Source organism: Mustela nigripes, chromosome 15 (genome assembly GCF_022355385.1).
Source record: "Mustela nigripes isolate SB6536 chromosome 15, MUSNIG.SB6536, whole genome shotgun sequence".
NCBI lineage: Eukaryota > Metazoa > Chordata > Mammalia > Carnivora > Mustelidae > Mustela > Mustela nigripes.
In genome coordinates this window covers 43,391,604-43,463,692 of record NC_081571.1, presented here as the reverse complement: position 1 = coordinate 43,463,692, position 72,089 = coordinate 43,391,604, and positions in this window count along the sequence as shown.

Genomic DNA, 72,089 nt, shown 5'->3' with positions numbered 1-72,089 from the left:
ACCCGAAGACAGCCACTGAACCAATGAAGCATCCCTTTTTTATTTTATTTATTTAATTATAATTATAATTTTATTTATTTATTTATTCATTTATTTATTTTTAGAAAAATAATTTTTAAAAAGATGCCTATTTGTGGGGCACCTGAGCGGCTCAGTCAGTTAAGCATCAGACTCTTGATTTCAGCTCAGGTTGAGCCCTAGATTGGACTCTGTGCTCAGTGGGCAGTCTCCTGAAGGTTCTCTCTCCCTCTGCTTCTGCCCTTCCCCCTACACACTCTAGCTCTGTCTCAAATAAGTGAATAAATGAACTCTTAAACAAGGAAAGATGCCTATTATTTAAAAAAATATGACCCTATAACATCGCTTTCAGGGATTTACATTCATAATTCTCTTACCTATAGTTCAATCAGTCTTCTGAGAAAATGCGTCATATATATAAATTCAGATACTCCTTGTAAGGCTACCTAATTTTTATTATCCTACACAACTATCTTGACAGAAACATGAAAGAAGAAATGGCTGTGACTTCCAAAATCAATGAGCCATTAGAAGTGGAGGTAACAGCCTAAATATGATGGCAGTTTAGGAATGATGACAGAAATGAAGAAGTGCGCCCTGTGGATAGGGCTATTGCCATCTTTCAGAAATGACCACAACTTCAGTGTACTAGTAGGAGTAATGGTTTTTAAACATATAATGTACCATTATATTTTCTGTAAATTATCTTTGAATCTTCATAGAAATTGTATTGATTTTTTTTCAAAAGAATCTAAAGGTAATAAACTGAATAAGAAAAAAGAAACAAAGCATCCCACTTTTCCCTGGCATTATCTCACCCCTGATCAGTTCAGAAGCAACTGAAAGTTTCAATAGGGAAAAAATAAAATAAAATTACCTGAGGTTATGAGTTATTAGCACCAGTTAGAGAAAGTTCTATTGTTAAATTCTAATCTATAAGCATTCTAATAACATCTAATTACATAGAGAAGCTGAAAGCATGATGACAATAATTATAGCAGAAAGCACAATATTGATATGCTCAGAACAGTGAAATAAGAACTGGAACTGGAAAAACCACTTTCCCATTTTTATTAAATCACTTACCTTAAGGTGTATTGAGTAAAAAGTGGGACAGTTCATCATGGTAAACAAGCAAACCAGGATCTATGAAGTAATTAACTAATGCAGAAAAGATAGTAGTTCCAAATCCAGGTTGTTGTTGAATGGCCTATACCACTACCAATTATAATTCACTTAAATAAGGGCACCTGGGGGGCTTATTCGTTGGACATCTGCCTTCAGCTCTGTTGTAGTTCCATGGTACTAGGATTGAATTCTGCCTCTGACTCCCTGCTCAGTGGGGAGCCTGCTTCTCCCTCTCCCACTCCCCCTGCTTGTGTTCCTTCTCTCACTGTCTCTTTCTGTCAAATAAATAAATAAAATCTTTAAAAAATAATAAAAATAATTATTATAATTATAGGACATATAAACGGCCTATATTAAACAAAGAACAAAATCTTTTTTGTTCTATAATTAAAGACATGTAAATATTTAAAAAATAATTATTTCACACCGTTATTACAAGGATTAAATGCAATAACTCATTTAAGTCTACAGATAAATGTCTTACACATAATACATAATAAATATTGGCTATTATATATATTATAGTGTTTCTTATTATTGGAGTTTCTCTTGTGGTTTTTTTTTGTTGTTGTTATCATTTGAACTTATTGCCCCAAAAGGTTTACAATGCAATAGCAGAGTGTAAAAAGTACATACATTCATTTAGTAGGAGTTTAATGGCAATAAAAGAAAATGACAAAATGCAACTTCCTTTCTCTCTTCTTTGTTAGATCATTGGTTTTATGGTTTTATTTGACCTGTTCTCCAGTTATTCAGTCTCAGGAAAAGAGGTGGCCTGATGTCTTTTTAAAGCCAATCCTATCACCTATGTTTACAATTCTAGCCTCCTTTTTTTTTTTTTTTTAGATTATATTCCACTAATAGTCTCAATTCTTCCCTGAATATTCAATTCCTCCCTATTCATCCCTTGCTAATGTCAACTTTGGATAAAACTGTAGCTATATAATATTTAGGAAAAGGAATAGGAAGATATTTTCCTTTTAGTTAGATAATTTAATTTGTTTATGAAAACCCTACTTTAAGAGAGAAACAGACATATACAAGGAGGAAATCTGAGGAAAAATAATTGTTGTTGAATCTGTTTAAATAAAGTTATAAAGATTTAACCACAATGACAGGTATGTGCCAGGTACAATTCCAGACACAAATGACAGAGAGACATAGAAGACAGAAGAGCCTGTTGGATGAAGTTTAAATTTTAGTGGGGAATAATTAAAATGAAACAGGCAAGCAAATAAATACATTTAATTGAAATAGTGACCAATATTTAGAAGAGCACAGAATAACACAATATTTGGAAATGATATAAGGTGGTTAGAGAGTCAAGTCAGAAAATGAATCCCTACAAGTTAAAGAACAAAATGGAATTTTTAATTACATTACAAATTACATTTGTGGCATTGGGAAAAAAAACCTGATATCAGGTATTTGAAAGGAATGGGACAGTTATTTTGTGTTCCCCTAGTTTTTTTTTTTTTCTTTTTATTCTAGAATAATGATCACATAAAAAATAAGTAACTTGGAGAGGATTATGACTTAAATTGTTTCAGAAGAAACATTGGAGTCACATGTAAAGTGAAGAGGGAAAATATGAAGTAGATTTTGTTTCAGTATAATGTTCTTCCTTGTAACAGTAGATGCTCCAGCAAAAAATAGCTTCCTCAAAGGACAGTGCCATCTCCCTAGCATTTTAAATTACTGAGTGCTTGCTATGAAATAATAATTAGAAACATTTTGTGTGATTTATATCTTTCGGTAGGTGCTGCAGCTTTGCTCAGTTTATAAAAAAATTTGTCTTCAGAAAGTGAAAGTTCGCAGACAGCTAGCAAGATAAAGAACCAGGATGAAACCACCTTTTTCTGAAGCTAATGCCCATGGCTTCACTCCCTACTCCTTATAGATTTATTAGAATAGATGAACACTGGCAAGGGATGTTGTAAAGTCAGTTCAAGCACTGGACAAGTTGTTGGCCTGAAGTTCTGAAAGTGGGGGAGATAACACAATGTAGAAAATAAAATAAACAGCAAAACAACAACTATGAACACAATACAGCACTAGGGTTTTCAAAACTGTTTTGAACTGAATTTTAAAAACAATATTTTTAATTTACAGTTTACTGTTTGACCTTAACAAAGTTACATTAACTTTCTTCTATGTCTTTTCATCTAAAGTCAATAGTTAAAACATTCTTTGTATATATTACACAAAATGAGATAACCTTTGATAAATTACTCAGAGCAATATATATCATTCAAGGAAATTAAATACTTTTTTTATTTGTTTCACTCATCTACTCATTTATTTGGCAAATATTTATTATATGTCTACTATGTACCAGGCTTAGTTCTTCATTCTGAGGAAAAAATAATGATGAAAGGTATGATCCCTGTTCTCTGGCAAGGTTAGGGAGTCAGGGAATACTTAAAACTATTTTCAGTACTATCATTTGCGAACCTCTTTCCCTACAAAACATATTCAGATCTGTAGATAGATATATACATGCAATACTACGTTTACATTTCAATCATGAAGAAAAATAACATAAAACATCCAGCAGAATAACATGTTTATTTAAAAAGTAACAGGAATAAATCTGGAATTAAAATTCTCAAGATGGCAGAGGCTTAAAAGGAAAAAAAAAAAGTAATTTCTATAAATTTCCAAAAATTTGGAACTGGTTTGAGCTGATGGTTAGAACTGAGGGTTAGTATTGGGTGGAGTGAACATAGTAGGTCTGTTCCTTGCTCAACAGCCTACTGCGGCAGGCCCTTATTTCTGCACACCATTTTCGTGTGTGGAAGAGTGTGCAACCAGTGTTGTGGAGGACCAGGGAGTGGCCATACTGGACCCAATGCCGCTCTCCCTGATTGTTGTTCAACCATAGGAGGGCAGGCCAAAGGGAACCCTGACTGGTGCCTGGGCTTGCATCTGGACCTTGTGCCACAGCCTGCTGGTAGGCTGATTGGGTTGGCTGGACTCTCTCAGCAGGGAGTGGTCTGCAGACCTCACACGGACAGGCTGCAGTGTGGACACCCTGAGCTACAGCTGGGCTCGTAGGGTCCGAGTCAACTGTGCCGTGTTTTGGAATGGGTGAATTCATGTGCATATAAAATTACAGAGAAGAAGTTAGCTGGGACATATAGACATATTTCCCCATGAAAAGCAGAAAAAGAGGCAAGACCATGACTCTTTGAAGAGGTCCAAGAAATTAGCTGCCTTGGTTCCTAAAACAAGTTCTTGTTTCTGTTCTGGTCCATGAGTCTTAGATGTACTTTCTGCTTGGATGTTGTAATATAATCCTACATATTTATAAGCAGCTGGCCAATCGAGTGTACTCAGAGGAAATAGGAACCCTTTGTGAATAAATAAACCCCTTCTGTTACTAACCCTAGAGAACTGCTACACATGCATGAAAAAACAGCTCTAACACTTAGAGTTGTTTTGGTGAATAATTCTGTATTGCCTTGAGGTGATTCTACCTCTAAAAACTAAATTTTCTATGACATTACTTTGTATTTTTGGTCATATTTTCCAAACAATCATCCAATATTAGATTTTTAGTGTAAGCAAATAACGAGATAGAAACTTTAGAATTTTATATTGAGAATAATCAGTTTACACAGATGTTTCTTACTGTATTATGAAAATTATTTTTATATATTATATAATATATATTTCTTTTGTATATGTATATGATTACACAAATTGATTACAGAATACTAAGAGTAATATAGCAAAAAATAATTTATTTGAAAATATCCTGCAGAAATGCACAAAAGTAAAATTGAGTTTAATTGTAGGGCACTTAGCTGGTGCTGCAGAGAATTTCCAAGTAGGGGGGAAAATCCTCATACATTTGGTGATGGAAGTGTCAGACATGAAATATTTTATGTGAAAGTAAAGAGGACACAGTGGAAGTTACCACAACCAGCTGAAGAGCCAGACAAAGAAATACACAGGGCAAGATCTGGGAAGGCCCTGAGTCCAGGAGCTTCTGTGTCTCTGGAGTCAGGGCACATCACCTCTCTAATATGAATCTTTTTATCCACCTGGAAGCTCTCGGAGCCCCATACTACTGGGATTTTTATGGATGCTTCCTCCCAGTAGGCATGACCAACTATTAACTTCATTTCCAGTCCCTTTCCCTTTTGCTAGAGAATTTGGGTGGGAGGAGCCTAAAATTCCAAGCTCCTCATCGTGGCTTGGTCTTTCTAGCAAACAGCCTCCATCCAGAAGCCCACCAAGGGCTGGCTCATTAGAATAAAAGATGCTCTTAGTGCTCTTCTCAATTAGCAAATTACATGAGTTTTAGGAGCTCTGTGCCAGGAGACAGAGACCAATGTACATACTTTTATCATCTCGCTGCAAGGAACTGAAGTTGCTTACAAACTGAAATAATTACTGGAGTGGGATTGCTAGAGCAATTAAGTTGTAAGGAGAGGGATCATGGTTAGAGAAATGTGTGGTTGCAATAAATATTCTGGAAGAGTTGCAGTTGTTAATGATTACAAGAGCTAGACTATGACTAAGAGAAATGGGGGTAAAAAAAAGTCAAAGAAGGTAAAATTTGACCTCTGGTTAGAATAGAAATTTGAAGAAACTTTCACTCCCAGCCAGGAACTAAAACACAATAAGCTACAAAGTGATAGTTTAAAAAAAAATCAGATAGCTAAAGACACAAAGATACATAAATGAACTTAACTTCAAAGTAGGATGTGGCCCTTATAGGAGAAAAGGGACCAAGAGCTGTTCTTATTCTCTGGAGAGATGGTGGTCAATTAAGAAATCTGACAGAAATGGGACTAAGAAGACATCAACTGTTAACTAAATATATTTTTACCAGCCATGTGTGGGCTTGTGTAACAGATGAGAATGCCAAGGAGGCCCAGTCACAGTGTAAGTCAGCATTTTTCCATCAATTCACTCCTAAGACTTCACTGAGTGCATGGGGCATTATACCAAAGGCTGGAATTTTAGAGGTATATCAAAATGTAATTTTAGTTAAATGAAAAGTAAAACATAAGGAAAGTTGTGTAGTCTGTGATTATATTTTTAGAGATTAGTTTTATTTTTTTAAGATTTTATTTATTTATTTGCCAGACAGTGATCACAAGCAGACAGAGAGGCAGACAGAAAGCCAGGCAGAGAGAGAGGAGGAAGCAGGCTCCCTGCCAGGCAGAGAGCCCAATGTGGGGCTTGATCCCAGGACCCCGGGACCATGACCCGAGCTGAAGGCAGAGGCTTTAACCCACTGAGCCGCCCAGGCGCCCCAGAGCTTAGTTTTTAAAAACCTTCATGTACAGCATGAAAGAAAAAAAATCAAAACTCTATACTGGGTTATTAACATGGGCGTAAGAACATGTATAATGGGATATAAGATGCAAGAACTGGGAGTCTTAAATAAATATACACAAACATCATATCATTCTCTATCTTTAATCTATCTGAATCATACTCCTAATTATTCCATGCAAAGTATGGAAATATGTACATGTGTATAAATACATATACAAAGTATCTTGTTCTACTCCAGTAACAATCGTCTCCACACTATTATTGTAATCTGCTAAGACTCAAGATCTTTGTGTCTACTATTTTCTCAACCTGAACTTTTTTTATTCCCTGATGACCACATGATTTTCTCCTACTTATTATGCCTTCCTGACACCTTCTCTATCCCCTGTTCTTTATTTTTATAGTATTTATCACCATGTTAAGTACCTATGTGTAAGTAGTATACATGCTTATTATTAGTCTTTTCATCATGGAATGTGGCTCCATAGGAACAAGCATTTTTATCTAATTGGTTTACCACTGTTGCCTCAGAACCTGTCACAATGTATAGCATAACTGAGCATGGTATTTTGAACATAGCATGCTCAAAAGTAGTGTTAAACAAAAGAATGACCTTACCTACTAGACTTTACAATTTGAACCACTTTTTTAAAGGTTGATTGAGATTAAATTTCCATATCATAAAATTCACCCTTTCTGATCAAATTTGTGAATTTTTGATAAACATATGCAGTTATGTAACCAACACCACAATCAAGACATAGAACAATTCCTTCCTGCCAATTTTCAGTGAATTCCCTCTTCTCATCCCCAGTTATAAGCAAGCATTAATTTGTTTTGTTCTTATCATTGTCTTTTCCAGAATATCATATAAATAAAATAACTCAGCACAATGTTCCTGACATCAATTCATGTCATTGCATTATTTGAAATACCATACCATATTTCACTATAATTAGTTTATCCATTAACTTGCTAAAAGACATTCATTTCAAATTTGGGCGATTATGAATAAAACTGCTATCCACATTCACTTGCAGGTTTTTATATCAGCATATGCTTTCAGTTAGTTCAGATAATACATAAAAGTAGAATGACCATATCATATGTATATGCATAACTATATTAGAAACTTCAACTTTAGAAAGCGATTGTTCCATCTTAAACTACTCTCAGCAAAGCATGAAAATTATAGTTACTCCACAATTTCATACTCATTTGGTACTGTCCTTTTATTATGCTACTCATTCCAGTTGTTTTTCAATGATGTATCAATGTGGTTTTATTTGCATTTCTCTAATGACTAGTATTAAGCATTTTACTATGTGTTTGCCCTCATACATCCTCATTTGTTTAAAATTTTGTCTGTTTTTTTAATGTTTGTTTTCTTATTGTTGAATTATGAGATTTCTTTTTACTTTCTACATAGCATTCCCTTGCAAATTATTTATTTGCTTTGAAAAATATTTTTGTCTATAATGTAAAATTTTTATTTTCTTTCAGAAAGCTGAATTTTTAAGTTCGGGTGATGTCCAACTTATCATTTTATTTATTTTGTATTTAAATTTTTCTGTAAGCCATTCTAAAAAAATTATCCTCAACTTGATAAAAGATAGCCATAAAAATAGTACAGTGAATATCGTATTTTATGGTAAAACACACAACTCCTCTTTCCTAAAATTGTAAATAAGACAATGGCATCCACTCTCACCTTTTCCACTCAATATCAATGATGTGTTGTGTCAAACAAGACCTAATTACATTGGGAGGTATATAGTATTCATGAGTTGGAAAACTCATTATTGGCAAAGTCCTGATTCTTCCCCAATTAATCTTAACTAAACTATCAGAAGAAATGCTTGTAGAAATCTACAAGTTAATCTAAAATGTAAGGGAAAATATAAAGGACCTAGAATCACCAAAGCAATTCTGAAAAAGAAAAATAAAGTTGATGTCTTATGTTGTCTGATTTTAAAATGTACTTTACAACTATAATTACTAAGACAGTGTGGTAATGATGAAAGGACAGTCACAGAGATCAAGTAAACAACCAAGAGAACCTAAAAATAGGCCTACCTACACCTTGTTAATTGATTTTGTACGAAAGTACAAAGGCAATTTGCTGGAGAAAAGGACACTTGATTCAATAATTGAACATACATATGGAAAAAAATAAACTTAACCTATGCCTTACAATGTATATAATATACACAATCTAAATTAATCATAGATCTAAATGTAATATATAAAATATAGCAGTTTTTTGAGAAAACATAAGAGAATAGCTTCCTGACCTTGTAATGGAATGCCTCTTAATTCCTAAAGTTATTTTAAATCAAGACAGAGCCCTCAGTGACACTTTGTTTCTTTTCTTATTACTGGGAGGAAGCTTTTGTCCTCTGTCCACCCTGACTTTGTAACTAAGACTTCAGAGCACAGGACTTCCATTTAATAAAAAGATTAACCAGGGATTACATATGAGTTGCACTTTAAGTATATGGAAGCACAATTAAATATACTTAAAATTATAAATAACCCTTCAGTCATCCATATAAAGTATACTATCAAACATATTGTCTCACAGTAAGTTCATGACAGTTTATTTCTTCATGTAGGAACAGATGCTTCTCAGTTGATATTTGCTTTGGAGGCTTACTGTAAGAAGGAATCTACTGCAATATTTAAATTTTTATTTTGTTTCTTCAAACTTATTTTTTTTCTTTCCTTTCTACCAGACAAGAGTAATTGAATTTGCATATGTTAATTTCACAAATATTGTTACCCCACCAGTTTGTGTTGCATTCCACTTACTTACAGTCAATGTGTTCTTTTTTTAGTATATATAAATTTTTTATAAACATATAATGTATTATTAGCCCCAGGGGCAGTCAATGTGTTCTTAATCTTCTTGGAATAGGACACCAATTGCTGGATTCAAATGCATTGTTTATCTTGTGTGACTGTATGCTACTACCCTTCAAATGCAAACCTTTCAAAGTATTTGTAGAGATATAAGCTTGCAATGTATCCTGTGCATGTGGAAGGGGAGAAATATGAGTTCTGAATAACTTTGGGAATTTACAAATCACATCAACTTATTAAAGGTTCTATGAAGTTCTCCATTAAGAAGCAGAAAATTTTGTATAGTTCACTCTTTCAAAACTTATTTGGGGGCACCGGGGTGGCTCAGGCATTAAATGCCTGCCTTTGGCTCAGGTCATGATCCCAGTGTCCTGCGATCAATCCCCACATCAGGATCCTGCTCTGTGGGAAGCCTACTCTCCCTCTCCCACTACCCCTGCTTGTGTCCCTGCTTTCACTGTCTCTGTCAAATAAATAAATGAAATCTTTAAAAAAATAAAAACAAACAAAAGAAAACAAAAAACTTGTTTGACTTTTGAAATATAGTGTATGGCTAAAAAACTTGTACTGCTTGATTTCAGGTTTCAGTGAAAAGTTACAGTAATCAAAATGGTATAGAATTAACATGAAAGTAATAATGTAGGTCAATTAAAACAAATAGAGTCTAGAAATAGAAATACACCTATCGCAATTAATTTTTACCAATATGCCAAGGAAAGTTAGTGGAGAAAGAACAGTGTTTTTAAAAAATAATGCTGTATGGAACTTAAAAATAATTCTCAACCCTTACCTCACACTATGTCCAAAAATTAACTTGATGTAGATAAAAATGGGATAATTTAAAACATAAAATATTGGGGCGCCTGGGTGGCTCAGTGGGTTAAAGTCTCTGCCTTCGGCTCAGGTCATGATCCCAGGGTCCTGGGATGGAGCCCCACATCGGGCTCTCTGCTCAGCAGGGAGCCTGCTTCCCTTCCTCGCCTGCCTCTCTTCCTACTTGTGATCTCTGTCTGTCAAATAAATAAATACAATCTTAAGATAGATAGATAGATAGATAGATAGATAAAATATTAGAATAACAGAAACAGAGAAGTGATTGGTCAGGACTGAAGGTAGACCTACAGCAAAGAGTCACAAGGGAACTTTCTGAGGGGAAGGAAATGTTGACTATGTTGATTACAGTGATGGTTTCATTAAAGAGATGATATTAAGATTTATTCAACTATTATATTTGTGTATATGAGTGTATGCATACATAATCAATAAAGTCTTTTTAAAATGAAATAAAATGTATTTGGCACTTCTTTCCACCTAATATCTAGTAGCATCTGGAGAAAAACATAGTAAACTATACATAGAAAAAAACAAAACAGACAAAATGATATTTTTATGCTCTTTATGCAATCAAAAGTAAGGTTTTACACCTAATTATCCAATTTATATATTGACTGTCAGGTGAAGAGTAATTCCTAACATCTTCTTCTACATGCTTTTCCCACATTCCAACTCACACACTTAAATATCTATATGGGATTTCATACATCGGATATCTTGATATAGCTTATTTCCTCAATCTCTCCATAACTTCCCTATATGAATAAGAAATCTAGAGAGGCATTTAATTTGTCAAACCAACTCATATTACCATTAAATATTATAAATCAAATCCTTATACAATATATACACCTACATTTAACTTATCCAGTTGATTGGTCTAAGAAAAATTCTTTGGGGAAATCCACAGTAAAATGCTAAAGTCCTGCCTGGTTCTCAGGTACAGCTCCCTGTCAGCACAACTTTGACCTAACAGCTTAGTGAGATCTCACCAGAGTCAAACCACACTCCTGTTCAGCTTTTCAATCATGCCCTCACTAACCCTGGCCAATATGACCCAATTTCTTCTTTACAGCATTATAGAATTTTGAGCCATGATTTTTCCACTTCAACTAGTATTGAGTCTCAGATAAAGTTTTCAAGGGATCACCACAAACAATTTTATTTAGCTTATGAAGGTTCAAGAGTCATGAGGTGATTTCTCACTCTACTGAATCTGTTCTTAGCCAGCCTTAAAGCGTTAGCCATAAAACAGAGTAGAATTTCCTTGTTAAAAATTATTTTTCTTACTAAATTTCAAAAAAAAGGAAAGAAAGAAAGAAAGAAAAACCTAAAACTGAAGTCATGCTTGTAAGTTGGAGAGATTGTTTATAAGAAAGGATTTTATTATTTTCTGCACTTGCAGGCCATAGCTGTCTATCATGAAGTCCAATAGTACATTTCTATTAGTAGCATAATATCTAAGTCACACAAAGTAACTTTAAAAATAATTTGTAACACATTCTGTTAAAAGAAATAGCGTAAAGAATATTTGCTATGTTTCCATGGAAACTAATGCACTTACACAAAAATGCCATGCCCATTATTTCTCAATAAAATGTCTCTGATTTATATTAGATTGTCTCAACATTAAAGGATGCTGGGGAATTTTAAAACTCAGAAAATGTCTCAAAATTAGAATTAAAACAAAAAAGAGGCTATTATGAATTTTTTAAATCAGGCAGGGATTATGCATACTCCCTCCTCATTCAACATGATGTCTCATCTTTAATTAAACAATTCTGGTTAAAATCTGGTATAAGCTTATGAATACATTTATTTAAACTGTATATGATAAAACACATACTTTATAGAAATTAGATTATTTGGGTCACTATAAAATGGTCATTAGAAAGAAGATTATACCTTTTAAAAAGTAAAATTCATATATTCTTGAAATAAAATTTTGAAGTTAAAGTTAATCACTCATATAAGACATGTGAATAAATTCGGCATGCTGAGCTCTTTATTATTCTTAAAGCTCAACACTAAGCTGAGTGATGTTTTCTGGCTGACTAAATAGACTATTTGCTGTATGATTTTCAAAGTAAATTTACAGGCTTAGATAACCTTTATTGAACCTCAGCAACAAAGTCTCTTCCCACAAAGTCTGAGTTAATCTAATTGAATCTCTGAAATTCCCATAGAAACAGAGAGGCATATTTTGAATGAATAAAATAAATATTTTATTTACTTAATTAGTTTTTTAACTTTCAGATGTAGTCTGTTTTAATTAATATTCATTTCATAGTTTGATAATCAGTATGAGAACTCAATCATGAGGAAAAATGCCACCAGAAAAGCTCCTGAAGTACTTCTCTCTCTTTCCTCTTCATATTATTTTTAATTCATTTCATTTTATTTTAATTCCATAACAATTAACATACAATGTTATATGAATTTCAGATATACAATACAGAGATTCTCTTTCATGTTAAAGTTGCAAATATAATATAATGTAATCAATCTAGGGAAAACACAGACTTCCAGATTTTTTTCAGATATTTTTAAATATATTCTACAAAGGATCACATACTATATAAAAACTCAGAGAAGAAAAAATTACTACATGTTGTCCTGTTTCAAAAATAAGCGTGGGCAGGGACGCCTTGATGGCTCAGTCATATAAGCTTCCTATTCTTGATTTTGGCTCAAGTTGTTATCTCAGGGTTATAAAATGGAGCCTGAGAGTCCTGTGGCAGGCTCCACGCTCAGTGGGGAGTCTACTAGGGGTTCTCTCTCTCTACCCCCCTCTTCCTCACACCCTCCCACCTCCTCTCTCAAATAAATAAATATTTTAAAAAAATTAAAAACAAGAGGGATATATTTTCTGGACCAACTGATTATTGTGAAGTCTGAATTTCACAATTTGAAAACAGTGAAATCTGAATTTCACAATTTAAAAACATGAAGTACTTATAGATAAATAAAGAAATGAATTTTACCTTTAAAATATTTAAATAAGGAACTTGTTAGTATATTTTCCATAGGACCCTAAGCTGTAATTTGAGTGCAACTTGTGTATTACTGAATAGGAAAATGTATGCATAGTATCCAGGCTTCAAATTTCTATGTTTTTTAGACTGATTGAAAACCTGATAACTAAGGGAAACAAAATATTCAAACTGTATTCATTAGTATTTCCACGAAGTCTGTCGTCAACTATATATTCACTTAACTCAGTTCAAAATTACATGGCCAAAACTCTTCACTTTTTGAAGTACAAATTCTACAATAAAGGTGGCATAGAAGAACATAATATATGTAGTAATTGTGCATTTGTAAAATTTTGCTTAAAATCACTTTTATTAATAGAAAAATATAAATATCTATGATTATATACATGTACACTCACTCTAGAATAAATGGAGTTTTTTGTTTTGTTTTGTTTTTTGGTTTTTGGTTTTTTTGTCCTCATCTCCTACTAAATGCATCTAGCACTATTTATAATTGGGAACCACTTATAATGCAACTAATATAAGAGTTTCAGAGCATGTAGAAGGTAGAATAAAATTTGATAATCCTTGCCTTATGAAATTTGAAGATTTATTTTCAAATAATCCATTTGTGGCTAAATCAGAATATCAGCTTCTTTATCCTCCCCTTCCTCTACCTCACTATGGAATTGTACTTAAGTGAAAGAGTGGCAACTTGGATAGGGCAAACAGTAGCAGAAAGATTAAAAAGCCAAGAGGAGGAAAAAAGCCAAACGAGAACATATTTTCAGACAGACCACAATGGCCAGGTCAAGGTATAAAAAAGGTGAGAATTAGATGGAAGAACTGCCCCAGAAGGGCAAATTAAAATCACTATTTCTACTGGTTGAGCCTATAGAATAAACTACCTAGAAAAATCATTCCTTTTTTTTTTTTTTTTTTAAGATTTTATTTATTACACAGAGAGAAAGATCACAAGCAGGCAGAGAGGCAGGCAGAGAGAGAGAGAGAGGAAAGCAGGCTCCCTGCCAAGCAGAGAGCCAGATGCGGGGCTCAATCCCAGGACCCCGAGAGCATGACCCAAGCCAAAGGCAGAGGCTTTAACCCACTGAGCCACCCAGGCGCCCTGAAATAAATCATTCTTAATATACCAATTATGTTAGGATTCTATTTGTATAGTGAGACACTGTTCACTCCAACCACTGATTACTGTTGACTACATTTACCTGCTTTACCAGCTAACAAAAGAGAGTACAGAAATAAACTATGTAAAGTCTTCTCCTCAATTCCTAGGGAACTGATGTTAAGTTTTTCATCTTCTACCAAAAATGTGTTAAAGGTAAACATATTAGTTGTAAAATAAAGAAAATAACATGGTGGGGCACCTGGGTGGCTCAGTGGGTTAAACCTCTGCCTTTGGCTCAAGTCATGATCCCAGGGTCCTGGGATCAAGCCCTGCTCAGCAGGGAGCCTGCTTCCCCCTCTTTCTCTGCCTGTCTCTCTGCCTGCTTTTGATCTCTCTCTCTTTCTCTCTCTCTGTGTCAAATAAATAAAATCTTAAAAAAAAAAAGAAAGAAAGAAAATAATATGGTAAAATAGTGAAACATCTAAATAGTAAAATACAAATACCAATAGCTTTTTATTTAATATAAATGAGATAAAAATGTGTTTATCCCCCACTAAAAAAATAACTAACAGAGCCATCAATAACTATTCCCAAGTTCCAAAACAATGATTACATGTTGGACTGTTCTAGCTCACTAAACTTATTTTAAGTAAGAAATTGTGAATTGAAGCTTTTTTTTTTTTTTTTTTGGTATGGTTTCCTTTGGACTTCCACAAATTATTTGTACAGCAACCAAAGTACAACTTAGACTGAATGTTTAAGAAAGAATAATCTAAAGTATGCATTAAAGTTTTAAAACAGAAATATTTCAGTTATAGTATAAAGACACACAACAAATTAGAAGGGTTATTAGGAAGAAAGTAGCAGGAAAATTGCTGTTTTCCACATACTCCTTAGTAACAGATTCTTGCTTTTCAGCTAAGCATATTGCTGGCCACCCTAAAGACCACATTCCCCACTCCCTTTGCAGCTCAGAGTATCCTTCTGACCAAGTTCTGGATAATGAAATATACCAGGAAATTTATTAGGAAGATGACTTTGTTAAAAGGTGTTAATTTTCCTTTTTTTATTCTCCTTTATTTTTTCCTCTTAAAATAAAGAAGTCATGTATGAAATTCTGGCTGCCATCTTATACATTAGAGGAACTTCAGATCTGATCCCAGTGCTATGGAGCAAGTTAAAAAAACAAAAAACAAGTGGTTCAGTGGGTTGAGACTCTGCTTTCAGCTCAGGTCATGGTCCCGGGGTCCTGGGATTAGGCCCCGCATTGGGCTCTCTGCTCGGTGGGGAGCCTGCTCTCCCCTCTCTCTGCCTACTGCTCTGACTGCTTGTGATTTCTCTGTCAAATAAATTAAAAAATCTTAAAAACAAAACAAAACATAAGCCTGGTTCCCTGATAACTGGTAACTATAGAACTATCAGACTAGCCCCAGAGTGCCTATTATCAACATTATTTTAGATAAGATTCTTAACTCTTCTGTGTTTAAACCATTCTAGTAAGATCTCTATTTGGGGGTTTTGTGTGTGTGTGTGTGTGTGTGTGTTTTGTTGTTGCTGTTGTTGTTGTTTTGCAAACGAATACAATTCCTACCTTATGTGGTAAAGAAAGGTCAGTAATATAGTTTGGAATCTCTGATTCTGAATAATGTAAAGATACAGGGGCATCTGGTTGGCTCAGTCAGTAGAGCATGTGATTTTTTTTTCCCCCCACAATTCTTGATCTTGGGGTTGGGAGTTTAAACCACACATTAGTATAGGAATTTGCTTAAAAATAAAATCTTTAAACAAAATGAAGTAATGTAAAGCTATAAAATAACCTCATAACTGTAAGGATATTATCAAAAAGACAAGAAAAACAAGTATTGACAAAGTTGTAAAGAAAAGGGAACCCTTGTACACTGTTGGTTGGAATGTAAAATTGAGGCAGGCAGTATGGAAAAGAGAATGGACAACCCCAAAGGGGGGGGGAAAAATAGAGCTACTATATGATCCAACAATTCTACTACTTATCCAAAGAAAACAAAAACACTAATTCAAAAATTCATATCAACACCTACATTCTCTGAAACATTATTTACTGGGCACTTGGAGGGTCAACTGGTTAAACATGTGCTTTCAGCTCAGGTCATGATCTCAAGGTCCTGGGATGGATACCCTGCTCAGACTCCCTCCTAGTGGGGAGCCTGCTTCTCCCTCTCCCTCTGCTGCTCCTCCCTGTTCTTTTGTGCTCTCACTGTCTCTGTCCAATAAATAAATAAATAAGTAACATTATTTACCTGAGGGTTTTGAAGGGGTGGGGAGTGCGAGATTGGGGGAACCGGGTGCTGGGTATTAGAAAAAAAAAAAAAAAAGGAGCATTATTTACAAAAATCAAGATATAGAAATAACCTTAATGTCCATCAATAGGATGAATGAATAAATAAAATGTGATACACACACACACAGAAATATTATTCTGGAATAAGAAAAAGGAACTCCTGCTACTAGTAACAACATGAATAGACCTTAAGGGCATTATGATGAATGAAATTAATCAAACAGATAAAGATAAATACTATGTAGTCTCACTTACATGCAGAATCTTAAAAACAAAACAAAACAAACACAAACAAACAAACAAACGAAAAACAGAAGTTCACAGAGAACAAATTGGTGGTTGCCAGAGAGAGACAAGGCTAGATGAATGAAGGTGGTTAAAAGGTACAAACTTGGGGCACCTGGGTGGCTCAGGGTTAAGCCGCTGCCTTCGGCTCAGGTCATGATCTCAAGGTCCTGGGATCGAGTCCCACGTCGGGCTCTCTGCTCAGCAGGGAGCCTGCTTCCCTCTCTCCCTCTCTCTGCCTGCCTCTCTGTCTACTGTGATCTCTCTGTCAAATAAATAAATAAAATACTAAAAAAAAAAGGTACAAACTTTCAGTTATAAAATAAGCAAGTCATGGAGATGAGAATTTTTAAGGTCTGTTGTCTTAGCAACTTTCAAATACACAATACAGTATTTTTAACTGTAGTCACCATACAGTTAAAAATACTGTATTGTGTATTTGAAAGTTGCTAAGACAACAGACCTTAAAAATTCTCATCACAAGAAAGAACTTTTGAAACTGTATATAGTGATGTATATTAACTAGATATATTGGTTGTGATCATTTGGCAATATAAACAAATATTGAATCTTGTGGTACCACTGAAAATAATGCTTGGTATATCAATAATTCCTCGATAAAAAAAATAGAAACTGACTGGAAATTTATTGAAAGAATACTTTACTTGGCAACTAATCAAATCAAAGTCAAGTATAAAATTAAGACGTAAAAGAAACAGCTGTAAAAACTTATGGAGACTCTCTTCCAAGCTACTAACATTGGGTCTATCTAGCTCCAAAGTCTAGGCAGCCTGTGATACTCCACTCAACATTCAAATGCTAAGAAGTGGAAACTAAATTGAATCACAGTTCATCCTTTAGTAAAGGCAAATTGATGGCACTTGAGGTTACTGACAGTCTCAATATGACTTCATGGAATGTTAAAAATCTAGCTCTAGTGATGTCTTTATTTTTTATAACATTTTTATTTATTTTTTTTACTTTCTTTTCAGCATTCCAAATTTATCGTTTTTGCACCACACCCAGTGCTCCATGCAATATGTGCCTTCCATAATATAAGAACAGAGAGTATAGAAAGGGGGAAAAGAGAATAAGCGTTTCACTCCTCATATAAGTAGACATTCAATTACATATGCAATTTCTAGATACAATTAAAATGTCCCTATCTTATGTTAGATTCTGTTTCGTGTATTTCTCTCTCTCTCTCTCTCTCTCTCTCTCTCACACACACACACACACACACACACACACACACACACAATATTTCCTTCTCCAAAATAAGTAGTCCAAACCCAATCTCTTTGATGGTATCCAACTTTAAACACAAGATCTTTGAAAGCTGCCTATTTTTTTTCTTAATTTACAATATTTGGAAAACTGGAGACTAGGTTTAACCATACCCAACACCCTATATAATAATAGGGAAGGATCATTTTTTAAAATTTTCTATTATAATTCATGTGAAGCCAGAAATAAAGGTAAATGTTATAATTCTAAATTGTGTAACTATTTTCAATGTTATAGCTGATAACTATGACTTCCCCTCCTATTACCTGTATGTTCAAGTTAAAATTCTTTAGGAGTATTTTTTAAACTTTTCTGAGATTTTGGAATTATTGTAGGCTTAGTTTTTAATAAAATCTTAATGACCATGTTATTGTACTAGACACTCCTCCAGGTTCTAAAGATTCTCTTTCCTGCCACACTGTTTAGCAAACACACTATTTATCCTCAAAAAAGGATGACAATCACTTTAGCCTTTCTCCCTACCCTCTCTTTTCCCATCCCTCTTGGCAATAGTTGTTTGAAAGGGCCAGGTAGCAATCTCAGCCACTTTATCAGGCTTCTATTTATATTCTTTGGTGAAAATTTTTCTCACAATTTGATTATGAATACCTCTGAACAAACTGAAGTCAGAGTCATGGAGATACAGACAAAATTTTTAAGTGAGTTATTAAATATATTCTTGCAAAACCCCACCCACACTTCTAGTTTTGGGTAATTGTAAATAGACATGTGTACAAGCAAATATACATACATACACATCCACCCAGACAATTTGAGGTAGTGTCATACACTATCCACTAGTTCAAAGGATTTATATCATTCTGTAAGAGACAATAATTCTCAATATCATGATTATTTATTCCCCAAACAAGCTTAGATACTGAGGAAGTAATGCCATTATTTCATGTAAGCATTACATGGGAGCACCACTCAGGTTAAACCCAGTTGTGGACAGAGAGCTTGGCAATAGCATAAACAGATAGGCTGGGACAATGTGGTTTATGACAGTCTTGCTTTTGTCTTGGATCTGTTAATACATACTACTTTCACTTGATGGAATAGTAATACATACTACTTTCACATAGTAATAAATACTACTTTCACTTGATAGAATAATAATAAATAACCTCAATTGATAACTAGCAGTTATTACTTAATTTACAATGTCAGCTAAAGCTGCAAAGTTCCCAAGGTTCCCACTGCTAATTATTTAATCTCCAGCAAATGGACAATGGACAACAGCTAGACAGTTGGGCCCATCTACTTTGCCTCAAAAACCCATAGAGACCTACAAACCTGTTTGCATACTGTTATTGGATATTATCTTTTCATCGACTATGTTTTTCTTTCTTTTTTTTATAATTTTTTTTTTTCATAGAGTAAGTTTTTCATAGTATATTCCATGTTATTTGCTCTGGGAAGACTACATTCATATAAGGACCACATAACTTCTATCAAGCTGACATCTTCCATGGGTATAGCTACTATCTCTAGATTTGTGCAACTGTTTCTTCCTTTTATTCCATCTATGTAGAGGGATAAGAACCCCCTCTCTTTGCTACACTGAGATGACTCCATACCCTTTGTTGTTGTTGTTGTTGTTTTTTTCTTTTTCATGACTTCCAGAGATCAATATATAGTCTTCTTATTAACCTAGTGTTTTACCACACTTGCGGGGGGTAAAGATATCTATAAATAGTTCCTTTATTAACCACTACTGTTTTACCCCATTTATGAGGGACCTGAACTTGCTGCTCCCTGATCTCCTCATTTTTCCACAGTCCACTAAGAAGTTATTAGTTAGGTGTCCCAGGATGATAGCCTGTGGAAACAATGAGCTGTCAAATGTCATTTAAGACTATATTATGGCACAAATTTTGAATATCACCTAGTCTTAAGGCAGGAATGAAAAAGCTTAATTCCTGATGATCTGTATTTCTTAGAATAGACAAGTTTTTTTTTTTTTTTTTTTTTTTTTTAAATAAAAGGAGGAAACAAGTTTATGGGCACATAACTCCCTTCCAATGCCAGAGAATCATCACATTATAAAAAAAAAAAAAAAGACTATATCTAAAAAAGTTGCTATAATTATACCACCCAGTTAATATCCTTATAAACTACTGTCATTTTCCAACACATATCAGACTACTGCACAGGTCAAACCAGGAAAATTAATGGGTAAATGACAAATATCTCTGAGCAGGGATCCTGTGTGGCTTAGTCGTTAAGTATCTGCTTTCAGCTCAGGTCATGACCCTGGAGTCCTAGGATCGAGCCCTGCTTCAGGCTGCCTGCTCTGCAGGAGGCTTCTCCATCTCTTGCTCCCCCTGCTTGTGTTCCTTCTATCACAGTCTCTCTCACTGTCAGATAAATAAATGAAATCTTTTTTAAAAATCTCTATAGCTGCTCTATTCAAAATATTAATTATTAATCTCCATGATTCCTAAAAGGATGCATATTCCATTTGGGTTGTTCTTTTAGTAATTAGAAAGATTTATAATTGTTTCCACTTAGATCCTCTTGAAAATGTTGAAATTCTTTCAGATTCTAAGAATTATCAACTTAAAATTTGTAATCAAGAAAAGATAAAACAGTATGGTATGAAGCCTGTAACAATTATGAAAAGTTCAGCTCCATATACTAGCAACAATAAAAAAAATAAAATAACAAAACTTAGGGGTAGCTGGGTGACTCAGTTGGGTCAGCAAATGGCTCTTGATTTCTGCTCAGGTCCTGATCTCATGGGTAGTAGGACTGGCCCCAAGTCAGCGCCATGTTCGGTGGGGAATCTGCTTGAGGATTTTCTCCCTCTTTCCCTCTCCCCACTCATGCATGCGCTCACATGCTCTCTCTTTAAAATAAATAAATCTTTAAAAAATAATACAAAGTTAAATTGTTTACACAAGATGAAATTTTATTTTACCTTTTCTTTCTTTCATAAATTCAGAGTAGATCACCAATTTAGATTTCAACTGTTCCGTATTCATTATGGACCCAACATGTGTCTCCTCTAGCAGTCCAGCACTTGATTTCCTTCCTTCTTCAATTTGCTACAGGCCACTGAATTGCTAGAATTGAAAATGGGAAATCAATGTAGAAAATCACTAAAACCAAAAGATAGTTAGTTCTCTGAAAGGGCCAATAATATTGGTAAGCCTCTAGCCAGGATAAGAAAAAAAAGTGAGCACAAAAATTACTAATATTAAAAAGGAAAGAGAGGACATCACTACAGATCTCAGATAGATTAAAAGAATGATAAAGAATACCATGAACAATTTTTCAACAATTCTTTGAAAGACACAACTGTAAAATACACACAAGAAGAAATATACTTGAATAGGATTATATGGACTAAGGACATTGAATCAATACCAAATAACCTTTAAATATAGAAAATATCATGCCCCACTAGTTTCACTGGAGAAATCTATCAAAACATAAGAAATTATACTTATCCTCTATAATCTCTTTCAGAAATGGAGGCAGAAAAATTCTCCCTAACTCATTCTGTGAGGCCAGCATTGCCCTAAACTAAAACTAGAAAAACATACTATACAAAAACCATAGGCCAATATCTCTCATCAACAAAATATTCATATACCAAATCCAACCATGGATAAAATTAATTACAGAACACAATCAAGTGGCATTTATCCAAAGCATGCAAGACTGGCATTTATCCAAAGCATGCAAGACTGAATAAATAAATTAATTATCATATCAACAGGCTAATGAAGAAAAATCACATGATCATACTAGTAGAAGCAGAAAAGAGATGTAACAAAATATAAGATCCATTCATGATCAAAATTCTCAGCAAACTAGGAATAGAGAACTTCCTCAACTTAATAAAGTACATATATTTTAAAAAATTGCAATTCACATTATACTTAATAGTGAGAAACTCAAGGTTTTCCCAGCAAGATCAGGAACAAGGTTATCACCTTCAACACTCTTTTTAAAAAATGCAGTTAATTTGTATTTCCCTGATGCTGAGTGATATGGAACACTTTTTCATGTATCTGTTGGCCATCTGGATGTCTTCTTTGCAGAAATGTCTATTCATGTCTTCTGCCCATTTCTTGATTGGATTATTTGTTCTTTGGGTGTTGAGTTTGCTAAGTTCTTTATAAATTTTGGACACTAGCCCTTTATCTGATACGTTTGCAAATACCTTCTCCCATTCTGTCAGTTGTCTCTTGATTTTGTTAACTGTTTCCTTTGTTGTGCAAAAGATTTTGATCTTCATGAAATCCCAATAGTTCATTTTTGCCCTTGCTTCCCTTGCCCTTGGCGATGTTCCTAAGAAGAAGTTGCTGTGGCTGAGGTCGAAGAGGTTGCTGCCTGTGTTCTCCTCAAGGATTTTGATGGATTCTTTTCTCACATTGAGGTCCTTCATCCATTTTTGTGTGTGGTGTAAGGAAATGGTTCAATTTCATTTTTCTGCATGTGGCTGTCCAATTTTCCCAACACCAATTATTGAAGAGGCTGTCCTTTTCCCAAATCAAAACCACAATGAGATATCACCTCACACCAGTCAGAATGGATAAAATTAACAAGTCAGGAAATGGCAGATGCTGGCAAGGATGCGGAGAAAGGGGAACCCTCCTACACTGTTGGTGGGAATGCAAGCTGGTGCAACCACTCTGGAAAACAGCATGGAGGTTCCTCAAAATGTTGAAAATAGAACTGCCCTATGACCCAGCAATTGTACTACTGGGTATTTACCCTAAAGATACAAACGTAGTGATCCGAAGGGGCACATACACCCAAATGTTTATAGCAGCAATGTCTACAATAGCCAAACTATGGAAAGAACCTAGATGTCCATCAACAGATGAATGGATAAAGAAGATGTGGTATATATATACAATGAAATATTATGCAGCCATCAAAAGAAATGAAATCTTGCCACTTGCAATGACGTCGATGGAACTAGAGGGTATCATGCTTAGCAAAATAAGTTAATTGGAGAAAGACAACTATCATATGATCTCCCTGATATGAGGAAGTGGAGATGCACCATGGCGGGCTAAGGGGGTAGGAGAAGAATAAATGAAACAAGATGGGATTGGGAGGGAGACAAACCATAAGTGACTCTTAATCTCACAAAACAAACTGAGGGTTGCTGGGGGGAGGGGGGGGGGGAGGAGGGGGTGGGATTATGGACATTGGGGAGGATATGTGCTATGGTGAGTTCTGTGAAGTGTGTAAACCTAGCGATTCCCAGACTTGTACCCCTGGGGATAAAAATATATGTTTATAAAAAATAAAAAAAAATTTAAATGCAGTTAAGGCGCGCCTGGGTGGCTCAGTGGGTTAAAGCCTCTGCCTTCGGCTCAGATCATGATCCCACTGTCCTGGGATCGAGCCCTGCATTGAGCTCTCTGCTCTGCAGGGAGCCTGCTTCCTCCTCTCTCTCTGCCTGCCTCTCTGCCTACTTGTGATCTCTGTCTGTCAAATAAATAAAATCTTTAAAAAAAAATGCAGTTAAATTCCTAGCTAAAGCTATGACATCTTAAAGACACACAAATTGAGAAGGAAAAGCAAAACAAAACAAAACAAAACAAAACTATCTTTGTTTGCAAATGGCATTATCATCTATACAGAGAACCAAAAAAAGTGGGTCAAAAAAAAAAAACCAACAAATAAACAAACAAAAAACCCCTAAAACTAATGATATAACAAGGTAGGAGGACAAAAGATTCACATACTAAAATCAATCACCTTCTCCATACCAAAAATAAGCAAGTGGAATTTGAAATCGAAAGCACAATACATTTTAAGTTATTATCTCAAAAAATGAAATGCTTAGGTATACCAATCTAACAGAATAAGTACAAGATCTATAAGAGGAAAAATACATGACTCATTTGAATGAAATCAAAGAACTAAATAAATGGAGAGATATTCCATGTTCATGGATAGGAAAACAGTATTGTCAAGATATCAGTTCTTCCAACTTGTTCTGAGTCTAATGCAGTCCCAATCAAAATCTAAGCAAATTATTTTGTGGATATCAACAAACTGTTTCTAAAGTATGTATGCAGAAGCATAAGATCCAGAATAGTCAACACAATATTAAAGGAGAAAAATAAAAACTGACACTACCCAATTTCAAGACTTACTATTAATACAGTAATCAAGACAGTGTAGTACTGGTGAAAGAATAGACAAACAGATAAGTGGAACAAAACAGCACAGAAATAGACTGCCATAACTGATTTTGATAAAGAAGCAGAGACAACACAATGGGAGAAAGAGATGATTACCAACAAATGGATAGTCTTTTTAAAAATAGCACATCCACAGGGACGCCTGGGTGGCTCAGTTGGTTAAGCAGCTGCCTTCGGCTCAGGTCATGATCCCAGAGTCCTGGGATCGAGTCCCACATCAGGCTCCTTGCTTGGCGGGGAGGCTGCTTCGCCCTCTGCCTCTGCCTGCCATTCTGTCTGCCTGTGCTCGCTCTCTCCCCCTCTCTCTGATAAATAAATAAAATCTTAAAAAAAAAATAGCACATCCACATGCAGAAAAAGACAAAACTATAAAATTCTTAGGAAATAACATAAGAAAAATCAATATAACCATGGGTTTGGTGATGATTTTTCAGATACAACACAAAGGAACAATACATGACAGAAAAACTGACAAAGAGGCACTTTATTAAAATTAAAATGAAAAACTTCAGGTCTGCAAAAGACACTTTTTTCTTTTTTAAAGATTTTATTTATTTGACAGAGAGGAAGAGATCACAAGTAGGCAGAGAGGCAGGCAGAGAGAGAGGGAGAAGCAGGTTCCCCACCGAGCAGAAAGCCTGATGTGGGGCTCAATCCAGGACCCTGAGATCATGACCTTAGCCGGAGGCAGAGGCTTAACCCACTGAGCCACCCAGGAGCCCCTGCAAAAGACACTTTTAAGAGTTTGTTTGTTTGTTTGTTTGTTTGTTTTTCCACAGAGTGAAAGAAAAAATTTACAAAACAACATATATAATAAAAGACTGTCACTCAAAATATACAAAGAATTCCTGAAATTCAGTAATAGAACATGAACAACACAATTCAAAAATAGGCCAAAGACCTTAACAGACATTTATTTCATCAAGAAAGATACAAAAATGGCAAAAAATGTATATGAAAAGATGCCCCACAACAAAGATCATCAGAGAAATGGAAATTTAAAAAAATGAGATACTGTTATTTACCTATTAAAGTGTGCAATCCAGAACTGACAACACCAAATACTAGCAATCATGCAGAACAACAGGGAATCACGTTATTCAGTGTAAGAAAATAATGCAGCCACTTTGGAAGACTGTCTAGAAGTCTCTTATAAATCGAAATACATTCTTATAATAAGATTCAACAACCACACTGCTTGGTATTTACCCAAATAACTGCAGAACTTATTCCCCCTCAGAAGCTTCCCCATGGATCTTTAAAGCAGCTTTAGTCATAATTTCATTACAAAAACTAATAAAAACTAAAGGAAGGCAGTTTCTTTAAAGGAAGGCAGTAAGAGAAAATGGAAGACAAAGAAGCTACAAAATATATAGAAAACAATTAACAAGTTGGCAATACTAAGTCTTCTATCAACAATTACTTTAAATGTAAATGGATTAAATTCCCGAATCAAAGCACATACATTGGTTAAATGTATAAAAAAAAAAAAAATCCAACTACATGCCACTTATAAGAAACTCACTTTAGAAATGAAAACACATAAAGACTGAAAGTGAAATGATGGAAAAAGATATTCCATACAAATGGTAAATTAACTAAGAAAAAAACAGAGACTTAAATAACTAAATTCAGAAATTAAAAAGGGACCATTACACCCCTGAACAAATAGAAACGATTAAAACAAACTACAAAAAACCTCATGCAAACAAATTGGATAACCTAAAATACATTCCTAGAAACACACAACCAAACAAATGGAATCATGAAGAAATAGAAAATCTTAGCAGAATAATAACTAGGTAGGAGAATGAATCCATAATCAAAAACCTCTCAACAAAGATAAACACAGGACTAGAGATGGCTCCATGGAAAATACTACCAAACATTTAAAAACTTACCATTCTTAAGCACTTCCACAAAACTGAAGATGAGGGAATGTTTTTACAACCAATCTCTGAGGCCTGTACTACCCTGACACCAAAGGCAAACAAAGTTACTACAAGAAAATTTACAAACTGATAGCCTTGATAAATATTAATATAAAAATCTGCAATAAAATATTAGCAAACTGAATTCAGCAGCATATTAAAAGGATTATAGATCATGGCCAAACAAGATTTATACCTAAAATATAAGGGTGTTTCAATATATTAAAAATATTGAATGCAATACAATATACTAATGGAATGGAGGTTGAAACCACATGATTATCTCAATTGATGCGTAAAAAGCATTTGACAACATTCAACACCCCTTCATGATAAAAACACTAAACAGACAAGGAATGTAAGGAAACTATCTCATCATAATAAAGGTCATATATGAAAAGCCCACAGTTAACATCATACTTAATGGTAATAGATGGAATACTTTTCAAGAGCAGAAACAAGACAAGTAGCCCACTCTCAACACATTCAGTATGGTATTATTTAGTCCTATCCAGAATAATTAAGCTAGAAATAGAAAGGCATCTTTCCAAGTGGAAAGGAAAAACTAAAATTACCTAGTTGTAGGTAACATGATTTTATATATAGAAAACCCTAAAGACAGACCAAACAAAAATTTTAAAACAAAAAATTTCAACAATTCTGTAGGGTATAAAATCAATACACAAAAATCAATTACATTTCTATAAACTAACAATAAATCAGCAAAGAAGGAAATTAATAAAACAATTCAACTTATGTTAACATAAAATAAAATAAAATACTTAGTAATAAATCTAACCAAAGAGGAAGACTTATGCACTGAAAACTACAAAAAAAATTATTAGAAGAAACTAAATAGAAAAATAAATGGAAAGGTATCCTATGTTCATGGACTCAAAGACTTTATATTGTTTTCAGTACTACCTAAAGCATTCTAAACATTCAACACAATCCCTACTAAAATCCCAAAGGTATTTTTGTTTAAAAAAAAAAAAAGTTCATACTAAAATTTATGTAGAATCTCATAATATTCCCAAAGAGCCAAAACAACTTTGAGAAAGAAAAACAAACTTAGAGCCCTCAAAATTCCTGATTTCAAACACATTACACAGTACAATCATCAAAACAGTGCTGTACTTGCATAAATAAAGACATGCACACCAATTGAGTAGAGTAGAGAATTCAGAAATAAACTCTCTAATATGTGGTCAAATGATCTTCAACAAGGATGCTAAAGACACTGGAAGATTGTGTTTTCAACAAATTTACTTAGGAAAACAAATACCCATATGTAAAAGAACCATGTTGGATCCTTACAATATACCCTGTACAAAAATTAATTTAAATGGATTAAAGACCTGTATATACACCTCAAACTGTAATATTTCTAGAAGAAGTCATAAGGGAAAACTTCAGAGCACTGGATTTGAAATATTTCTTGAATATGACACCAAAAATACAGGCAAAAAAAAAACAAAAATAGACAACTAGAATTGCATAAAACTTAAAAACCTCTGTGCATAAAAAAATCAACTGAGTGAAAAAGCCATTTATGGAAAGAGAAAAAATATCTGCAAATAATGTATCTGACAAAGGGTTTATATTTATAGTATAAAAAACTCCTAAAGATTAACAACAAAAACATAAAACTCTTTAAAAAATAGTCAAAGTACTTAAATAGACATTTCCCCAAGAAGATATACAAACAACCAACAGCATATAAAAAGTTGTTCAACATTGCTAATCATCATACAAATGCAAATCAAAATTACAATACAGTATCACTTCACACATTAGGATGGCTACTATTAAAAAAAAAATAGCAAGTGTGGACGAGGATCTAGAGAATTTGGAATCCTTGTGCTGTGTCTGTGGGATTGTAAAATGATTCAACCACTATGGAAAAAAGTATGGTGTTCCCTCAAAAAAATAAAAATAGGATTTCCATAAGATGCAGCAATCCCATTTCTGAGTACATACTGGGATTTGGGTCTCAAAGCAATATTTTCACACTGATGTTCAGAGAAGAACTATCCAGAATAGGCAGGCAATGCGAATGCCCATCAATGAATAAGTGGATTTAAAAAAATGTGATATATACATACAGTGGGATATTATTCAGCCTTATAAGAAAAGAAATCCTGTCACATGCTTCAAACTGTATGCATCTTGAGGTCATTATGCTAAATGAAATAAACCAATCACAAAAAGACAATGCATGATTCCTCTTATATGAGGTTGCTAAGGTAGTCAAATTCAAAGAAAGGAAAAGTAAAATGGTAGTTACCAAGGACTGGATAATGGGGGAAATAGGGATTGTTGTTTAAAGGATAGAGAGTTTCAATTTTGCAGGATAAACAGTTCTGGAGATCAGCTTCACAATATGCAAACAGATAGCACTACTAAGTTGTACACTTGAAAATGGTTAAGATGATGCATTTTATGTTATGTGTTTTTTTAACCATGACACAAAAAGCACTGAAAACAAAAATTATAGTAATTTATAAGTTAATCAACAGTTTTCACAGTAAAAAAGAAAATCAGTCATATTCAGTGAGACTCTTAAATTGATTTATAAGAATTGAGAATTTAAATGAAAACAATGAATGAGGTATCCTTGACACATGCATATGTACTTGCTAATAAATATGAGAAAATATTCTGAGATACTGAAAGATTTTTTTCAGATGATTTTTAGTTTGTAATTTCTACAAACTCCTCCACATAGTTTTATTTCCTATCATCATATATATTCATAGAATATTATTTTCAAAACACAGTCACAAAATTATAATGTGAAATGTATGTTTATGCTCACTATACTCTGTAAATTAGGCTGCCCTTTTATTAATATCCTCTTGTTAACACAGATATTAAGTGACAGTGATGGGACTATAGTCTAGGAATCTTGACTCCTAGAATAACAGGAAGCATATTGCTATATTTCTCATATTAAAGAGAATCTGAACGTGCCTAAAAAAAAAAAAGTGTGCTGTCAACTGACTTTTATATAACTGAATCAACATATAGAACACTCACTTCTCATAGAGTAGTTTTCAAGTATTTAAGAATTTTATAATGGATTTGGAACATAATTTAAAAAACATTTCACTAGATATGATTCCATTAGATATAATTCCATCTTGTTCAATCTATTTATGTTTACTAACATTCTGTAATTACATTCTACACCTTTGGAGTTGTTCTTTACAAAATCATTAGTTTTTTTGTTTGTTTGTTTTCTTTTTTTATCATTCCAACCTTAATTTTTTTTTAAAGATTTTATTTGTTTATTTGACAGGAAAAGATCACAAGTAGGCAGAGAGGCAGGCAGAGAGAGAGAGGAGGAAGCAGGCTCCCTGCTGAGCAGAGAACCCGATGCAGGGCTGGATCCCAGGACCCTGGGATCATGACCTGAGCTGAAGGCAGAGGCTTTAACCCACTGAGCCACCCAGGTGCCCCACTCCAACCTTAAAATTTAAGTCAATTCCATTTGGTCTACAATTCAAATAATTTGTCCATGAATTTTGATGTATAACAGCATTTGACTAAAAGACTTTGGTGATTATGTTAATCAGAATTTCTCTAAAGTACTCAGTTATGTAAAAAAAAAAATTAATAAAATACTCATGATTATTCCCTAAAATAGAAGATATTCAACACACAAAGCTAAAAGTTAAAAAAAGGCAGCAGAGTATCAGAATTTGGGCATAATATACACTAGTCCTAAGGCTTATAGAAAATAGATTGAAGAAAGCATACCAAGAATTTAAGTATCCATGACCTCAAAAAATAAACTTGTCTGAGAGAAGAAATGTGATCATTTGTTTCTTTTCTCATCATATATTCCCATACTTGGAATCCATTTTCTCTATTAACCACAAAAGAGACGGTGATCCTTTATTTCAGCATAGACATATTAAAAATAATGACTATTGTTATATAACTATTTATTTTTGTGGAAGGAAACGCTTGCACATTGTGCACAATTCATGCATGTAATAAAAATCTCCCTCTTTCAGAGAACTTAACCATCCGATTCCCCTCCCCAGAAGCAGCTGCATTACAAAGAATGACTTTGCATAACAAACCACTTAAATGTTATTTTTACCACTTCCTCATATCAGGGAACATGGGGGCTTAAGTGGGTAGGAGAAGAATCAATGAAACAAGATGGGATTGGGAGGGAGACAAACCATAAGTGACTCTTAATCTCAAAAAACAAACTGAGGGTTGCTGGGGGGAGGGGGTTTGGGAGAAGGGGGTGGGGTTGTGGACATTGGGGAGGGTGTGTGCTTTGGTGAGTGCTGTGAAGTGTGTAAACCTGGTGATTCATGGACCTGTACCCCTGGGGATAAAAATATATGTTTATAAAAAATAAAAAATTAATAAAAAAAAGTTATTTTTATAAGGAATATATTCAATAGGCTTTAGTAACTTTTAGATCTCTTTTCTTTTTTTTTTTTTTTTTTTTTTTTAAATTTTTTTTTTTTTTTTTCGAGAGAGAGATAGTGAGAGAGAGCATGAGAGGCGAGAAGGTCAGAGGGAGAAGCAGACTCCCCATGGAGCTGGGAGCCTGATGCGGGACTCGATCCCAGGACTCCGGGACCGTGACCTGAGCCGAAGGCAGTTGCTTAACCAACTGAGCCACCCAGGCGCCCTAGATCTCTTTTCTATACACGGTGAGTACTACATTTTTTAGGACACCTTCAAATTCTAGCAAGAGAAGGAAGTCACCCTTAAACCTGGCTTCTGAGTTACCATGCAAAAAAAAAAAAAAATTATTCATGGGATTCACAAAGTTTATGGCTGAGCTCTGCCAAAGTCCTCTACTTTCTCATCCTCCCCAGCAGACCTATTCTAGATGTTCTTTCTACCTATAGTCTCCTCTCATTAGAGAAAAAATGTCAGAGACCAAAAACCCTGCAGCAGAACAAATTGCTGCCTGGACTGCTGGCTGTTAGCCTCCCAGTTTTTGTTGTGTTTTATTGGTCAATAATTTCAGTTAAAAAGGTAGTACAAAAACTGTTTTGTTTCAGGGGTTTGAGAGTAGACTGCAGACAGAGCTTCACGATGGTTGTTGCAGTAACTTTCAGACACGATGATTACCAGTTAATAGTTAGGGCTTTATTTCTGTAGATCAGGAATTCTCCTATATACCAAATGCAAAACCATCAAGATCAGGAAATTAGTACTAAGATAGTACTACCATCTAACACTTGGATTCAAGTTCCATCAAATGCCCCAATAATGAACCAATTCAAGACCAAACATTCCTTTTAGTTATAAGTTTCATTAATGTCATCTAATTCAGGACTGTTCCTCAGAATTTTGCAGGTTACAAGAGTAGCAAAATGTCCCTCAACTTGGCTTTGTCTGATAGTTCCCGAGGATTACATTCAAGATTCATTTTATACTTTTTTTTGGCAGGAATATCACAGAAATAATGTAGTGCTCTTATTGTAACCCATTAAACTGCACCTAGTTTCCATTTTATCCATCAAGGGTGGTGTTAATTTTGATCAGTGGATTCAAGTGGACTCAGCCAGGTTTCAGCTTCTTAAAGTTATGCTTCATCAGAGTAAATCAGTGTCTAGTAGGAGTTGTAAATGGGTTTCTTCAGCCTATCATTTCTAAAAGCAGTCAAGGACTATCAAGCCTTATTTTTTGTAAAATGTGTTTCCTTTGAATTGTGCCCAGTCCTAAAGTAAAACAAATTGATTCATTCACTCAGTAAAAAATTATTAAGTGCTTTATATACATCAAGCACTGTCCTAAGAATTAGTCTTTTAGCATGTGCTATGAAGAAATAAAGGGTGAACTTATGTCTAAGTGGAAAGAGTAGACATACATCTCACCTCTCTCTTGGCTCAAGGGGGTAGTATTGTTTCATAAAAGTAAGAGATAGCACTAATTTTCTTGGAGGCTTGGGATCAAGGAGGCAAGGAAAGTCATATAAGGCTTGGTCAGCAAGACCAGAGAAGGCATGGCTGCTTGTATCTCCCATTAACTCAGAAAGCATAATATAAGCACTAGAGTACTTTGCTGGACATGGTCCATTGGAAGGAGTCTTTACCCCTACAGTTTTGGCTTTTTTAGGTGAAGTGCAAAATGTGGTAGATTCACAAGCTCCACTGTAGTTACTTCCAAGCCAAATTGTTTGAATTTAAGGTAATTTCTACTGAAGAGTAATATTTGGGAGATCTGGGTACCTAGGAGCCCTTGGAGATTTGGGTGTCCTGGGATATTCCAACTCCTCTGGGTAAGGTAGGTTTGTAAGATTTAGCAAATAAAAACAAAGGAAGTCCAAATACATTTGAATTTTAGATTGATGACAAGATTTTAGTTAAGTATATATTGTGCAGTATTAGAGGCATACCTACACTAAAATAGAATTTGCTGCTTTTTCTGAAATTCAAATTTAATTGAGCAGCCTGTGTTTTATCTGGCAACCATACTATAACCATACTATAGAGAAAGACACTGGGGCAGTAGGTGTAGCCCCACTCCTGAGAAAGGGGAGTCTTAATCCCTGTCACCTCATTGTCCAGGAAAAGCAGATGAAAACATCTTGGTTTTACTTACGGACAGTTTTTCTTACTGCACCGCAGGAACTAATAACCTAATATGTTAACACATTTGTCCCTTTCAAAAATGTACATGATACATATGGTTTCATATGTTTCTATCTTCTTATATTTATTCTGAGTCTCCTTTCATAAAATCAATAATGTAAGAAATATAGCCGTATTTTCATATAACTCACTGTAATATTTTTGGCTTGCTTCTGTTTTTACTTAAATAATTCTGCCAACATTGAAGAATAAATGTCAATGAACAAATCCCTCCCCTCTTCTCAAGGTCATGGCTGTGTGTACTCCATACTTGTGGTATACAAGTGTATAATGGTAAATATAACTGACACATTTTTACTTACCAGACACATATTTTCTCCTCTTCCCCCAAAGCCCTTTTACTTCACCTTCTTGCCAACAGAATTCACAAATTTTGCCCTGCACTTCAGCTAAGTGTAGCCATGTCCTCTAAAATACAAACAGAAAACTACATTAGGTTTCCTAAGCAAGTTTCTCTCTTGCAAATAAAAATATATTGTCAAGAGACTGCCCTTATTTTCCTTGGAGGCAGTTTAGTAAATATGATGCCAAGATCTATGGGAGCTGTCCAATGATCCTTGAAGAAAAAATAGAACTAAAGTCAACACCTGAGGTTGACTGAGAAAAATATGAAAAATCCAGGGCCTTGATGACATCATTGTTCTGCTAACTGGATCAGACCTCAAGGGTTCTTGTTATGTAAGGTAAAGAATGTCCTTATTGTTTAAGTCCTTGTCAGTTGGATCGTTTGTTACTGGCTGCTGAAAGAGTGCCATCTGGTTCTCATCATCATCTGTCCATGATGCTATTTACCAATACATTCATCATCCTGTCGTGTTTTTAGTTGTCAGTGCATATGGGTTGACACTGAATCATCCCTCATTTCAATTCTCCAAGTCCCACTGAAGGAAATTATTCCTATGTGTCTACACAGGAAACTATAGGTGTATGTGTAAGATCCTTTACTTAGGCTCTTCACATAGCCATCCATGTCTTCTTGGGTCTCTAATGCCTCCTTCTTCCCCTAGATCAACCTGAAAAATGAAATATATGTTTTCTTGCTATTAGGTTGTGCAAAATTTCTGGTATATTTTTAATTTCTCTTGGATCTGAATTATGGGGCAGGAAACCGAAGACTTTTTCAAAGAAAACTGCTTCCATCTATCCACTACCACTTACGTGCCTCCCTCCTCCTAACTTTAATTTGGACATTATTTTCCCCAGTCTGAAAGACCACTGAACGCTCTCTTTTTCTTCCTGTAGCTCTCCAAAAGCCTACTGTTTATATCCTAGGTTCTTCCTACTCTGCTCAAGGACTAGACACATAAAATTCAAAAGTAAGAAACTGCTTTAGGCTAACAGAGCCTTTCCTGGAACAGTGAGCATAGAAGAGTTAATGTTCCACTGAAATGGATGAGGGACAAAAGAGATCAGAAGATGTCAGAAAGTTTTATTAATATTTCAAACTTATGTACCCAGCACCCACAAGTTTCTGTTTCTAGAGTCATTGTCAACAATCTCCTTTGCTGTCTTTATTCAGTCCTGAATGTATGTGTTGGGTTAGGGAAGGACACTTCCTGTATATTTCTAAGAATATTTTAGATATAGGAAGATATTCCTATCTATTGTCTGAGATAAGAAAAACTGGTTATACATTCAATAATATTCTATATTGCTTTAAGGCTTCTTCAGTTTAGCTATCTTTTTAGGCTACATATATGCTATATTCTACTGAAAGGACTAATTCTAGAGGCATTTTATAAGGAACTTGTTACAGAGGGTCTTCTGAGACCTGTCCTCAATATCTGATAATGGATGACTAGAATTAAGAGAAATGTAATTCCTAAGTTTTATTAGTTAGAGGCAAAGTTCATTGGGGAACAGTTCATCTTTTGGGAGAAGGGGGAGTATGGGAATCTCTTAAATGGGCTTTTGATGATATAAATGAGAAATAAGATTCTTTTAATGAAAACAAGGATCTGAGACAATACCAAAATGCTCTGTATATTAACGTCTAGAATTGTTTTCCTCTGGGCAGGATTTCCTTCTTCAAGGAAGATTATTACAATGTTGAAGTCTGTTTTATAGAATTACACAAAGGACAGAGGTTCTCCACCGCTAACTCCCCACCCCTCACCTTACAGTGAAGGAGAGTTCAGAGGCTGGGCTCTAGATAGGGAACAAGTGATTAAGGAACCTCAATCAGGAAAAAAGACACTAACTCCTATAACTAAATAGCAGTCAAGGGTCTAAGGAAAAGTCAATAGAAAATCTTGTGTAGCTGATGGATTCTAAGAAACATAATCAGTTTTATAGTTTTTTTGTTGTTGTTGTTCTTAAAAATTCCTGCATTGCATTCTGCTTCATGCTCTTTAATTTCTCAATAAAGTTCAGCTAGACTTTAAGACTGGTCTTATCTGTGTCAGGGGTTGGGATTGAGAGGTATACTGATAAGGAATGTGTCTATGTTCTGAGGACAATGGCCAGAACAGTTACGAATAATAAGCAGTGACTTGCAAGGAACAGAGCAGCTTTCTATTGTTGCTGCTAGCTAAACTTATAAGTGAAAAATACACAGTATTTATAAAGCATGTAAGAATTCCTTGGGGAAGATGACACAAAAGACCATGTGTAGAGCTATCACATATAAATAAGGACTTCTATCTCACTTAGTGTTGTAGCTGATACTATAGATGGCTTAGTTGCCAACCATTTACTTTCTACTTTTTCAATAGAACTCTGATTTGATCAGGGAACCCACTGACTTCCTGTATCTACGGGTTCCTCACAAGAAGCATAGTGGTCTTATTCCTCCCTAGTACACCTCTAAAATACGTAGCAACTGATATTACAAAGGCATCCACCAATCAAAGTAGAGGGCTGCTTCAACACAGGAAAGAAATTCTGGAAGCCTCTTGCCACAAGGGGCTGAGGGCTGTCAGTCTGAAGAACTGTCTATTAGAAGCTGCTGAGAATACGGTGGTAGAAGTGCTGGATGGGCTTTAATCAGCAGCTGTTTGGCAAGTTATCTGTAAGTGTTAGGATATTTTTAAGTGGAAAGACCACACATTGGTGCAAACCAGTTAAATATCAGCCTTGCTAAATTCTTCTTGTCAAGGAAGAGCTGCAGTTGTTAGAGCCATAGATTGTGACATGTGAAGGAAAATTTCTGAATGACTTAGAAAAATTTAGTAATAAGAAGAAACGTGCAAAGCACCAACCTAACAAAAGTTCCCTATTTCCATGCCCCTATCCCCTGCAACCACCACTCTATTCTCTGGTTCTACGAATTTGACTATTTTAGGTATTACATACAAATGGAATCATGAATGTTCCTTCTGTGACTTACTTATTTCACTGGTATAAAGTTATAACTGTACAAGATAAGTTCTAGAGATCTGTTGTATAACACAGCACCTATAGTTAACAGTCTGGTATTGTTACCTAACTATTTAAGAGGGTAAATTCCATGCTAAGTGTTCTTACTACCAACACCACCAGAAAAAGAAAGAATAAAGAAGGAAGAAGGAAGAAGAAAGAGGAAAGAAGAAAAAAGAAGAAAGAAGAAATAGGATAAAGGGAAGTAAAAAAAGAAACAAGAACATTCAAGAAATCTTTTGGAGGTAATGAATGTTTTTACCTTGATTGTGGTGATGGTGTCAGAGGTGTATGCATATGTCCAAACTCATCAAACTGTACACATTAAATATGTGTAAGGTTTTTATATATTAAGTATACTCCAAGAAGACTGGGAAAAAAGAAACATAATAAGAGATACTTCCCAACCACACACACACACACACACACACACACAGAATAAATACATACATATAAATATGGTAGACACTGTTTTTTGTTTTGTCTTGTTTTGTTTTGTTTTTTTTTAATACTGCCACAATATGTGACAGCTATTTTGTGACTGTGAGGAGAAACAGACAACAAAATTGATACCATGAGGATAATATATATATAAAGGAGGAAGTAATTCATATCCTTAATGATGTAAATTAGGATGTGGAATTAAATAAATCTGTAGGTACTTGCCTTATCTTATGAATAAACGCTATGTAATATCATGTGTTTATATTTCTTGATCAAAGTGACTTTAAAAATATATATGTATATATAAATGTAATGTATATATTCTTCTTGCTATCTCAAATCTCCTCATTAATATAGTTGAAAATCTTGAGAAAGGATAAAAGAAGGTTGGAGAACTTGGAAATGTAGTGCTAATGTATGGATGAATCAAGTGAGGCTTAGAGAATTTGTGAAGCTGGTTTGTTATAGCTAGAAGAATATACCTCAGCTGCCTCAACAGTCTACATAATCATAAATATAGTAGCAATTTTATCAATGACAGCCAAGCATCACTATATTATAAATAAGTACTTGACCTCTAACCTGTAATGTATGAATTGTGTGATGAGTATATTTCATTTTTAGTCTGTCATTTTATAACATAAGTTTTATACCTAATATTTTATAATACAGTCATTCAGACATTTTTACATATAAATAGAATAATCAATTACAGATACTGTATGCAGTGACTGTCAAATTACTAACAAATACATGTAGACATGTTTCTGTAAAATAATGAATAAAATCATTTAAATAATACTTTAATAGAATAAATAACATAAAATGTTTTGATCAAATATTCTCAATTGTCTGGTATTTACTTGATCAGAGGAAAATGTTTTTTCTTATTGATTATAGAATGTCACATATACTCTTTTTTTAAAAAATGCCTTCTTAATCTATTGTTTAAATTTTAATTTTTAAAACATCATTAAATTTTAAGAATATTTAATTTTTAAAAGGATAGACCTAATAACTTGTTATCCAGCTCCCTATTAACCAAAACAATACAGACCAAAAACCAGTATGATAAAACAAGGAGAATAAAATAAATAAATATATGCTACATAATGCAATTATATGTGTAAGAATTCAGAATGAGTATTCATTGACAATACAAATTACAAAACCTTTAATTTAGGCACTATTTAAGAACAACATACATAATTATTATCTAATAAATTCAATTACAGATGTTTATGCATAAATGATACTAAACACCTTATAAATACATAATTACATGTGTAAAATGCTACAGATCAATGACTGTAGCTTGTTCTTCTCCTCTAATCTTCTTCCAACTTTATTAAATTACAATGAATGTTCCTGACCTTAGAACAAAGTAAAATTTGAAGTGACAAACGTTTAGTAGTTACATGCATCCTCCTCCCCCTTCTAAGTGTACCTTCTCTCCTAGAAAAGTTTCAGACATGAACCTGATTTTACTTGTGGGTCAGCTAAGCTGCTGGTTTTTATTATTTCTATTATGAAATACCAAGTTTTTATTTTTTTCTCTTCTGATTAAAACTGCTTTGAGTTTTTCCCTTTTACTTGCTACCTAGAATTTCCTAGTAGCTGTTTGATCTCTGTCCTTGAGAACACATATAAAATAGGATACTGCTATGCAAAGTAATATTGAAATTCCCAGAAATCATCCTTTACCAAAACACTTGTAGAATCTTTGGGCCACGCTTTACCCAGGGCTGGTTCCTCTCTTCTGAGTATTACTTTTGATTCAGTTGTATTCCTAATTTACATTTGCAAACATCACATGCATTATATGTGATCTGTTCACATTGATGTTCAATCTGTCATTAAGCCACACTTCATATTTTGTCCAGTTCAGACACTTGCTTCCATAATAATAGTAAATGCCTGTTTCACTGTGGTCTGGGTCAAAAAGTTGCTGTTATTACCTCTTTTATTTCTCTCATATCACAAGTCTAAAACATAAGCAAATTTTACTGACTCTTTTCTTCAAGGTATATCCAGTTTCTAAAACCTAAAATCACGACCTAACCACGACCATCCTGACAAATGTCATAGGGAAGCCAGAGTATTGGATTCTCTCCTAATCTTTGTTTTCAAATCTGTCCCTTTACAGTCTATTTGCAACATAACATCTATAATAATATTAAAACTTAGATCACCTCAGTCTTCAGAACAAAACTCTGTTAGTGTCCCCTCTCACACAGACCAAAACAAATGACCTTACACTGGCCTACAAGGGCTGTGACTTATCTCCCATTTCTCTCTCATTCACTCTGCTCAGACACAACCTTTCTTGTTCTGGACCACCAAGAACATTCAACACCTGTTTTTTCTCCCCAGATGGCCACCAGGCTCTTTCCCTCTGCTCAAATGTCACGTTTCCAGTAAGGACTTCTCTAACTATCCAATATAAAAGAGGAATATGTGTCTATCAGTAGAACTCTAACAGCATTTCAACCCAATTTACAGGTTAACTTGCTTCAAACTTACGCGTTTCTTGCTTGCTGAACTAAGCCTCTTGGTTTGCAGTTCAACTAACTTACTTTCCTTGAGAGTAGCAGACCACCAGCCTTAAGGAGTAAAGAACTGCACTTTCCTAGAGGATAAAGCTGAACTAAATTTGAAAACGGTTGCCAAAAATGCCAGCAATTCTGTTCAGGGTCATGTCGACATAAGACTAACTGCCTGGGCACCTGCTTCTCTAGCACATATACTTCTCTTGTCTTCCCCCTTTAAAACTTCCTGCCTTCAACTGGCTGGTGAAGATGGTTTTTGAGATTTTGGCCCACCATCTTCCTAGGCTGCCAACTTCCTGAATAGAACAACCTTCCCTTTCCTGTCATTACTTGTCTTTTGAATATTGATTTTCCAGCCAGGAGCAGCTGAGCTTGAGTTTGGAACCTGTTCTCTTTCCAGTAACAGAACTGCCTATTTACCTTAGCCTGATTTATTTTCTCCACAGCACTTACCACCTGATAGAGTCCATATTTATTTTGTTTCCTTGTTTATTATTTGCCTTCCTCTATTAATACACAATCTCCAGACTTCTGGTCTCCAGTCTGGGATATAAGAAGCTTGGAACTAGCACTCTATCATCATAATAAAAAGCTAAACAAAGCAAAAAATAATTTTTTTCATAGATCCGTTAAAGAAGTGAGGTTACAGGGAAAATAGGTTTCCCCAAAATTGGAGAGATCAATAGACAAATTACAAAAATCACAGTTTACCAGCTCAGAAGCTCATGAACAAGCACCTCCTCAGAAAGGGAAAATTAAATTCTGATAAATTACTGGAAGATCAATATAAATAAGTGTGAGAGTCAGAAATTCCAGAAGTACCCTGTCCTAAGGGAGCCCTACCTTCTTGTGTTTTTTTATCTTCAAAAGCACAACCTGATTCTTAGAGTGAATATGACAGCAGCAAAAAGACAACAACTAAACTAAACAACAACAACAACAACAACAACAACAAAAAAACCCTCTTACTTCTAGCCGAGCTATGAGAAAAAACCCTTTTTGAAATATACCAGAGCATGAGACACCCAGGTGGCTCAGTCACTGACCTTTCAATTCTTGGTTTCCACTGGTCATGACCTCATAGGTCCTAGGATCCAACCCTGGATGTCTTTCCACTTACCAGCCAGTTGCTTGAAGATTCTTTCCCTCTGCCCACCCTCTTGAGCACAAGGGCGTGGGCACTTGCTCTCTCTCTCAAATAAAGAAAGGAAAGGAAAAGGGAAATGAAAGAAAAAATATGCCAGAGCATTCTGTTCTTCTTAACAAGAACTACCCTGGAAGAAGCTGTTTAACCAAAGTCTAAACTTCTGGGCTTTTATCAGAGCTTAACTGACCTGGGAGAATAGAAATAGGCAACTCCAGGCCCTTCTGGCATTCTGCAGGGAGGAAAGCAAGTACTCATCTCCAACTCACTGCTGGCATCCTGTCCCTGCATAAGAGCTTTATTTATGTATTTATTTACTGATTGATTGATTGATTGATTTTATTTGAGAGAGAAAGAAAGACAGAATGAAAGAGCATGTTTGAGGGATGGTCAGAGGCAAAAGCAGACTCCCCATGGAGCTGGGACCCCAGTGTGGGACTTGATCCCAGAACTCGGGGATCATGATCTGGCCCAAAGGCAGTCACTTAACCAGCTGAGCCACCCAGGCGCCCTCCAAGGTTTTAAACACAGAAGAACAACTGGCGAAGTTAAAGATCCAGAGATTTGGTCTCACTAGGAGACTAAAACAAAATCATAGGACAACAGAATACTCCTCCCTCCACTCCTCACCTACTGGTAAGGCCCACAGGTCCTGACAGAGCATCTGAAAGAGGATGAGCTGAAATTTGCTGAGTTAGAGGCGGCTCAGAGAATTACATTATCATGCCAGAAACCCTGCAGTCTCAGCTATACTATCCAGGAGAAACCAGTCTCACGGGATGTTGAGAGTTCTACCGGCCGTCAAGGAAGTGTGAGTGAGAAATCCCAGTGTGTACCTGCTGCTGGAATATCCTAATCCCCAATTCGGCAATGAGGTATTTGGTTCATGGCATCTATCAAGCAAACTCTAATCCTTGTAGATGCCTTTCCCAGTCTTCTTAAGAGGCACAGTGTGGCATTACGTGGCCATAGAAGCTGTCAGAAGGGTGGAACTGGGCTCTGGCCCAAAGGCTGGGGTGGGGAGCTATTGCCTGAGGCCAGAATAGAGGGAGTGAACAAGCACATGCACAAGTTTATGACCTTCTTGGAGAACTAAGGGACCAGTGAAAGGACATAGGCTTCTGAGTCAGAAACCTGAGGCCCCATTCCCACATCTTCAAGGTCCAAAGCCTCAACAACCCAAACACAATGTTCAGTTGCACATCTTCAAGCTAGTTGTTCATGCCACCACTCCAACCTGTCTAGAATTCAACTCAGGAGACCATCACTGCCTCTTCCTCAAATCTTGCCCCTTGAAAAACAACCTCATGGCATTGCTCTCTCCTTCTGACCTAGCCTCACTGCCAGCACCATGCTATGGTGTAGCTGGCCTCTACTCCCTAACCCCTACATCAGGAAATGTTCTTTCTTGAACACCATAAATGATGCTCACAGGCTGGGGCTGGGATTTAGTCCTATTGAGAGGAGTAGGGGTGGTTTGGGGTCCCAGGAAGGCAAACAAGGTGAAACTGGAATCTGAGGGTACAATATGTGGCTTTTGGGGGGGGCGAGGAGTTATCCCTTTCACCCAGTATCTCATGTCTGACTCAAGAAAAAAATACAAGACGCGCTAAAAGGCAAAACAACATAGCTTGAAGAGATAGAGAAAGCATCAGAAGCTAATTCAGATATGATAGGGATGATAGAATTGTGAAGCCAGGAATTTATAGCAACTATGATTATATAAATATGCTAATAGCTATAATGCATAAAGTAGAGGCCATGGAAGAACAGATGTAAGCAGAAAGATAGAAACTCCAAGAAAGTAGCAAAAAAAAAATGCTAGAGATCAAAATTGTTGTTACAGAAATAAAGAATGCTTTTGATAGGCTTCCTAGTAAAGTGTCTGAGGGGAGAATTGCTGAACTTGAGTATATCACAATAGTATACAGTTTTCACAAAACTGAAAAAGCAAATTAAAAAAAAAAAAGAAGAGAGACTAAAAATAAATAAGCAGGATAGCCAAGAACCATGGGACAACTCCAAACTGTGTGTCATACGTGTATGGGAATACCAGAAGGAGAAAAAAGAAACAAGAAATGTCTGAAATAATAATGACTGACAATTTCTGAGTATTGTCAGAAAACAGCCCACAGATCAGGAAAGTCAGAAAACACCAAGCAGGATAAGTGCCCCAGAAAACTACATCTAGGCATACCATTTTCAAAAGACCAAAAACCAAAGATAAAGGAAAATAATCTTGAAAGAAGCCAGTGGAAGAAAAACACCTTACCTACAGAGGAGCAAAGATAAGAATTACATATGATTTTTCTACACAATTCATGGGAGCAAAAGTAGAGTAAAACATTTAAAGGGCTGAGAGAACAATAAAACAACAACATATACTGGTCTACACTGAAAAATTATCTTTCAAAAGTAAAGGAAAAATAAAGACTTTTTAAAAAAGATTTTATCCATTTATTTGATAGAGATCACAAGTAGGCAGAGAGACTGGCAGGGGGCAAGTGGGGGCAGTTGGGAGCAGACTCCTCACTGAGCAGAGAGCCCGAATGTGGGGTGCGATCCCAAAGCCCTGGGATCATGACCTGAGTGGAAGGCAGAGGCTCTAAAACACTGAGCCACAGTGGGTTAAAGCCTCTGTCTTCGCCTCAGGTCATGATCCCAGGGTTCTGGGATGGAGCCCCGTATCAGGCTTTCTGCTCCTCGGGGACCCCACTTCCTCCTCTTTCTCTGCCTGCATCTCTGTCTACTTGTGATCTTTGTCTGTCAAATAAATAAAATCTTTAAAACACTGAGCCACCCAGGCACCCCAAGACTTTTTAACTAACAAAAATTGATGGGATTTATTATCTACAGACAGTAAAAAAGTTAAAAAGTTAAAAAGAAGTTCTTTGGAGAAAAGGGAAAGAAAATATAGGTAGGAAGTTGGGTATTCAAAAATGAAGGAAGAACATTGGAGAAGGGATAAGTGAAAATAAAAACATTTATTTTTTATTCTTGATCCAACAGATCGATTTTGTTTGTTTTTGTTTTTGACTTTGGTTTATTTAAAAAACAAAAAGCCAAAACAACAACAACAACAACAGTAACAAGTAAACCATTTTTATATAAAAATTCGAACTGAAATCACGGATTATGGAAAGAGGAAAGACATGGGGGAACAGGGAAAAAGGATGAGCCATTCTGAACATGTGGCGGCACTGGTTTCTTCCGACAAGTTTGGGGTGGCTGGAACACAGTGCTCTCTGGCAGACAAGTCCAACACCAAGAGTTCGCTGGTATGGACTCCATTCCTGCAATGGCTAAGGGAGACCCTGCTCCCAAGACCCTGCTCCTGTACCCAGCAGGATTTGTGCTAGGTACAGAGGAAGGGCTCTCAACCTCCACCAGATTCCATGGCTCTTTTCTTCAGTTTATTGGCATCAAACCTTATGACATACTTGTTTGTTCAAAATGATAGCAGCAACAATGTATTTGCTTAGTTACTATTATAATATATATAAATAAATGCATATATGCATATGTATTAAGTGAAATAAACCCTTGCAATGATACAAGGAATGGGAGAGAAGAATTGGGATTATTTTGTATTATAAGGTACTCACATTACCTGTATTTGGTATAGTATTATTTGAAAGTGGACTTGTGTATTAGGCAGAGTTTTCCAGAGAAATAGAACCAAAAGTGTATAGAAGATAGGTAATATAGGTAGATGATAGATGGTAGATAGATAGATCGATAGATAGATGGGTGGATGGATGATAGATAGGTAAGGAGATTTGTTATAGGAATGAGTTCACACAGCTGTGAAAGCTGAGAAGTTCCACAGTCTTCTGTCTGAAATCTGGAGAACCTGCGAAGTCAGAGGTTTAATTTACTCCAAATTTGAAAACCTGAGAACCAAGGGATCCATAATGATATAACTCCCAGTCCAAGGCTGAAGGACTCACAAAAGGAAGGCTGCTGATATAAGCTCCAAATGTGAAGGTCCAAGAGCCAGGAGCTCCAAAGTCAGAGGGCAGGAGAAGGTAAATATCAGAGCTCAAGAAGAGAGAGCAAGAATCCACCTTTCCTTTACTTGTTTTGTTTTATTCAGATGCCTCAACCAATGGTCAATACCCATGCACATTGGGAAAGATAGATCTTCTATATTCAGTCTACTGATTAAAGTGCTAGTCTCTTCCAGAAACACTCTCACAGACATACCCTGAAATGTTTTACCAGTTTAATGGGTGTCCATTAGCTCATGAGGTTAACACAAGATTATTTGTCAAAACTTGGATTTTTGATAATGTATACTGCAATGTACATTGAATACATTGTAAATATACATCATAACCACAAAATAAGTAAAACAAAAAAAGATGTATGGAAAGCATTTGATGAAATACAGCATCCATTTATGACAAAAACTCTCAACAACTAGGAATAAAGGAGAATTTTTCAACTTGATAAAGAACATATACAAAGACCGAATGCTCACGTCGATCAGAAACCAGAAGCTTTCCCACTGAGATCAAGTATAAACCAAGCATGCCCCCTTTCAACACTTCTTTTCACCATTTTACTGGAATTCTTAGCTAAAGCAATGACAGAGATTGGAGGAAGGAAGGGATAAATAGATGCATAAATTACTTTCAGGGCAGTAAAACTACTCTGTACACTACCGTGGTGGATATGGATCATGATAAACCAATGGAATTTGTTCAAATCAACAGAATGTAAAACAATAAAATTGAACCTTTATGTAAACATGAATTTTGGATGATAGGATGTACATTGAAAGTTCATCAATGGTGACAATATCCCACTTTGGTAGAAATAATGAAAATGGAGAAAGTTGTGTGTGTGTTTGTATGTGTGTATGTGATATTTCTGTGCCTTCCACTCTATTTTGATGATACCCCAACTCTGCTCTAAAATATAAGAAATATTTAAGAAACAAAATGTAAAAACAGACAAAAAAATTCAATGTTCATGAGGACAATTATCTGTATATTATTGTTGTCCTCCTGGAGCTTAAACAGAGCCATAACACACAGTAGGCACTCAGCAGTTATTTGTTGAATTAACTACTCAGTGGGTAACAAGTATTTTCCCCTGTGGGGACTTAGTGGCAACTTAGATTTCGACAAGCCTAAAAATTAATGGAAATTCTAAAATGAACTATTGAGTCTCTCTCAGTAGCATCTTCATTGAATATCCCAAAGCATTTAATTATCACATCTTTTTCTTGGTATGTTTATAATGGTGTGATTACAAAAAGTTTAGGGTTTTTGTTGCTGTTTTTGTTAGTGTGTGCATGAATAAGGTTGTATAAATTATAAGAATAAAATATATAACTATTGTTTTACCAAAGGAAATAAATGCAAATATAATGCAGTAATTCTGTGATTTACAAATATATTGTCACTGTAATATGAAGATAAATGCACATGTTGCATAATGATTTGCTATAAAACATTTTAAGAACAGCATCAAACAAAAAAGAAGCTGATCTCTGTAATGTCAGGCTGCATCACATTATGCAGTATCAACAACACTAGAACATTCAAAATAGCATATTATGTGGCTTGTCTTATTTATAAAATATTCAAAGACATTTGGTTTCTTTAGAATGCAAGTAATCACTCCAAGTTCCTAATGAGTGAGATTGGAGCTGTCTCAGGCTCCTAATACTAAGTAGCTACATTTACCAGTGTTCCTGAAACTCTCCCAAGGCTCAGCAATGTGTCCCAGCCTCTGACCCCAAATAAAGTACTTCATTAGATTATGGGTGGAAATAGTACAATTTAAGGAGTAGCAATCTGATCTATTCTCAGAACTATAGGAAAGAATGTGTATGATATATGTCACTGAAGGGGAAAATACCTTTCAGAAAGTATCAATTAGCAAAAACTTAAGTATTTACTCTTATTAAAAGTATATATACTGATTTTTTAATTAAAATAGTAACTCACATTTAATATGGCAAGAACAAAAAGTAAAATTTGCTCCCACCTGAGTATAACTATTTGTGGTATTTGGAGAGAAAGACAAATACCATATGATTTCATTCCTATGTGGAATTTAAGAAACAAAGCAGATGAACATAGAGAAAGGAAGGAAAAAGAAAATAAGAGGAAAACAGAGAGGTAGACAAACCATAAGAGTCTCTTAACTATAGGAAACAAATTGAGGGTTCTTGGAGGGGAGGAGGGGGGGTTAGGGTTAGGGTTAGGCATAAGGAAGGGTTAGGTTAAGGAAGACACAGGATGTAATGAGCACTGGATGTTATATGCAACTGATGAATCACGGACCTCTAACTCTGAAACTAATAATACAGCAGTATTTGTTAATTAAATTGAATTTAAATAAAAATTTTAAAAAAACTATTTGATAGATTGGGTAATTATCCTTCCAATTATGGGTACAGAGGGGAGAAGAATTAGAATGTACACATAGTTTTGTAAGTGTTTTGTTTTGCTTTGTTTTGGTAATAGGTAATAGGTAACATAATATGTTTAACAATATATTATAGATCTTTTTCCATATCATTAAATTTTATTTCTTATTTAAGCATTGTGCAGTCCTCTGTTAATTTCTCATGATTATCCTATGTTTTTGAGTAAATAATCTCAAAAAGTATGGGTCTGTGGAAAGGGAAGACAAGATGTTTAGACTTAACTCCATCTTACCTAGTTATCTACATTTTCATTTTAGAGTCTCTCCCATGAAATTTAAATATTTCGTTACTGAGCCTGGAAATTCTTTATTTCCCCTCCCTGTCCTCAACAGCATTCATTAGAATTCTTACACTTCAAATCTGTTTAGAGTATAATGAATTCAAATTAAGATCATTGTGACTTTTTTTGAGAAAACACTTGTATTACCACCAGTCTACATCTTTCACAGACTAGAGCAACGGCTAAAATGAGGGATCATATTTTTTCCCTTCTTGCTCTCTTCTGTCCTCTCTCCACCTTCCTACCCATCCTGTTCTTTTCTTCTCTGGAGGATGGTGATAGGAAACATAGAATCATCAGTCTCAGTAATGAAATATTTAGATGGGGTGGAAAAAAAGATTCTAAAATAAAAATGTTAAATACATAGGTAAGATCGAGTTAAGTGTAAGCATTCTTGATTTCATTAAAATGGCAATGGGTCTTGTTAGATAAATTAAAAATAAAATTAAAGCAAAACAAGATAAAATATAAAATGAAATGAAATGAAATAAAATAAAATAAAAAAGACAAAACTACATTTTTTAACCTCCCTTGACTCTGGAATATTTTCTCAGGTATCAGTGGAAGTCTATTAAAACATTTGGATATGTTTTACGTTCTGATATAGTTACCACCCTTTTCTCCCTATTGTTTCCTTATAAGTCTACTGCTTGTAGCCTATAATATAAGGCTGAAGGTCAACCTGAGACAGGTGACCATGAGAATTACAACAATCAGTATGGAGGTGGAAGAGGGAGATCAAAGAAGTCTGGGAAAATGGTAACCTCATGAAGCTAATGAAATATCCCAGGACTTCCTAATTCTGACATTCTTTCTATATTTAAAAAAAAAAAAAGAAGAAGAAAAGAAAAAAGGAAAAAAGAAAAATCTGTTATTTCTTTAAGCCATTATCTGTTATCTACTTTGTGCAGCTGACAGCAATCCTTAACCGATGTTTTCTGTTCTTCCAAACTCACTGTGTTTTCTAGAATCTTATTTCATAGATAAAAAGAAATTTTTTAAAAAATCCCACACATTATCATAACTTTCTCCGAATAATCCATTATTGTTGTCTTACTGAAATTCAGATGGAAGCAAGTCTCATCTTTTGTGCAACTTTCTTAAAGAACTACATTTTTTTAAAAATATTTTATTTATTTATTTGACAGAGAGAGATCACAAGTAGGCAGAGAGGCAGGGAGAGAGAGAGAGAGAGGAAAGCAGGCTCTCTGCTCAGCAGAGAGCCATATGCAGGACTCGATCCCAGGACCCTGGGATCATGACCTGAGCCAAAGGCAGCGGCTTAACCCACTGAGCCACCCAGGCGCCCCAAAGAACTACATTTTATTTTCCTTCACCCCTCATATTTTAACATCTGAGATGATCTGAGATGGAGGGAGTCCTGTCCTCCTACCTCATGGCTCCTTCTGCACACTGAAGTACCTAACCACATGTAAAAACATTTTCTGTCCTTTAAGATCATGCAGTTGGTTCCCACAACATGCATTCTGGCTTCTGCTTTCTTTCTTTTCTTTTTTTTTTTTTTAAACTAAGTTGTTTTTGTTTGTTTGTTTTAGATTTTATTTATTTATTTGACAGAGAAAGATCACAAGTAGACCGAGAGGGAGGTAGAGAGAGAGGGAGAAGCAGGCTCCCCACTGAGCAGAGAGCCTGATGCAGGGCTCAATCCCAGGTCTCTGGAATCATGACCTGAGCTGAAGGCAGAGGCTTTAAACCACCAAGCCACCCAGGCACCCCATGGTTTCTGCTTTCTTATGATTCCTTCTGTCCACCCTTGATTAGCCTCCAAAATTTAAGTAATTTGAATGACTGTAATATTCACAGAGATGACTAGTATCCAAATTCTTAAAACCTCATTACATACAAATTTTCATGCTCAGTTTATTTCAAACACTTACTCCCATCTACACAAACTGTTCATCAACATCCTCTATAAGGTTTCATCTCTGAACTTTTGAATTGAATATTTCTTACTTTGGTCAAAATCCTTCTTCTGTTTCACACTAAACCCTCCATACTTTTGACCCTTCTAAACTCTCTACTTAAACATTCTCTTCTACCTCATCCTGTACTCATCCTTATGATCCAATATTAAAACTCTTCTCTTATTCATATTGTTATTTTTATTCCTCTCTTTCTCTTTTTGTGCTATCTCCTTAAAAAAAAATTTGGATCAACAAAACAGTTTGAGCCCCCTTCTCTCTAGAACACTTGGTGGTCCAACAAGTAAAGTACTTAACTGTATTGGCTTTGCTGCTACCAAACCATAATCTAAACTCAGTTGGGCCTGAAAAGCTGTCTGCAATTCTTATGCATAACTGATATCACATGGCTCTTTCATATCTTGAAAGGCAATGGAAGCCATTAATTCTGCCAGATGAGAGAATAAACAGTGTGCCAAAGGAAGCATGCATATTTACATTTATATGAATATAATAGTTTTTCAGATAAAATTATTAAAAAATAAGAAGGAGAGAAAACTTTGCTGGTATACAAATATGTAACTAATTTAGAAAACTGCATGTCACCTGTTGTACCTGCAATGTATGGGTTTCATTCAGCAGATGAAACTGAAATATGTGTGGGAGGTGTGTTTATCATTCTAGAGAGTTTCTATTAGAAATCACAGGAAAAAATTACAAACAGAAGATTAAAAAATATGCACTAATATAGCTTCTTTTTGCAAAGTAAAAATACTTTTAAATTGAAAGTACTTGTAATATACAAAATGTGTATAGTAGGAAAAAACTAGAAGCTAGCATCAAAAAGAGTCATGTTTTGTTAAGTAGCCAATAGTTATATGTGTGTTTAAAAAAAAAAAATTAAATCATAAATCTCCTGGGTGGCTCAGTGGGTTAAGCCTCTGCCTTCAGCTCAGGTCATGATCTCAAGGTCCTGGGATTGAGCCCCACATTGGGCTCTCTGCTTGGTGAGGAGCCTGCTTACCCCTCTCTCTCTGCCTGCCTCTCTGCCTACTTGTGATCTCTCTCTCTCTCTCTCTCTTTGTTAAAAAAATAAATAGGGGCGCTTAGGTGGCTCAGTAGGTTAAAGCCTATGCCTTTGGCTCAGGTCATGGTCTCAGGGTCCTGGGATAGAGCCTCACATTGGGCTCTCTGCTCAGCAGGGAGCCTGCTTCCCCCTCTCTCTCTGCCGGCCTCTCTGCCTACGTGTGATCTCTCTCTCTTTCTGTCAAGTAAATAAAAAAAAAATCTTTTTAAAAATAAATAAATAAATATATAATCATTTAAAAAATTAGATCATAATGTACATAGTATTCATACCATTTTCCTTCCTATTTTTTCCATAAGAATATATCATAGCCCTGTTTTTGCACTCTAAACTATTCTATACAATCATTTTAATGATGTGGCATTATTCCATAATATCAATGTCTGAAATAAAGTTAAACATTATTTTTTTATTTAAGAGCTACCTCTTTTTATGTATTCATTTATTTAGTCCTAATTATATATTTATTTATTTATCACTATTTATTTATTTATTTATTCCTAATCTAAATATCAGGAATAATGCCTCAATACATATGCTTGTACAAACAACTTTGTCCAGTTTTTGAAATAATAAGTTTATTCTACTTTTAAAAATTTAGTGATAATATTCTGGTTTGAGCTAACATATTCTATAACATGGATTAGACGACTCAATATTTTTAAGGTATCAATACTTCCAAAATTAGTTATAGCATAAATGTGATCAGTCACAATCCAAGCTGGATTGTTTTCTAGAAATTGAAAAGATGATTTTGAAACTTATTTGAATGGACAAGGACTAAGAAAAACCAAAACAATTTAAAGAAATGTACAAAAGATGTTGATGGAATCCAAGAATTATTATAATGCTACAGTAATCCATATAGTGTGGTCTTGCCAAAGGATAGACCGATTGATCAGTGGAGCAGTATATAGAGTATAGAAATATGTCTACATAGATGGTCAAATAATTTTGAAGGATGCCAAGAAAAAACCAAAAATTCAGTTCACCAAATGGTGCTGGACTATCAATATGGAGTTGAGGGAGTCTTCTACTTTACACTGTGCACAGAGATTAAAAAAAAATCAGTTTTAGTTGAATCAGAGTCATAAATGTAAAAACCAAAAGTTTTGTTTTAGAAGATAACAAAAGTAATGTTTTTGAAGATAAGTAGAAAATATCTTTATGACTTCTGAGTAGGTAAGTACTTCTCCGACCAACCAAAGAAAGAGATAACCATTAAAGAAAAAAAAAAAAAAAAGAATACATTAGACTGAATAAAAAATTACACTTCTTCTCATTAAAAAAAGCCATTAATCAAAAGCTTAGATATTCTAAAGACTGAAAAAGTACTTCTAACCAAACGTCCTTAAGAACCATTGCAACTCAGTTATAAAAGACAACTCAAAATAATGCACAAAATAAATATTTGACAAAAGAAAATATATGAAAATGATGAGGAAGAATGTGAAAAAGCGGGGCGCCTGGGTGGCTCAGTGGGTTAAGCTGCTGCCTTCGGCTCAGGTCATGATCTCAGGGTCCTGGGATCGAGTCCCGCATCGGGCTCTCTGCTCAGCAGGGAGCCTGCTTCCTTCTCTCTCTCTCTGCCTGCCTCTCAGTGTACTTGTAATTTCTCTCTGTCAAATAAATAAATAAAACCTTTAAAAAAAAAAAAAGAATGTGAAAAAGTGCACAACAGCGTTAGTCATCAGGGAAATAAAAACATTTAAATCATAATGAGGCAACGAAATATACCCACTTACTAAATTGGTTTAAAAAATGAGAGAACTTCAAATATTAAAAAAGACTGTGACCCTCATGCATCGCTGGTGGAAGTGTAAAATGGTACAACTACTTTGGAAAATTGTTTATGGTTTCTTAAAAATGTTAACATCTATGTATCCTATAACCCAGATATTCCACTCTTGGGTATTTTTCTGAAAACATTTATCAACATAGCAGCATTCTTGATAGTATATTGGTAATAATATAAATCAGTAGGAATTGGATAAACTGTGATATGTACATACAATTAGTAACACTTAGCTGTAAAAAAATTGATGAGCTCCTAAAACATGTAACAGCGTGATTGAATCTTGAATGTGTCAAATGCTAAAAGCCAGATACCAAAGAATGTACACAGAAAGTCACACAAAATTACCTGTATGATTTCATTAATATGAAACTCTTAACTTTGTTAATGGACTTGGACTTTATATTCTATTTATAAAAATGATTCTAAAAACCATTGAAAAACTTAAAATGTTTCATATAGCCATTCTCCAACAACATTAGCCATTTTTCTAACAGCAGTAATAACAAACTTTGGAGCTGATGGTATTTTCCACAAAATTACTGAGTTTAGCAGTGGTAGCAGGATCATTCTGACAAGATTAGTCCATCTTTGCTATAGCCTACTTCTACAGACATAAAAATGTTCAGTGCTGTCTTTTCACATGGTTGCAAAATTGCTGCAGCAGTTGTAGATTTTATTAAATTGCATTAATCCAGAGTGATATTTCAATTCTGGGAGTCTTTTTTTTTTTTTTTTAATTAGAATTATGTTTTCCAGAAGCTCAGTGAAAGACTGCTTCTCTAGTCTCTGTAGCTAAGGTGTACATTCAGAGGAAGCTGTGATAATGAGATTTGAAGTAGTGGGAGAAAATAGTTTTAAGGAAGCAACTGACGGTGTCTACCAGAGCTGTTAACATTATTATTCGATTTAATTAAAAGTATATGACTTTGAGGTCATGTTTAGAAAAGCCACACTACTTGGGATTTTAATGGATATTTCTTCAATATTTCTAACCTAAATGAGATGGGATGTGTTGATTTAGAAAGAATACATATTTTTATTATTCTAAAGAAAGAGATCAAACAAGATAAAATTCTTGTAGTTCCTCAGACTTCTAGGGAAATTATAACTGCCAAGATGATCACCTTATGAGTTTTCATCTTACTGGTGAAATTTATCAAATGACTTAATCTATATCCATTGAAGAGTGTATATTAATATACTAATTTATTTGCAGTCAGCTAATTACCCTGCTAGCACTTAGTGTCTTCTAATTTTTGTAATATATTGGATACAATTCATTAACATTGGTGTTTCAGTACTTCCATTTCTATATATAAGTTTAGGTCCCTTTTATTTTTGATGCAAGCTTTTCAATATCAATGTGATAGTAATTTTTAAAAAAGAATTGGAGTGCCATCCATCTTGTTTTTTAAACTAGTTTAAATCCCAAAACAATAATTTGTTATGTAATACTTGAAACATATTGATTTTTAACTTCATTCAGCCTATTCTTCTGTGGATATTTCCATCCCAATTTTCCCCCAAGTATAGAACTTCTTTGTTTTTTTTTTCTCCTGAAACTAAATAAAATAATGTATATTTTCCACAATGATAGGACTAAAAGTATGCTCAATAAAATGGATGAAAAATATCTACATTGAAATCTGTCAATTGAGTTTTCAGAATTCGAATTTCAAAGATTTATAAACTTTTTAATTTCATAAAATTATAAACTATTCAAGGGAAAGAAAAAAATTAACAACAATGCAAAATAGTCTAAACAAAGACTCAATAAAGAAAATGAAATTTAATTTTATGAATGTTGATACTGTTTCTAGGTCAGAGCAAATTATTATACCATGTGTTCTACACTTAGTTAAAACTGAATCTCGGGGTGCCTGGGTGGCTCAGTGGGTTAAGCCACTGCCTTCGGCTCAGGTCATGATCTCGGAGTCCTGGGATCGAGCCCCGCATCGGGCTCTCTGCTGGGCAAGGAGCCTGCTTCCTCCTCTCTCTGTGCCTGCCTCTCTGCCTGCTTGTCATCTCTCTCTGTCAAATAAATAAAATCTTAAAAAAAAAAAACTGAATCTCCATTAAGAATAAATGGAGACACTTTAAAACAATCAAGGTCTCAGATATCTAGACACATAAGCACATAGGCACATTCTCAGGAACTTGCTTCACCACAATATAGAATAAAACAACAGAAAAAAGACCTGAGATCCTGAAAACAAGAGAGCTACATCATAAAGATTTGAGGATATTCCCAATATGATGATGAAGGGATATAACAACATGATTTTTATACTGAAGACCTGGAGAGCAATTAGTTCTGATTGCCGCGAAAGGACAGATAGCTCCAGGAGCATGTCCTCCTATAGAAGAAATTGACAGAATATCTGATGTTCACATTTTGTTTGGAGAACTTGAGGGTGACTAACTAGAGTAAAGTAAGTAAGCACTCTAAGAGTGAGTTATCAGCTCCAGGAAAATAAAATGATGTGAAAGAAAGATTATCATCTCTGATATGACTCAGATAGGGATAATGTTTGCATAATCATACTAATGCACATGCTGATTATTGATAGAAACAAAATATGTGATTTCACCATTTTGGAAAGGTTGTAGGAGAATGGAAAAGGGTGGTGTCCCAGAGACCTAAATGCTTATCTTGCATAAAGAAAAAGAAACACACAATGCATGAAATTAAAATTAAGAGCATAAATGTGCTATATGGAAATATGGATATTGAAATACTTAGTGTCTTCCAATATTCATTCTCTCTCTTCTGGTAATATAATAATATTCAATTTTGTGTATAACTCTTAAAAATTAAGACCTAATTTTCCAGGTTCCTTTTTCTCAATGCAGCCATAGATGTATGTAATTGGCCATAGATGTATGTTTGTTTTGTTTTGGAGACAGAATATAACCTATCCTTTTCTTCTCCATCTCCCTCCTCTGTGGAGAAAACTGCTATCTTGAAACATAAGCATAAATCCCACATTCTAGGCATGATGAATTAAGAGAAGTTTTGGGTTTTGAAATGCTCTTAAAGCAAATATGCCTTAGCAACTCAGTTTGAATACCTACAACTGTGCTTGTGTTTGAGAGTGAAAAGAGAGAAGGCAGAGGGAGGGGGGAATTAATTCTAAATACATATTATTGTATGTTATTATTATACCATGCATTCTATACTTAGTATAGTATAGTATATATAGTATATAGTATATATAGTACATAGTATAGAGTATACTGTGTGTGTGTGTGTGTGTGTGTATATATATAAATATATACACACATACATATATAGTATATAGTATACTGTATAACTTACACTGATACTCACCTTATTGAATTACAGTCAGGAAGTTTTGGATTAATCCATTAAATCAATCAGAAGAACCAGAGCACTATTTAAACTTCTTACATTTCCCCTTCTTTAAAGCATTCTTTTTATTGGATTCTGACACTGCATTCTTATAGTTGTACTAATATACCTATGAATCCTATTCTCACTTTGATTTGTTGATTGTTCCCAAAGGTTTAATTAACTCCTATTTGATGTTTAATTCCCCACCCCCCCCACACACAAACACAAATCTATTATATTTCACTGCAGGCAAGGAGCCCCTGGATTCTTCACCAAGAAGTCATGTAATTCCTCAAGGCCAATACTTTTCTCCCCCACCATTGAACTTCCTCTAACTTTTGTTCAAGAGAATATATCTGCAATATGTCTTTCTCTCTTCCTCAATACCATTATCTACTTATCCAGTAGAATCTGCTACACTTTCTAAATATCTCTTGAACTCATTTGCTTATCTTGATTGTCTAAGTGATTTGCAACTCTTTCAGAGACTACTGCAACAGGTTCTTGCTCTTGCGCATCCAATTCTTCACAAAATATCTAAAGTGCTCGTTCTAAAGGGTAAATTTAACCATTTCCTTTTATGTGTAATTTCTTTCAGCAACATCTTATTTCCTGAGTGGTAAATTTTAAGTACTTTGACATGGTTTTATCTGTTTTCATCTTCTCTCTCACATTCTGCTTTCCAAAATAAACTTTTTTTTTTAATTTCTGTATTTCTCTTACCCCTGAGACCCTGAGACTCCTCAAGTCCCTGCCCCTCATTCAGTACCATTATCTTCCCCCCCATACCAAGTTTCCTGTATAAATAATTCTCTATTGGTTACTCTTTTAATGTGATTTCTTCCAGACTACTTTTCCTAACCCCTTATACTACATGCAGAGTTAATACCACTAATCATAGTATACGTCATTCATTTTAATCTTTTTGGACTCTACAATTATACTTGTCAAGAAGAAAGAACAATTTGTTAACTAGCTATCTGGATATATGTTCTATGGTCTGTGCCATTTTAGAGCTAAAATTCAAAGTTAGACATTGAAGTATGTGTAGTTATAGGATATGTTCAATAGCATATAAAAGTAAGATATTTACCTACAATGTAGCTACTATCAGGGAGGGCACCTCAACATTTGGCAGAATATCAGTCACTTCCTGCCAGGATTCCAGGATTCTCCATTTGGGACCACCACCCCAAACAATGTTTAATAATAAAATTAAGTTTTAAAAATGAAAAAAAGTACTGCTAATATTTATTTTGTGCTTGCCATACTCTACATGTTATTCTAAAGACTTTACACCTATTACTTTATTTAACCTTTATAATCCTGGATATAGTTGTTATAATCTTAACAATAATAGCCTTAATAATAATAATAACATTATTATAAGGTTATTATCATAAAAATATCATAATAACCTTAATAATAATAACCTTAATAATCCTAGATACAGTTGTTTTCCATATTTTACAGGTAACTGTTTGTAAAGAGCTAGTTTGTGCAAGGACAAAGTTTTGTACCCAGGTAACTTACTCTAGATTTGTGCAAATAACTACTGAATTATACTGACTTACAAAGGTATATAGCATAGCAGACATTTACATGTACTACATGTTACCTAAGAGTGTCACAAAGAAGCCAGTAAGATTCAAGCTTATTCATAATTTCATGAATTTAGTCAGTGAATGCTCTGGTTTCTAGTAGAACTTTAGACAGTGAAAGCCTAATAGACGTGCAAATTATTTCAACTATGAAGGACTTACTTTTAAAAGTATAGTAATGCATGCCACCAATTGTTAAAATGTATCTTTAATATATTTAAAGTACATTCCTGTATTGTAAAAGTAAACGCTCAGGAAATGCAACAATGTATAAAGGAAAATATAATTTGCCTTTCATGAGCTACAGACAAATTACATTATTTGCTGCCTATTCTGAGTTTTGTTTTTCCAGTATTCTAAGAAAATGTATTTAAGTTACAGATAACTGCTTTGGACCTGATAACTTTTAATTTATTTTATTGTATGGGTATTATTATTTGTGTTCATTAAAATTCACTAAAATTTGAAGTTGTCATCAAAAAATACAAGCCAGAGGCAATGGTACTCTAATATTCTTTCTATATATCTCTGAAAAAAAATATTCTAAAGAAATACCACTTATATAAAGGATACTTTTAAATTGTGCTTATAAGTTTTGTTTAATGAGCAAAATAATAATAAAATAATTTAAACATATTTTGTTTATATAGTTTAATCACATTATATATGTGTCATTTATTCACTGTAAGTTACTTATTTTTTTTTTACTTGAAAAAAAAAGTAACATTAATGCTTTGGCTTAGAAAACATGTGTGAGTTATATGCAATTTATCTGTTTCCTATCTGCTACTATGCATGATGCTTGAGTAGAACACAGCAATTAACAGTCCACATAGATGGTTTCTTTTAAAACTTTTTGGGTAAGAACAGAACATGTGAAAATTCAATAGATCCATTCCATCCTACTGAAATAAAGGAATTTGAATGAAAGCAAAACAGAATATCTATCTGGTACAATTATCCCTAGTATTTTCCACATATATATATATGTTTATGTACATATGTGTGTGTATATATAAATGCATGTTAGTGTATCTATGCATACATACATTTTAGGTAACCACAGACAAAATACCATCTGTTTTGGGAACTATAGAATTACCCAGAAAGATAAAATATCTATTACTGCTTTGCATATTTATACTTAATGAGAAAGGAAAATAATACCTCCATTTCACACTGCTATCCAGGCTATAAGTATTCAGTTATTCTGTTAGTTGAAAAGTTCTAATCTGAAATGAAGCCTACCCCCAAACTGAGTGACCTCATGAGCTCTAATGCTGAAAACTCCAGATGTCTTATTCATGGATCTTATAAAAATGCCTGATAATGGGGAACCTGCAAAGCTTTCAAGAAAACCATTATTCTAAGAACAAGGCCTGATAATAAGACAATGGGAAGAGGGTATTTGACCCTCTATAAATGGCAAATAAGAAAGCCTTTATTGTAAGAGTTCTTCTGATTCTAATGGAAAGTCACTAATGCTAAAAGTTCAGATCCCTTTTTTCCTATTTACTTACTTTAAGATTATGATCAATTTCATTTAAGACTGCTTTCTTAAACCTAGTGCTAAAATGTTACATAATTACATAATTACCACTGAACCACTCAACTGAGGCTGGTACTCACAGAGCTCAAGTTTCCATTTGGTTCTGAGTTCACTATTTTAAACTACTAAGGTTAATTTCTACACTATTTGCTACCTCACCTTTGTAGCTAAAAAAAAAAAAAAAAAAATTTTGCTTAAAAATAGTCTACTTTCATAAAAGAATTAGCGTCCAAAATATTGATTTTCTTCATGGCATAGTTTATGTTTTCAAAAACTCTGCTTCTATTATATAAATATGAAATGTTTACCAGGTGACCTGAAAAGCCAGTGTGTTTTTAATGACAGCATCAGCCACAGCACATATGGAGAATAAATGTCCACAACCTGGACATATTTGATAATTTCTGTCATGAATACATAACATATGTACCTGAGTAATTCAATTACTGTGTTCAGTGTTTATCACTAAATATCAAGAATAAATGGATTGGCTAGGAATGAACCCACTCTACCAACCATATGTAGAAATGTCTTGGATGTCACAAATCACACATATTTCAGAAAATATCATCTGATTGTCCCAGAAACTAGTATTTCAAAATGATAAATACTTTCTATGGATCCTAGAAGAGTTATATAAACACTCGGGAATGGCTGTTTTTTAATCTTACCAAATATTTTGTGTTAAAATAGTTTAAATCAATATGAAATTTATGTTAGTTATATAAAAACTCGTGGTTATTATTAAAATAATGTTTTATTCAGTAATGTTGAGTTTATTCAGTTTATTCAGTAATGTTGCTTAAAAGATGCTGGTTGTAATTCATGTAGTTGTGTCCACATAATATATGATTACAGTAACGTATTTTTATGTGGACATGATTGAATTTTTATTTAGTATCACTTTTAATATTATAAATATTAATATTCCAAAGTTGATTCAACAATTTCAAAAATAGAATATTGAAATGAATATAATAGTTTCAATATTAATGTTAATATTTTCATATTTGCAAATTGAAATTGATAAACAATTCTTTGTCTCAAATATTATAATATTAAATAAACAACTAAGCATTAAAATTTTCCTCAAAGCAGAAATTATAGGTTCTTCCAACTAGGAACAATCTAATGGACTTCACAAGTGCTTATTTATTTATTTATTTATTAGCGTGAATAGTCAAGCATAATGCATAAGTAGTATGGCAATTGCTGAGTGTGTTCAAGATAATTGAAATTTGCTTTTATGGACACAACCTGTTGACCTTTGAGAAAATTGCGGATGGGATTCTACTGTCCTTTAATAGCACCAAAAGAGAACATTTTCCTTTCACCTTGCTTTTTAATGTTTACAATATAGAAAAAATAATTTGTATAAATGAATTATTTTACCCATATCTTCATAATTTTACTATATAAAGTAAGCAAAACAGAAAGTCTCCAAATCCCTATAAAATCAAACTTACATATGGATAGAACCAAACACATCTTATTAACCTGTGATTAAATCAAATCTTTGCAAGAAAATACAAGTTTGAAGATATACCTGTATTGTTGATTAGGCAAATGCTTTCAATTTGCTCTTCCAAAGAAAACGCAAAATGAATACTTATTAGTGTACAAGATGTAAAACAACCCAATCTGAAATTCAAATACTCCATTTCTATGCATGTCCAAGTTTGCTTCCATTTTCCATGCATATTTTCATGTGCAAACACATGCTTGAAGACAATCTCCAATACCCAGATGACAATTTACCTTTTTAAAATATCCTTTAACTCTCTTCTAATCCTCACCTTATGAAGCATAGTAAATGAGTTAAGATGATTAGAATTAACTCATCTTTTCCATGGAATTTAGATTGCTGCATTTGTCAACATGTTCTTTTTCTTGAATGCTTTCACATTATTTCCCAGCATGCTTAACTCTTACTGCTTGAATAGGGCCTTCCCATAACTTCCCAGCAAGAATTAATCTTTTGCTCCCCTATCTTCTCAAAGAATTTTTTAAATCTTAATTATAGTTCTTATTGGGTTAGGTGGCATGGGTTGTAAGCCCCTGATTGAAGAAAACATCCATTTAGACATATTTGGCTCCTGTAGGAATAGTTATACATAAAAAATGTGTGGTATACTTACTGAATCGTATTGTAAATTAAGATATTATTTGTCTGGAAAGTCTTCCGAAAAGAGTAGTACATTATAATCACTTTGATACATCCATATTTCAGATATACTACACAAAAATATATAAATGTATAAATGAATGAATAAAAAACAAATGATGTGACTTACTCATTGTCCATAAAGTAAAAAAAGAAGTTGTGACTATCCATAAATGTGTATATTTATTTTCAAAAGATTTATGTATTTATTTTAGAGAGAGAGTGCACAAGTTGGGGGGAGGGCGGGAGAAGAGAAACTTCAAGCAGACTCCCTGCTCAGTGGGAGCCCCACTCATGAGATCATGACCAGAGCCAAACCAAGAGTCCAACGCTCAATGGACTGAGCCACCCAGGCATCCCCATGTAAATGTATTTATTAATTATCTATTTTAAGAGAGGGTAATATAGTCTAGAAAGTGTTTTTCTCAACACTATTGACATTTTGTTCTGGATCATTCTTCGTTGTTGGGATGTGTCCTGTGCATTGAAGGATATTGAAGGATATCAGCAAATACCAACAACATCCCCCAAATTGTGACAATCAAAAATGTCTCAGACATTGCCAAATACCTCAGAGAGCAAAAATATCCATCCACTTGTTTAGAGAGGGGAAAAAAAAAGAAAGCCATAAATAAATTATCACTCTCAAAGTTAAGCTTTCAACCACAAAATATTCTCTCAAGTTTATCAAGTGACTGATGGGGACAACAGTAGAGTTTTGTCTAAAGGAAGTAAAAACAAAAAGGAAGTGGAGACTTACTTTTATTTCTGATCACAGAGATTATAGGACAGAGAAATAAAGAGAATTTAGAAATAGTGATCTTAATCCTAGCCTGACCTCTGTCTGAGTTTTGGTCCAAGGGAGAGAGATTTGTTAGATGAGTTGGAATGTCTCTATGGACAGAGGCTTTTTCCCACAAAAATGTTCAGGATTTTAGAAAAAGACCACCTTGCAAACCACCCATAACAATCTGTATGTGGTCACATCAAATTAAGGTTGCTATACAGAGTGGATAGGCAGTAGGAAGGTCAGATTTTAGCTCTCTCAAGTCACACTTAATCCTTGTGTGCTGTCTATGAAACTTTGAATTTCCTACATTTCCCTACTATGGGCATTTAGAGAGTGGTTATAGAGGAATCCAGTGGGTATATCACGGAGACCACCTAGAACAGAAATAAGGAATTGAGTTTAGGGAATCAATCAATTGATTCCCTAAAAGACCTGTAAGAAAAAAAAAAAAATTGTTTCAAGTATAGTTAAGATCCTTAGACTTACTGTAGTAAAGGAGAACACTACCTTGATTGAATCTTATTAGTATCTCAGAAGATTTATCTCAGAGAGAATATTTTACTTGGGATTGGACAGATATCATTACTTAGTGTCTTTGAATTGCAAAAACCTTGAGATGAAGATTTTAAGGCAAATTTTGGTACACCAACTGTTAGTCATCCTACACAAGATGTATACCACATTTTAGGTGGTATTGTCCTATCTTATTGTCCAGTAGCAATAATTTCCTGGAGAGAATAGCTAAGTCCCTTTGCTTATTCTCAGTATTGTTTAAAACAGGAACAAGGAAATTATGTTGGTTTCAGTTCTCGTGCTGAATGGTAAGCAAGCAAAGAAATATGTGGGTCTCAGTGAGAGTGAAGTGTCGAATCACACAGAAAGGAAATTAGGACATTTCCAGGAAAAGGGAGATCTGGACCTGAAATGAATCAGACTTAGACTTAAGCTATAGTCTTAGACAAAATTTATGTGCATATAATCTGCTTTACCACTGTATCCATCCAACCAAGGATCGGTTCAGTTCATGTACAGCAGAGAGACCAGGGTATGCACAGAGGACATTGTATGGATCTGGGCATCGATCTGTCTTCAATCCCTGCAAGACCTTTTAAGACCAAGCAACATTTTATTTTATTTTATTTTATTTTTTTTTTAAAGATTTTATTTATTTATTTGACAGAGAGAAATTACAAGTACACTGAGAGGCAGGCAGAGAGAGAGAGAAGGAAGCAGGCTCCCTACTGAGCAGAGAGCCCGATGCGGGACTCGATCCCAGGACCCTGAGATCATGACCTGAGCCGAAGGCAGCGGCTTAACCCACTGAGCCACCCAGGCGCCCAAGACCAAGCAACATTTTAGATGAAAGTAAGGAAAGGAACATTCCAGAGAGAGAAATCCAAGAAATTTACCTAAAGAACTTTTTAAATTATTATACCACACAAACTTACAGGGCAATATTTTATTTTCTCCCAATACAAATAATTCATCTAATTAACGTTAAAAATAAAAAAGATATATGTTTTTGTTTATCTGTGTACAGTGTGACTGTTCAGTGTGACTGGTATGTTATAACATTTCAACTAATGACTGCCATTCAGTTTTGGAGAAGGAAATGACCTAGTAACCTAGAGTTACAAGGAAAAGCTTCATATATACCCAAATAGAGTAATAGAAGCCTTAAAGTTACTCTAAAGTTCAGAGGGGAGAAAAACTAAAAGAATATTCTAGTAAAAAGGGAAACACAAACAAGGTACGAAGATAACAACTACAATTAGCAATTTTAACATCCAGGTCTAGTCAGGAAAACAAACTGTTAGATATTCCATCTGGAAGGATTTAACTGGAGAAATTGTGTACTAATACATTGAAAAGAAGAAAGTGGGGAAAAAGTGATGGCTTAAATGGTGAAAAGGAGAAAAGGATTGCTGGTCCAAAATAGAGAAGCTATTTTCCCTCATAGTCTTACAACTATAAACTTAAATTTTCAATTTTCTATTGAAGGCTCAGCTGCTGGTGGTGGTAACTAGGACCATCAGATTGTTGGGCACAGCAAAGATGGCGCTGGCCTGCCTTCTCTTCCGGCTAGAAAAGGCGCCACCGTGGCAGTATTGGCGCCAACGTGGCGGTTTCGGTTCCGCATAACTCTGATATTTCCTCCTCTCACCCAACACACCCTACCCAGTTACTGACTATGTAACCAAACCCCATAGGCTCTCTCCCCGCTGACCTCATTTCCCATCCCCTACCCAATATAAGCTGCAACCCCACTCAATAAAGTGAGATCCTGCTTCGACAGATCCCCCGATTCTGGTGTGGTTCGTTAATGCGCCTGGACTCACGACACTCGCCATCCCGCTCAGCCCCAAGGGGAGCTATCGGCTGGCCTGGACGCTCTCCTCGTGCCTGTTGGCCCGCAAAACCTACTGGAGTCCGACATCAGATGGCTCCACTAAGACAAGAGATTGTGATTTAAGAACCCATTTAAGCAGATTACATGAAATACGCAAAACAGATGTGTTAATATATTACGTTTTAAAATCTAACCCCCGGTTGTCTCTATTCATTGCCTGTTTCAGATTCCTCTCTTGAGGTTGCAAAATTCAATAATAAATTTTCAGTCTTCACCTTACTTGGCCTTTGGCAATGTTAATTATTTCCTCCTCCTGAAATCATTTTTTTCACGTAGCTTCTGAGAAACCACACACTTCTAGCATTTTTTCTGACCTCATGGGCCTTTTCTTTTCATCTCTTTAACCTTAAAATTTTGGTGTGTACAATACCTCAGCCCTAGAGCCTCTTTCTCTTCTATTTACATACATTTTATTTGTGATCTTCTTTAGTCTAATGGTTTTAAATGTTATTAATGTTCTGCTACCTCCCAAGTTTTATATCACTGGTCTGAATCTTGCCTCTGAAACAGTCCCATATATTCAACTGCCCATTTGATTGATGTGCTTGGTTGGATAAGAGACATTTCAAATGCAACATGTTCAAAACTGATTGATCCATAATGCTATTCACCCATAGTCTTTATATCAGTAAATGATTACTTTATTCTTCAAATTTCTCAGAAAAAAAGTACCTTGGACTTTCCTTTTACTCCTCCCTTCCTTGTATCCCAAATAACATTGCCTTTATCTTCAAAACATATCCAAAATCTGACATTATCTGTCCCCCACTATCATCATCATAGTCAAAGCATCATTCCCATGTAGACTGTTGCTATAGTACCCTTACTAGTCCCTTGCATCCAGTGTTTTTCTCTTGTTAATCTGAAAGTTAGAAGGGTGGAGGGAAAATTTCTTTCCCTCCCCTACCATTCCCATTCATACTTGGTTCACAATATTTTGATATCATGGCCGCCTTATTTTAGTGAACATACAGATTTTAATAATTCCAGGTAAGATAAATTAACTTATTTTATTTCAATGGAAAATTTGTTTGGGAAGATTAGGAAACAGCAAAAAGTTTGGGAAATGTGCAATTTTAAAATACAATACATAGTATGAAAAAATCTAGCAGAAGTGGCAAATAACATGAAATAATGAAAGGTTAAGATTTTCACTTTGCCATTTGACAAATCCATATATAAAAGCACTAAAGAGGAAATCACCTGTATATGTGAATAAGGTAAATTTATGAATTTAAGTGACATGTTTGGACAAGCACCAAAGCCATTTTATAATTTACAGTGAAAAGGGTTTTTGGTTGCAGCTGCAAAGTTGGATGTATGCCTGTATAGACTGAAATTTAACTATCTTGTTTCAGGATGGAAATAGATTTCAGTTATTTTTATAATTTTACCTGAAATATAAAACAAACAAAACCCAATTTTACTTTTCTCATATCTATTTTTAATTCCTTATTTAGGTGACAGAGACCAACAAACGTTCTAAATAATGCTCTGCTGTTAACTTTTTTTAATATGCCAAATCAGTTTAATTACAGTTTCTATAAATAATCTATGCAAAATACTTCCCAGAACAGAATGCACTTTTCCTTCTGTGTGTGGCACATTTTAATACTTAAAAGCATTAGAACAGATGTTAGGTGCCTGCTAAACTTGTTTTCAGTTTTCTTTTATTTATATGTTAATGAGAATTTAATTACTTCATGAATACTTAAACAACCTGAGGGTGCCTGATATCATTAGCCTGAACATGACAAGCACCTCAAGTGACCACATGGGAAGACAAAAATTGCTTTTAGTTTACTTGAAGACAGAAAGATGAATTCATTTCACCCCCTGCTATGTTTTACCTGACACACAAAACTGGGAAAGCATAGACTCAATCTTGCTTCAGCAAAACTGAAAGGATTTCAGCAAAGCACTCAAGAGCATAAATTCTTCCTATTTGGTTTTGCTTGGATGTCTTTTTAGTAACTTCTCTTGCTATACTGTGCTTTAAAGTCTTATTTCACTAGAAAGTGCTCTGTTAAAGCAAATCACTCTATTTTATGTATTATTTCTATGGTAATCGTAGCAGAATTGTGAACATTTAAGCATTATTTATGGCACTGAAAAATATTCTCAATTTAGACTCAATCAAAAGGACTTATTTGGCTGAATTGTAGGAAAGTTTATAATATGGATAAAATTTGTAAATTTTTGCTTATTATTTTTAGTATCACAAATGGTAAGTTAAATATAATTGTGTTAGTAGTATTTATGATAAAATTTTATATATTTAAATTATGAATAATTATACATAGTAATCATATATTCATTTTAAAATATGCAAACTTTTAAATCAAAACACTATAAACATTAAATGCTTTCTTTTATAAAGTGGAAAAAAATTACTCACAAATATGCCTTTTATCAACTACATAATATCTGTAATGAATGAGGAATTGTGAGAAGATATATGAAGTCTGCATTAGGGAAAATACAAATATTCAAAAAAAAAAAAGAAGAAGAAGAAATTACTAGAGTGTTGCAAAGAAAAGGTCCATTTTCTAAAACTGTTGCACTGATGTGATTAAATTTGCTATAGCTGATCCAATGTTGCTTATAGATTTGAATAATTGACAGAATTTATGGTGAAGGAATATTTGAAGATATTTTATAAAATGTTGTTTATATTTATTTCTCTATTTTTTATGAATAAATATCATAACTTCTTTACAAAGATCATTTCCCTTAATAATACCCGAATAGTATTTTCCAAATTTTTTTTCAGAATAGGTTTTACTAAAAAAAAAAAAAAAAAAAAATTAAACCTAATTAAAAAATAAGCAAACAACAGAAAGAATTAAGCAGTTTCTCTAAAAGATGGAATTTATTAGCACTTTTAAAAAACTAATATAAATTGTGCCTATGATGAGGGAACAGAAGACTGGCTAAGGACAAAGCAAAAGCTGACACCCTGCAACCTTTCCCCTCCCGGCTCCTAAGTGGGACAGATGTGACATTCTTTAGGAATCTCCCACTTATCTTAATGTTAATACCTTGCTAGAGGGGAAAACCTTGACAATGACAAAGCCGCAAAGCATATCATATTTTATAGGTCCTTTTAGGGTATGAAAGTTCTACTGAAACCTCCCTTTTTCCTTACCTCCCCAACCTCATTGTACATAACCTGCCACCCCTCACAACCCCGGGGCAGCAGTGCTTTCTGCCCATGGGTCCTGTCCCCGTGCTTTAATAAACTACTATTTTGCACCAAAGATGTTTCAAGAATTCTTTCTTGGTCTTTGGCTCTGTACTCCACCCCCACTGAACCTTACTTATATTCTAAAACTTTATCACCTAGATCAGAGCTTGCTCTGATGATGGGTGGGTTGAGTCCTGGGGCCTTTAAACCCTGGGCTGGATCTATTTAGGTCCTAATGATGGGGTTTCAGAATATAGGTGAGGTTCCATGGGTTGAAGTCCAGAGCCAACGAATTCTTGAGATGTTTTTGGTGCAAAATGGGGCTTTATTAAGACATGGGACCCTTGGCCAGAAAGCTGCCTCACAGGGGTCGTGAAGGGTGACTGATTATATATTATGGGGTTGAAAGAGGTAAGGAAGAGAGAAGTTTCAAATGTTGAAAATGTCCTCTTTAACATATGATTTTCATATGTTAAAGAGGACAAAAGACACTGAGGCCTTGTGATTGCCAAATTAAGGTTATTTTTCCCTCAAGCAAGGCATTAACATGAAGATAGTTGGGAGCTTCCTGCAGGAACATTACACTCTGCCTGCCTCAAGTATCTGTCAATGGGTTGCAGGTTATAAGGACATTTAATTGTATCTACATTTCCCTCTGGAAGCTAGGATATTGATAGAAATACTTTGTTCTTGTAGATTGCTAAGATATTTCTAAACTGAGGGAGACTCATGTCTTGAAGGATTGTGACCTCTACAAGTTAACTATTTGTTTTTCCTTTCCTTAGCTTTAGGGCAGCCAGGACTACATGAGGAATGGCACATATATCCCATCTGGGGATGGGGATGGGTGTCAGCTTCTGCTTTGTCCTCAGTTTGCTTTCTGTTCCCTCATCACTAGCATGAGTTTTGCACTGCTTTCAGCTAAAGCCTCTGTAACACACAAGTAGGGTCATACTTGGCATGTGCTGTAATGTGGCAGGACTGGTGTTCCTGGCTTTTATTCTCTAGTAGTTCTCAAAGTCACCTGATTAAAATTCCTCTTGGGATTAGTCTGTCAAAAACACTTTGGAAATAGTAGCTGAGGATAATTCCCTTTACATTTCTCTATCTTATGTGTGGAAAGGTAAAAATATTTCTACTTCAAGGTAATATTTTTTTTTTAAAGATTCTATTTATTTGTCAGAGAGAGAGAGGGAGTGAGAGTGAGCACAGGCAGACAGAGTGGCAGGCAGAGACAGAGGGAGAAGCAGGCTCCCTGCCGAGCAAGGAGCCCGATGTGGGACTTGATCCCAGGATGCTGGGATCACGATCTGAGCCGAAGGCAGCTGCTTAACCAACTGAGCCACCCAGGCATCCCTCAAGGTAATATTTTTTAACCTCACAACAGAATAATATATATATATATAAATATATATATAATATGTTATATATTATATATATACAAGTTGAATTTTACAGTGTATTGCATAGACATATCTTTTGTGGGGAAAACAATCAAGTAGAGCATTATCAGTGGAGATCCAGCCTCACATGGAGCACTGGGCCATGAAGCTGCTTAAGATTCTGTGTCTTCTTCTCCATCTTCCCCTACTCCCACCTCTCTCTCTCTCAAATTAATAAATAAATCTTTAAAAAAAAAGTTTTTATTCAACAAACACCCACACAAGAAGGCTCCTAAAAAGCATTCTAACCTGTAAAAGAAGGGAGGTGGATTATGGGGCTTTAATAGAAGGTAAGGGTCATACAAATTACACAGAATGAAAGAAATCATTCTTGCTGATTATTGTCATTGTTTGGACAATTTGTATTTCATTAGGAGGAGCCCAGAGGAAAAACTGGAAATGGCAAGGACATGCCATAGCCACAGTGGAAAATTCTGACTGTTCTGTGTCCCTTACAATTCATAAGGACATCATTCTGATGAAGTTCTAGAATATAGGTGAGGTTCGGTGAGGCAAGGTCTGGAGCTGACAGCTAAGAAAGAATTCTTAAGACATCTCTGATGCAAAAAGGTGGTTAATGGGGCACCTGGGTGGCTCAGTGGGTTAAAGCCTCTGCCTTCAGTTCAGGTCATGATCCTGGGGTCCTGGAATCGAGCCTCACATTAGGCTCTCTGCTCAGCAGGGACCCTGCTTCCTCCTCTCTCTATGCTTGTCTCTCTGCCTACTTATGATCTCTGTCTGTCAAATAAATAAATAAAATCTTTAAAAAAAAAAGGTGGTTTATTAAAGCACAGGGACAGGACCCATGGACAGGAAAAGATGCTGCCTCAGAGATGTGAGGAGTGGTCTATTATATACTTGTAAGTTGGGAGGGGGTTAGGGATGGCGTAAATTTCTAAGGAATTTTGGAAGAAAGGTTTATAGGACTTTGAGGGGCTATTGTTTGGGAAAAAAGCTATTTATTATCAGTAATAAAAACCTTCCCCTGAGACCCTTTAGATGTATATCAGTAGGTCATATGTTTGGTAATGATTGTCGACACTATCTTGGATGTTTAGAGATAAAGTTTCCTAAAGGAATTTTTAAAGTAGACTTAAAGGATCCTGGTTGGAGGTAAGGAGTCGGTCAGGCTAGGATTATCCTTTGCCCTTAACAAAACCTTAAGGTTAGAGTAGTTGAGTTCCTAGAGGAGAGTCACTCTGCCTGTTTCAAGGGCTTGTCAGTAGGTAAGGAAATTTAATAATTTTTCTTCTGCCTCTGTTTCCCACTAGGCAATTCTACTGGGCATTTTGAGGATGAATCAAAAGACTTCAATTAATGATATATGTTGGGTCGGCAGGCTCCGGGAGTGCAGGAAGAATAGTAGAAATGACCTTTAGGGCCTGCCATCTTCCAACCCCCTATCCCCCACTTTTCTTAACCCCTGACTCTCTTGCCAAAAGGATATATGCCCAGGTCATGTCTCCATAGGTAACCCGATACCTATGCAGGAAACAGAAGTATCAGGATAACCCACCCCATACCCTCCAATCACCAAATTCCCTACCATATATGGATGTGAGCCCATGCCCTGCCTTGGCCTGATAAAAGACTCCTATGCCACCTTCCCAGTGCGACTTCCCACACTCCCCTTTCTGGAGTCGAGGAACCTCACCTGAGTGTGCCCACCTCCTCCCAGCACAACTTTCCTGGCTCCCCTTCTCCTAAGCCCTGAAACTTCACTGGAGAGTGCCTTTAATAAATCTTGCCTTGTGCCTAGTGTCATGTTTATCTCACCTATAAAACTTTATAATATAAAGTGCATACTTCTTATTTTGCTGGAAGTATTCAGTTTCACTTAACTCTCACTGTATTTTTCAGAAAATAATTTCTTCTTGAACTTCATTTTGAAAACTTCATGGTTTATCATTTTTCTAAATTAAAGATTTTACAAATTAAATCATCCCAAATTGGTAGCTCTCATCAACAAGATCCACACACTGGCAAAAATGTCATTGAGTTAGGATGAGGAAAAGGAAAACAATACAAAAATACATTTTCCAAGGTTTAAACACAAAAATTGTTTTTCCAGTGTTGGGTTTTATCTAATATACTTTTTGACCTTTTGTCTTAAAATTGATATTTCAGATTATTAATTCCTTATATGATGAGTAAATGGGCTGGCTTTGTACCATATTACAATTTTATAATGGACACTTGTTTAAAAAAAGAGTAAGAATTAATTTAAGATTATTACAATGGGGGTAACATACTTTCATGTAAAGAGGTAAGTGCTTAAACATTTTCTAATCATCTATAGCCATAGTTGTTAAATAGTAGATTTGCATGAAGGTTCATTAAGAGTTAGCATGCTTTTGACGATAAGGCATTATCATTCTAATGGGTTCCAACTTATACTAGTATTCTACTTCATTTTAACTTTTAAAAAATGCTATATTAAGTGAGTTTTAGTTGAGGTTGCTTTAGGAGAGTAACATGGATTCAACACATATTTATTTATAAACAAAACATATTTATTTCTAACAATCAAGAACCTGGTAAGTACAAGATCAAAGCAAAGGCAGAATCAGTGTTTGGTGAGTTCATAGACAGCTATCTTCTTGCTGTGTCCTCACAGGGCAGAAGAGACAAGGGAGCCCTCTGGGGTCTCTTTTATAAAGACCTTAGTTCCATTCATGGGGTCTTCACTCTCATAACATAACCACCCCAAATACTATCATATTGGCAATTAGATTGGAACATAAGAATTTTGGAGAGACACATTCAGTCTATAACTTTCTGCCTCTGCATCCACAACTCATATCCTTCTCACATGGAAAATAAATTTATTCCATCTAAATATCTCCCAAATTCTTAACTTGTTCCAGCATCAACTTTAAAGTCTAAGTCCAAAGTCTCACCATAATAACTTGAATTTAAATTATAAATTGATTATTTTACCCATTGTTACATCATTTTTTTTTTTCAAATTAGTCTTCAATGAGTGCTATATTACCTTGTAAGAATGGTGATAGAATTGAGGGGCAACTGGGTGGCTCAGTCATTTGAACGGCCAACTCTTGTTTTTGGCTTAGGTGGTGAGATCCAGCCCCACATTGGGCCCTGGGCCATGAGGCTGCTTAAGATTCTGCCTCTTCCTGAGGAGGAGTCAAGATGGCGGAAAAGTAGCAGTTCGAGACTACTTCAGCTAGCAGGAGATCAGCTAGATAGCTTATCTAAAGATTGCAAACACCTAAAAATCCAATGGCATATCGAAGAGAAGAACAGCAATTCTAGAAACAAAAAATCAACCACTTTCTGAAAGGTAGGACTGGCGAAGAAGTGAATCCAAAGCAACGGGAAGATAGACCTGGAGGGGAGGGGTCGGCTCCCGGCAAGCGGTGTAGCAACAGAGCACAAAATCAGGACTTTTTTCTTTTTTTTTTTGACAGAGAGAGATAAGAAGTAGGCAGAGAGGCAGGCAGAGAGAGAGGAGGAAGCAGGCTCCCTGCTGAGCAGAGAGCCCGATGCGGGACTGGATCTCAGGACCCTGAGATCATGACCTGAGCTGAAGTCAACGGCTTAACCCACTGAGCCACCCAGGCGCCCCAAAATCAGGACTTTCAAATGTCTGTTCTGCTAAAGGACTTCGCTCCAGAGGCTAAACCGGGGTGAAGCCCATGTGGGGTTAGCGTGGCCTCAGTTCCCGCAGGGTCA